Genomic DNA, 72,089 nt, shown 5'->3' on the forward strand with positions numbered 1-72,089 from the left:
CTGTTCACAAACACAAACAGACCCCACAGATCCCCAGGACAGCAACACAATTAGACCCAACCAAGTCATTAGAAAACAAAAAGATAATTACTTGACACATTGGAAAGAATTTACAAAAAACAGAGCAAACTAGAATGCTATTTGGCTCTAAACAGAGAGTACACAGCCATGTGACTGACCCTAAATTAAGGAAAGCTTTGACTATGTACACACTCAGTGAGCATAGCCTTGCTATTGAGAAAGGTCGCCATAGGCAGACCTGGCTCTCAAGAGAAGACAGGCTATGTGCACACTGCCCACAAAATGAGGTGCAAACTGAGCTGCACTTCCTAACCTTGTGCCAAATGTATGACCATATTAGAGACACATATTTCCCTCAGATTACACAGATCCACAAAGAATCCGAAAACAAACCCAATTTTGATAAACTCCCATATCTACTGGGTGAAATACCACATGGTGCCATCACAGCTGCAAGATGTGTGACCTGTTGCCACAAGAAAAGGGCAACTAGTGAAGAACAAACACCATTGTAAATACAACCCATATTTATGTTTATTTATTTTCCTTTTTGTACTTTAACTATTTGCACATTGTTACAACAATGTATATAGACATAATATGACATTTGAAATGTCTTAATTCTTTTGGAACTTGTGTATGTGTAATATTTACTGTTCACTTTTTATTGTTTATTTCACTTTTGTTTATCCATTTCACTTGCTTTGGAAATGTAAACATATGTTTCCCATGCCAATAAAGCCCCTTGAATTGAAAAATTGAGAGAGAGAACAACATACTGTATAAAACTCAGGGGTCACACACACATCATAGTATGTTCCCACACTCTGAACAAGCTCGGCATGATCCTCTCTACATGTTCTGTTCTTCCTACAGCACGTACTTTACATATCTGTTAGAAGATGAATTGTCACCAGGGTATAAACTACACTAGAGCCATAATGTAATCACATAAAGAAAAGCAGTTACATCAAAATGTTCCACTCTCTCATGGAACTTCCTGTCTTGATGGAATGCTATGCAGTCCCCTGTGTGTCTGCGTGGAAACACATTACTGAGCCAGAAAATATACTTTGATTAGTTCTGTATTCTGACTAGCTGTCATTCATGTTGAATGATGGTCTTCTAAACTGGAGCTGTGTTCCCCAAGCCGTTCCTTAGGGCAGGGTTTCCCAAAATCCATCCAGGCAAGCTGATCCTAGATCTATGGTAGAGCAGGCAAGCTGATCCTAGATCTATGGTAGAGCAGGCAAGCTGATCCTAGATCTGTGGTAGAGCAGGCAAGCTGATCCTAGATCTATGGTAGAGCAGGCAAGCTGATCCTAGATCTGTGGTAGAGCAGGCAAGCTGATCCTAGATCTGTGGTAGAGCAGGCAAGCTGATCCTAGATCTATGGTAGAGCAGGCAAGCTGATCCTAGATCTGTGGTAGAGCAGGCAAGCTGATCCTAGATCTATGGTAGAGCAGGCAAGCTGATCCTAGATCTATGGTAGAGCAGGCAAGCTGATCCTAGATCTATGGTAGAGCAGGCAAGCTGATCCTAGATCTGTGGTAGATTAATGATTCATTACTGTGGACATGTCTGCAGGCTCTGGCATGATACAGTCATGGAAAACTAACCACTATTGAACATAAATTAGAGATCAGAACAGATAGGTGGCCAATCACTTCAATCTGTTCCTTTCCTCATGTTCCATGCTCACACCAAACCAGAGCAGTAGGCCTATATACCAATCATATGGCTTATTCACAACTGTAGTCCCTGCAACTGTGCTACCTTGGCAGAACGAGCGGCATTTCCGAGGACAAACTGTGTAGGTGTGTTCCATGGCAGCATTCAGACCAGTCATTAAAGCCTCCTCCTACGTGAGATAGGCTAGATGACGGAAATTATCCTCCGTTTATTTTGTCCCAGTCTGTCACTGTGTGGATACCATGCAGAACAGAACAGACTGAATCCCTTCGAAATTATTCGACCCTAGCCTATCACTGCCTGGTACGGAAACTGCACCGTCCGCAACTGCCAGGCTCTCCAGAGGGTGGTGCGGTCTGCCCAACGTGTTACCGGGGGCAAACTACCCATCCTCCAGGACACCTACAGCACCTGATGTCACAGGAAGGCCAAAAAGATAATCAAGGACATCAACCACCCGAGCCACTGCCTGTTCACCCCACCATCATCCAGAAGGCGAGGTCAGTACAGGTGCATCAAAGCTGGGACCGAGAGACTGAAAAACAGCTTCAAGGCCATCAGACTGTTAAACAGCCATCACTAACACAGAGAGGCTGCTGCCTATAGGCATAGACTAGAAATCACTGGCCACTTTAAGGAATGGAACACTAGTCACTTTAATAATGTTTACATATCTGGGATTACTCATCTCATATGTATATACTGTATTCTATACTATTCTACGTTATCTCATTCACTTAATAATGTTTACATATCTGGGATTACTCATCTCATATGTATATACTGTTTTCTATACTATTCTACGTTATCTCATTCACTTAATAATGTTTACATATCTGGGATTACTCATCTCATATGTATATACTGTTTTCTATACTATTCTACTGTATATTAGTCCGTTCTGCTCTGACATCGCTCGTCCATATGTATATAGTCTTAATTGATTCCTACTTAGATTTGTGTGTATTGGGTATATGTTGTGTAATTTGTTAGATATTACTTCTTAGATATTACTGCACTATCGGAGATAGAAGAACAAGCATTTCGCTACACCCGCAAAAAAATCTGCTAATCACGTGTACGTGACCAATAACATTTGATTATTGGTTGATTTAATTTGATATCAAAAGCCTGGGCCCTTTCCTAGGTTCTAGTCTGGGCCCTAGCCTGGGTTCTAGCCTGGGTTCTAGCCTGTGTTCTAGCCTGGGTTCTAGCCTGGGTTCTAGCCTGGGTTCTAGCCTGGGTTCTAGTCTGGGTTCTAGCCTGTGTTCTAGCGGGCTGCCTGTGTTCTAGCCTGAGTTCTAGCGTGAGTTCTAGCGTGGGTTCTAATCTGGGTTCTAGTCTGTGTTCTAGCCTGGGTTCTAGCGTGAGTTCTAGTCTGGGTTCTAGCCTGGGTTCTAGCCTGGATTCTAGCCTGGATTCTAGCCTGGGTTCTAGCCTGGGTTCTAGCCTGGATTCTAGTCTGGGTTCTAGCCTTTGTGCCAGACTGATCCTCCATCTAAAAAACATTATGTTGCCGTCTTGGCTTGTTTGGTGAAACAGGGAAAAAGGGAATGTCTCTGTAGCAGAAACAGACCAGCACCACGGGTAATCAATAGCCTGAGGGTTAGAGAGAGAGAGACAGGAAGCACACATTGTATCTGTAGCCTCTACTTAGGAGCTGAGTGAGGCTAACAGCTTTGTTCTCTACACATTAACATATTCTACTCTGCCTGGTGTGGATAACTGGCCATGGTCTGTGTCCCAAATGTCTCCCTGTGCCATAAATAGTGCCCTTTGGGCCTGGGTAGTGCAGTACAAAGACAATAGGTTGCCATTTGGGACCATGAAACTGCATTGGATTTATGTAACAGAGCAGAGCTGGCTGTGCTGGAGGCTTGTGGGTAATTGCGACGTCCCTGGCTGCCGTGCCAGAGAGAACACTGTGTGGGTGATTGTTGTCACGACGACTTGCCTGCTGTTGCAGGATATAAAATAGATATTGCAGATATTGCAGATATTGTTAGCCTGTTTCTCTCTGCCTCTCCTTTTGAATGATGCTTTGCTGTACTTTCATCAGTTATGTCAGCAATGTTGCCAAAGCAGGTAGTAGGAAGACAGACGATTAGATTCAACAGCAATCAATTAATAGTTGATTGATCTAATTGATCAGAAAACCCATCAAATACAAGAAAATAAGAAAATAACAACGTTGGTTTTGAGTTAGAGATTAGATTTCTATGATGTCATATACAGTATAGAACCTGGACAAACCAACAGTGGCCTTAGATTACTATGATGTCATATATAGAACCTGGACAAACCAACAGAGGCCTTAGATTACTATGATGTCATATATAGAACCTGGACAAACCAACAGAGGCCTTGGAGGCATTAGATTACTATGATGTCATATATAGTACCTGGACAAATCAACAGAGGCCTTAGATTACTATGATGTCATATATAGAACCTGGACAAATCAACAGAGGTCTTAGATTACTATGATGTCATATATAGAACCTAGACTTAGTGTTCCGGAACTCCAATTTGAGCAGCAGCAGCTGAAAAATGAGCTCCTACAAATATTGAAATTTACATGGTTTTTAGAGTGAAGTACATCGGAAAAAAGCTCAAGAAAACTGCAAGACTGAATAGGAGAAAAAACAAGCAACAAACAAAGAAGATAGGCTTTTGAAAAATAACTATTTTTCATAAAATTGTAGTTATCTTAGCTAGCTGAATTGTTTACCAGTTGCTAAGCAGTTGCTAGGGACTCTTTTGGAAGAAGCTAGCTAGCTAACGAAGAACAACAAAGAATATCTAGTTAACAGAAGAAAAGAAAGAGAAAATCATTACAGAAGAAAAAGGATATCAAAGTGAAACAGTTCTCTAAAGACACAGGAGACAATAATACAAGAAACAACACTTCTGTAGCTTGTCAACTATGTGTCTGTCGATCCCTGTTCTCTCCTCTCTGCACAGGCCATACAAACGCTTCACACCGCGTGGCCGCTGCCACTCCAACCTGGTGGTCCCAGCGTGCACGACCCACGTGGAGTTCCAGGTCTCTGGCAGCCTCTGGAACTGCCGGTCTGCAGCCAACAAGGCTGAGTTCATCTCAGCCTATGCTACCCTCCAGTCCCTAGACTTCCTGGCGCTGACGGAAACATGGATTACCACAGATAACACTGCTACTCCTACTGCTCTCTCTTCGTCTGCCCACGTGTTCTCGCATACCCCTAGAGCATCGAGCCAGCGGGGTGGTGGCACTGGAATCCTCATCTCTCCCAAGTGGACATTCTCTCTTTCTCCCCTGACCCATCTGTCTATCTCCTCATTTGAATTCCATGCTGTCACAGTTACCAGCCCTTTCAAGCTTAACATCCTTATCATTTATCGCCCTCCAGGTTCCCTTGGAGAGTTCATCAATGAGCTTGACGCCGAAGTTCCTTTCCTGAGGATGGCTCACCTCTCACAGTTCTGGGTGACTTTAACCTCCCCACGTCTACCTTTGACTCATTCCTCTCTGCCTCCTTCTTTCCACTCCTCTCCTCTTTTGACCTCACCCTCTCACCTTCCCCCCCTACTCACAAGGCAGGCAATACGCTTGACCTCATCTTTACTAGATGCTGTTCTTCCACTAATCTCATTGCAACTCCCCTCCAAATCTCCGACCACTACCTTGTATCCTTTTCCCTCTTGCTCTCATCCAACACTTCTCACTCTGCCCCTACTCGGATGGTATTGCGCCGTCCCAACCTTCGCTCTCTCTCTCCCGCTACTCTCTCCTCTTCCATCCTATCATCTCTTCCTTCTGCTCAAACCTTCTCCAACCTATCTCCTGATTCTGCCTCCTCAACCCTCCTCTCCTCCCTTTCTGCATCCTTTGATTTTCTCTGTCCCCTATCCTCCAGGCCGGCTCGGTCCTCCCCTCCTGCTCCGTGGCTCGACGACTCACTACGAGCTCACAGAACAGGGCTCCGGGCAGCCGAGCGGAAATGGAGGAAAACTCGCCTCCCTGCGGACCTGGCATCCTTTCACTCACTCCTCTCTACATTCTCCTCTTCTGTCTCTGCTGCTAAAGCCACTTTCTACCACTCTAAATTCCAAGCATCTGCCTCTAACCCTAGGAAGCTCTTTGCTACCTTCTCCTCCCTCCTGAATCCTCCTCCCCCCCCCCCCCCCCTCCTCCCTCTCTGCGGATGACTTCGTCAACCATTTTGAAAAGAAGGTTGACGATATCCGATCCTCGTTTGCTAAGTCAAACGACACCGCTGGTCCTGCTCACACTGCCCTACCCTGTGCTTTGACCTCTTTCTCCCCTCTCTCTCCAGATGAAATCTCGCGTCTTGTGACGGCCGGGCGCCCAACAACCTGCCCACTTGACCCTATCCCCTCCTCTCTTCTCCAGACCATTTCCGGAGACCTTCTCCCCTTCCTCACCTCGCTCATCAACTCATCCTTGACCGCTGGCTACGTCCCTTCCGTCTTCAAGAGAGCGAGAGTTGCACCCCTTCTGAAAAAACCTACACTTGATCCCTCCGATGTCAACAACTACAGACCAGTATCCCTTCTTTCTTTTCTCTCCAAAACTCTTGAACGTGCCGTCCTTGGCCAGCTCTCCTGCTATCTCTCTCAGAATGACCTTCTTGATCCCAATCAGTCAGGTTTCAAGACTGGGCATTCAACTGAGACTGCTCTTCTCTGTGTCACGGAGGCTCTCCGCACTGCTAAAGCTAACTCTCTCTCCTCTGCTCTCATACTTCTAGACCTATCTGCTGCCTTTGATACTGTGAACCATCAGATCCTCCTCTCCACCCTCTCCGAGTTGGGCATCTCCGGCGCGGCCCACGCTTGGATTGCGTCCTACCTGACAGGTCGCTCCTACCAGGTGGCGTGGCGAGAATCTGTCTCCGCACCATGCGCTCTCACCACTGGTGTCCCCCAGGGTTCTGTTCTAGGCCCTCTCCTATTCTCGCTATACACCAAGTCACTTGGCTCTGTCATATCCTCACATGGTCTCTCCTATCATTGCTATGCAGACGACACACAATTAATCTTCTCCTTTCCCCCTTCTGATAACCAGGCGGCAAATCGCATCTCTGCATGTCTGTCAGACATATCAGTGTGGATGACGGATCACCAGCTCAAGCTGAACCTCGGCAAGACGGAGCTGCTCTTCCTCCCGGGGAAGGACTGCCCGTTCCATGATCTCGCCATCACGGTTGACAACTCCCTTGTGTCCTCCTCCCAGAGTGCTAAGAACCTTGGCGTGATCCTGGACAACACCCTGTCGTTCTCCACTAACATCAAGGCGGTGACCCGATCCTGTAGGTTCATGCTCTACAACATTCGCAGAGTACGACCCTGCCTCACACAGGAAGCGGCGCAGGTCCTAATCCAGGCACTTGTCATCTCCCGTCTGGATTACTGCAACTCGCTGTTGGCTGGGCTCCCTGCCTGTGCCATTAAACCCCTACAACTCATCCAGAACGCCGCAGCCCGTCTGGTGTTCAACCTTCCCAAGTTCTCTCACGTCACCCCGCTCCTCCGCTCTCTCCACTGGCTTCCAGTTGAAGCTCGCATCCGCTACAAGACCATGGTGATTGCCTACGGAGCTGTGAAGGGAACGGCACCTCCATACCTTCAGGCTCTGATCAGGCCCTACACCCAAACAAGGGCACTGCGTTCATCTACCACTGGCCTGCTGGCCCCCCTACCTCTGAGGAAGCACAGTTCCCGCTCAGCCCAGTCAAAACTGTTCGCTGCTCTGGCACCCCAATGGTGGAACAAGCTCCCTCACGACGCCAGGACAGCGGAGTCAATCACCACCTTCCGGAGACACCTGAAACCCCACCTCTTTAAGGAATACCTAGGATAGGATAAAGTAATCCTTCTAACCCCCCCCCCCCTTAAAATATTTAGATGCACTATTGTAAAGTGGTTGTTCCACTGGATATCATAAGGTGAATGCACCATTTTGTAAGTCGCTCTGGATAAGAGCGTCTGCTAAATGACTTAAATGTAAATGTAAATGTAGACAAATCAACAGAGGCCTTAGATTACTATGATGTCATATATAGAACCTGGACAAATCAACAGAGGCCTTAGATTACTATGATGTCATATATAGAACCTGGACAAATCAACAGAGGCCTTAGATTACTATGATGTCATATATAGAACCTGGACAAATCAACAGAGGCCTTGGAGGCATTAGATTACTATGATGTCATAAAGGTCAGTCGTGTATCAGAGGGAAGTCTTCTCTACAAGCCATGAAGCTACATGGATGATTCCAATGGGAGGTGAGTTCACTTCAGGTCAGAACTGACTGCTTTAATAAACTGTTTTAAACTAAATAGCTTTGACTATCCAGACAGACAAGGTGTTAGCCTATTCAACTTCTCATCAAAATGCCTGGAAGTGTGTTTTTGTTAGTATTTCCAGTACACAGCAGTTTGAAGATGTACAGCATGATCATGATAAAACATGACAAACACAAGAGACCGTGCTTGATGTCAGTGTTGATGGGTTGCTAAGACATTGTCTTCTAGCTGAGTTCTCTCTCAAACACACACACACACACACACACACACACACACACACACACACACACACACACACACACACACACACACACACACACACACACACACACACACACACACACACGAGTATCTGTCTGAATTGAGAGTAGTTCAGAACACTGTCTCAGACTCCCAGCAGTGGGAGAAAGAGGCACAGAGCAGAGAGGCACAGTTAAGACAGAGTTGAGATGAGTCCCAGGTCCTTGTCTGTCTGTCTGTCTGAGGGTTAGTCTGTCTGAGGGTCAGTCTGTCTGAGGGTCAGTCTGTCTGAGGGTCAGTCTGTCTGAGGGTCAGTCTGTCTGTCTGTCTGTCTGTCTGTCTGTCTGAGGGTGAGTCTGAGATTGAGACTCAAATGGAACCCTATTCCTTATTTAGTGCACTAATTATGATCAGAGGCCCTGGTCAAAAGCTGTGCACTAAATAGGGAATAGGGTGCTATTTGGGACTCAGAATATAAGAGAATGAAGAAACCATTGTCCAAGACCATCCATGTTTGCCTCAGCCTGTCTGGTTCTGCTGTCTCTGGCATGACGACACCTTAAGGAACACAACCAGACAGGCATGTATCTACTTCATCTCCCAAAAGTGAAAGTGAAAAGAGACAAAAGACTGGGCATTTAAAGGAGCACCACAAGCCCTGAACTTCACCACCCAGGTTTTTCAGCACACAGCCTTGACACCTGCCTGCTACAGCACTGACCTTTCACCTCTTTCTCTCTGTCTCTTCTCATTGGTCACCAGTGCAGCCAATCCCAGCGGTGTTCAGGGTCAGGTGATGCCCATGGAGGAGTGGGGGTGTAGCTCAGGATGGGGGGTGAGGGTGAAGGGGGAGCAGGGGAAGAGAGAGGACAGGCGGCTGGTGGGGGTGTGTGGTCTGGCTAACAGTGGTAACTCCTGCTACATGAACGCTGTGCTGCAGTGTCTCTTCTCCACTGTGCCGTTGGTGGAACACCTCCTCAGCTCACACAAATGCTCCCAGTTGGCCAAGTAAGACCCTGTCTGTCTCTCTGTCTGTCTGTCTGTCTGTCTGTCTGTATTAGATTTTGTATAGTACTTTTTAACCAGGTACTCCAAGCACTTTACATTAGATGGGGGGAAACTTACATTATCCAATGCCTCTCCTCCTTCCTCTCCTCCTCCCTCCCTCCCATGCCACTCTTCTCCCTTCTCCTCCCTCCTCCTCCTCCTCCTCCTCCCCCAGGCGTAACAGTCCTGTAGCGGGGGTGTTTGTGCAACTCCTACAGGAGGTGTGGCAGGGTCAGGGGGGTTCCACCTCCCCAGGGGAGGTGAGGGCCTTGGTCTCCTCCCTGCACCCCCAGTTCAACAACCAATCACAGCAGGACGCCCAGGAGCTACTCCTCCTCCTGCTCAACGCCCTGCATGACGACCTGAAGAATGTACACACAGACACACACACACAGACACACACACACACACACACAGACACACACACACACACACAGACACACACAATCCTGCCACCACACAGCTCCATCCACACTGCTCCGTCCACACTGCTCCGTCCACACTGCTCCGTCCACACTGCTCCGTCCACACAGCTCCATCCAAACGGTCAAAGGCTCTGCCTCATTGTCTTTCTTGATTCCCTGCTCCTCAAAACCCATTGGATAGGGGATAAGTGTCCAGGGGATAGGGGATAAGTGTCCAGGGGATAGGGGATAAGTGTCCAGGGGATACGTGTCCAGGGGATAGGTGTCAGGGGATAGGTGTCAGGGGATAAGTGTCCAGGGGATAGGTGTCAGGGGATAAGTGTCCAGGGGATAAGTGTCCAGGGGATAAGTGTCCAGGGGATAGGTGTCAGGGGATACGTGTCCAGGGGATAAGTGTCAGGGGATACGTGTCCAGGGGATAAGTGTCCAGGGGATAGGTGTCAGGGGATAAGTGTCTAGGGGATAGGGGATAAGTGTCAGGGGATAAGTGTCCAGGGGATAGGTGTCTAGGGGATAGGTGTCCAGGGGATAAGTGTCCAGGGGATAGGTGTCAGGGGATACGTGTCCAGGGGATAAGTGTCCAGGGGATAGGTGTCAGGGGATAAGTGTCTAGGGGATAGGGGATAAGTGTCAGGGGATAAGTGTCCAGGGGATAGGTGTCTAGGGGATAGGTGTCCAGGGGATAAGTGTCCAGGGGATAAGTGTCAGGGGATAAGTGTCTAGGGGATAGGGGATAAGTGTCAGGGGATAAGTGTCCAGGGGATAGGTGTCTAGGGGATACGTGTCCAGGGGATAGGGGATAAGTGTCAGGGGATAAGTGTTTAGGGGATAAGTGTCTAGGGGATAGGTGTCAGGGGATAGGTGTCAGGGGATAAGTGTCCAGGGGATAAGTGTCTAGGGGATAAGTGTCTAGGGGATAGGTGTCAGGGGATAAGTGTCTAGGGGATAGGTGTCAGGGGATAGGTGTCAGGGGATAAGTGTCAGGGGATAAGTGTCTAGGTGTCTAGGGGATAAGTGTCTAGGGGATGGTGGATAAGTGTCTAGGGCATAGGGGAGAAGAGTCTAGGAGATAGGGGATAAGTGCCTAGGGGATGAGGGCTAGGGGCTGATTTGGTATTCAGACAGTGTGTTTCTCCTTTGTGTGTGTGTCTCTGTTTGTGTGTACACGTGTCTTTGTGTATATATATACACAGTACCAGTCAAAAGTTTGGACACACCTACTCATTCAAGGGTTTTTCTTTATTTTTACTATTTTCTACATTGTAGAATAATAGTGAAGACATCAAAACTATGAAATAACACATGGAATCATGTAGTAACCAAAAAAGTGTTTTATATTTTATATTTGAGATTCTTCAAAGTAGCCACCCTTTGCGTTGATGACTGCATTCTTTTAACCAGCTTCACATGGAATGCTTTTCCAACAGTCTTGAAGGAGTTCTCACATATGTTGAGCACTTGTTGACTGCTTTTCCTTCACTCTGTGGTCCAACTCATCCCAAACCATCTCAATTGGGTTGAGTTCGGGGGATTGTGGAGGCCAGGAGATCTGATGCAGCATTCCATCACTCTCCTTCTTGGTCAAATAGCCCTTACACAGCCTGGAGGTCCTGTTGAAAAACAAATGATCCCACTAAGTCCCACTAAGCGCAAACCAGATGGGATAGCGTATCCCTGCAGAATGCTGTGGTAGCCATGCTGGTTAAGTGTGCCTTGAATAAATCACAGACAGCATCACCAGCAAAGCACCCCCACACCATCAAGGCAAAGGGTGGCTACTTTGAAGAATCTCAAATATAAAATATATTTTGATTTGTTTAATACTTTTTTTGGTTACTACATGATTCCATATGTTCCATAGTTTTGATGTCTTCACTATTATTCTACAATGTGTGTGTGCATGTATGATTCTCTTGCTACAGAAGGGGGAGAGGCGTCAGACACGTTCTTCCCAGCGGTTGTGTCTGGGCAGGAAGTCGCTCAGTTCGGCGCCAGCAGCGGGGGATTCTACGGTGGTGACACGTCTCTTCGAGGGACAACTCAGCTACCAGATGCTGTGTCTGCGCTGCGATGGACACTCTCACAGCAACCAGGTCTTCACCATCCTGTCTCTGCCTATACCACTTGACTCATACAAGTGCTCCCTACAGGTACAACTAACCACAATCAGACTGACCACATACAGACATACCGACTAAACACATACAGACTAAACACGTTCAGACTAAACACATACAGACTAAACACATTCAGACTAAACACATACAGACTAAACACGTTCAGACTAAACACATACAGACTAAACACATTCAGACTAAACACATTCAGACTAAACACGTACACACGTACAGACTAAACACATTCAGACTAAACACATTCAGACTAAACACATTCAGACTAAACACATACAGACTAAACACATACAACCATACAGACTAAACACATACAGACTAAACACATACAGACTAAACACATACAACCATACAGACTAAACACATACAGACTAAACACATACAGACTAAACACATACAGACTAAACACATACAACCATACAGACTAAACACATACAGACTAAACACATACAGACTAAACACATACAGCCATACAGACTAAACACATACAGACTAAACACATACAGACTAAACACATACAGACTAAACACATACAGACTAAACACATACAACCATACAGACTAAACACATACAGACTAAACACATACAGACTAAACACATACAAACATACATACTAAACACATACAGACTAAACATACAAACATACAGACTAAACGCATACAAACTAACAGACTAAACACATAGACTAAACGCATACAAACATACAGACTAAACACATACAGACTAAAGACATACAGACTAAACACATTCAGACTAAACACGTACACACGTACAGACTAAACACATACAGACTTAACAAATACAAACATACCAACTAAACACGTTCAGACTAAACACATACAGACTAAACACATACAGACTTAACACATACAGACTAAACACATACACACGTACAGACTAAACACATACAGACTAAACACATTCAGACTAAACACATACAACCATACAGACTAAACACATACAGACTAAACACATACAGACTAAACACATACAGACTAAACAAATACAAACATACAGGCTAATCACATACAAACTAATCACATACAGACTAATCACATACAGACTAAACGCATACACACATACAGACTAAACACATACAGACTAAACACATACACACAGACTAATTATATACAAACTAAACAAACACATACAGACTAATTATACACAGACTAGTCACATACAGACTAATCACATAGACTAAACACATACAAACTAAACACATACAAACAGACTAATTATATACAAACTAAACAAACACATACAGACTAAACACACAAACTAAACACATACAGACTAAACACATACAAACATACAGACTAATCACATACAGACTAATCACATACAGACTAAACACATTCAGACTAAACACGTACACACGTACAGACTAAACACATACAGACTAAACACATACAAACATACAGACTAATCACATACAGACTAATCACATACAGACTAAACACTTTCAGACTAAACACGTACAGACTAATTATACACAGACTAGTCACATACAGACTAATCACATACAAACATACAGACTAATAACATAAACTAAACACATACAAACATACAGACTAAACACATACAAACATACAGACTAATCACATACAGACTAATCACATACAGACTAAATACAGACTAAATACAGACTAAACACATAAACATACAGACTAGCCAGCAACCACACGTCTCTCTTCTCCCAACCCTCCCTCTCTCTCTCCCTCCTATAGGACTGCCTGTCGCTGTTCTTCCAGCAGAGTACGTTGACGTGTGGAGATCAGAAGTTGTGTCCAGAGTGTGGAGTGAAGAGAGACACAGCTGTCCTCACCAGCATGGCCAAACCACCTGAGATCCTGGTGCTGCACCTCAAACGGTGGGTAGCTGCCAAGCCATCTCTCCCCACGCTGGTCACTAGATGGCTATGCTATTGGTGCTAATGTAAAGGACGGCACGGTGCCTGCTTAGTGGGAAAGAGGGATACCTCGTCAGTTGTACAAGTGAATGCATTCAACTGAAATGTGTCTTCCACATTTAACCCAACCCCTCTGAATCAGAGAGGTGCGGGGGGGCTGCCATAATCGACATCCAAGTCTTCGGCGCCCAGGGAACTGCCTTGCTCAGGAGCAGAATTACAGATTTTTACCTTGTCAGCTCGGGGATTTGATCCAGCAACCTTTCAGTTACTGGCCCAACGCTCTAACCACTAGGCTACCTGCCGCCCCTATAGTGCCGCTTCCTCCTTATTCTGCTCATACCGAGGCTCCAACCAAAGCCTTTTGCCTTGCTATCAGCACACGTGACCGCCCTTCTGGAGCGTCTTACCATTCTGCGCCATGTGAAAAGCTAGCTTATCGCTGGCGCAAGTGGGGACACTTCAGTCTGAGGAGTAGGTTTCACACATCCCCATGTTTTAACCATATTAACATGTAACCCCTAACTAGAGGTCCCTGTAACCCCTAACTAGAGGTCCCTGTAACCCCTAACTAGAGGTCCCTGTAACCCCTAACTAGAGGTCCATGTAACCCCTAACTAGAGGTCCCTGTAACCCCTAACTAGAGGTCCCTGTAACCCTAACTAGAGGTCCCTGTAACCCCTAACTAGAGGTCCCTGTAACCCCTAACTAGAGGTCCCTGTAACCCCTAACTAGAGGTCCCTGTAACCCCTAACTAGAGGTCCCTGTAACCCCTAACTAGAGGTCCCTGTAACCCCTAACTAGAGGTCCATGTAACCCCTAACTAGAGGTCCCTGTAACCCCTAACTAGAGGTCCATGTAACCCCTAACTAGAGGTCCCTGTAACCCCTAACTAGAGGTCCATGTAACCCCTAACTAGAGGTCCCTGTAACCCCTAACTAGAGGTCCATGTAACCCTAACTAGAGGTCCCTGTAACCCCTAACTAGAGGTCAATGGCAGTAATCATGTAACACCTCATTAGGTGTTCATCAGCTTTATCTCTGCTGCTGTCATGCATCTCAATGAGACAAACCTGTAGAAATAACATAACCTGTGTGACATTACAGTTTTGGTTGCCATGGGAGTGAGAAGAGGAAGTTGAGGACCAATGTGTTGTTCTCATTGGACAGTTTAGACCTAACCCCCTTCCTGTCCAGCCCCTCAGCCAATCACACCAGCTACTCTCTCTACGCAGTGGTGGTGAGTTCCTGTTCTCACACACACACACACACACACACACACACACACACACACACACACACACACACACACACACCACTGAGGGGAGGACAGCTCATTATAATGGCTGGAACGGAGCAAATGGAACGGCATCAAACTCATGGAAATGTGAATTTGATACCATTCCACCAATTCCGCTCCAGCCATTACCACAAGCCTGTCCTCCCCAATTAAGGAGCCACCAGCCTCCTGTGATACGCCCACCCACACAGAAAGACACGCATGCACCTACACCCAAACGTGAACGCTCCTACACAGACACATACATACACCTGATGCTCCTGTCTGGAAAAACACAGCCAACCATGAACACATGAATCCACCGGTGTGTCTTCACTCCCCTCCAGAACCACACAGGAGACCTAGACATGGGTCACTACACGGCCCTGTGCCACAGTACCCTGTCCAGCAGCTGGCACCACTTTGACGACACGGCCGTGAGCGAGGTGGTGGACTTCTTGGTGCAGTCTCCTAACGCCTACATCCTGCTGTACAGCCGTCAGCCCTTCCACAGGCCCAACATACCCCAGATCTGACCCACCACAGGCCCACCATACCCCAGATCTGACCCACCACAGGCCCACCATACCCCAGATCTGACCCACCACAGGCCCAACATACCCCAGATCAGCCCTTCCACAGGCCCACCATACCCCAGATCTGACCCACCACAGGCCCAACATACCCCAGATCAGCCCTTCCACAGGCCCAACATACCCCAGATCAGCCCTTCCACAGGCCCAACATAGCCCGGATCTGACCCAACGCAGACCCACCATACCCCAGATCTGACCCAACACAGACCCAACATACCCCAGATCTGACCCACCACAGACCCACCATACCCCAGATCTGACCCACCACAGGCCCAACATACCCCAGATCTGACCCACCACAGGCCCAACATACCCCAGATCTGACCCACCACAGGCCCACCATACCCCAGATCTGACCCACCACAGACCTGGATCTGACCCACCACACTCCGGATCTGACCCACCACAGGCCCAACATACCCCAGATCTGACCCACCACAGACCTGGATCTGACCCACCACACTCCGGATCTGACCCACCACAGACCTGGATCTGACCCACCACACTCTGGATCTGACCCACCACAGACCCACCATACCCCAGATCTGACCCACCACAGACCTGGATCTGACCCACCACAGACCTGGATCTGACCCACCACACTCCGGATCTGACCCACCACAGACCCACCATACCCCAGATCTGACCCACCACAGACCTGGATCTGACCCACCACACTCCGGATCTGACCCACCACACTCCGGATCTGACCCACCACAGACCCACCATACCCCAGATCTGACCCACCACAGACCTGGATCTGACCCACCACACTCCGGATCTGACCCACCACAGGCCCACCACACTCCGGATCTGACCCACCATACCCCGGATCTGACCCACCATACCCCGGATCTGACCCACCACAGACCCACCACACTCCGGATCTGACCCACCATACCCCGGATCTGACCCACCACAGACACACCATACCCCGGATCTGACCCACCACAGGCCAAAAACATACCCAGTCCCAGGATCCAACTAGGACCCGTGCTGTCCTAGCCACTACTCATTCCACAACTTACCACGGCTCTAGGCCCAGCATATCCTCTAACTGGGACCGACCACAGGCCCAACTTACCACGGCTCTAGGCCCAGCATATCCTCTAACTGGGACCGACCACAGGCCCAATTTACCACGGCTCTAGGCCTAGCATATCCTCTAACTGGGACCGACCACAGGCCCAATTTACCACGGCTCTAGGCCTAGCATATCCTCTAACTGGGACCGACCACAGGCCCAATTTACCACGGCTCTAGGCCTAGCATATCCTCTAACTGGGACCGACCACAGGCCCAATTTACCACGGCTCTAGGCCTAGCATATCCTCTAACTGGGACCGACCACAGGCCCAACTTACCACGGCTCTAGGCCTAGCATATCCTCTAACTGGGACACACCACAGGCCCAACTTACCCATCATGCCCTATATCTGACACACCACAGGCCAAAACCATACCGTGGCTCTGATCAAGACCCAGACTGGTAGAGCCCAGGGCTAGCCCACAAAGTGCCAAACCAGCCCCTAGTCTAGCCCATACCCTGTTCATGTTTGCAGATCTGAGGGAATTGGATAGGTGATGGCTCCATTTTGCTGTCCAACGGCTTAGTGAAGCTTCCTCCCACCCAATTAGGTGGGATTGGGGTGAAGGGCTTGGGGCTGGGTCCAGAACTTGACTACAGACCAACCTACAGAAGGAGCTGGGTGAACTATTAGAAACCCTCTGGAGTGTGCGGGCCATAGAGAGAAAATGGGTTCTGGGTGTTTTTTGTAATTCTTCAATAAAACATGAATGAACGCAAGGCAACATGAATGAAATGTGAATGAAAGCAGGTTCCCATGGATACCCAGACACAAAATGGAACTGTTCAGACCATGTAACGTTACGGAACATCCTGATAGAAAATGTATCAAGTAGAACAGAAGTGATTGTCTTTCAGACAGGATAGGGAATCGTGCCAGATCTATTCATTCTATTTCTACATGCAACAGTCAAAGAGAGTTTCCCGTCCCTGAATACACCCCAGGTAAACTACTACTAGGAAGATAGTACTGTGATCCACTGTAGCTCAGTTGATAAGAGCATGATGCTTGCAACAGCCAGGACAGTTGGTTCAAATCCCGGGATGACCCATACTTAAAAATGTGTATGCACGCGTGACTGTTAGTCACTTAGGATAAAAGTGTCTGCTTAATGGCAAACGTATATTACTGGGACCCAGACGGCACCAATTTAATAGATATAGTGCCATCTAGTGGCAGAGAGGTATAATGACATGCAACAACAGGTTGTCTGCTTTATTTGGAACATTTTAATAAATAGCTACATTTTTATGATTGAGGTTAATACAAGTGTTATTAGAAACTTCATAGCAATGAAGGAAAATGAGAAAATCAATCAACATACAACACAAGAAAATAAGAAATACATTAGAATGATTTCATGGCAGGAAATGCTTTTCAGAGAGACATTTTAAGTGATCTCTATTTTTGTCACTTTTAAGACGTCTATTAATTTCCCCCTAGAGGGCTACTGGGCCAGTACTCATTAAGCATCTCAGAGTGCTGATCAGTTTTGCCTTTTGGATAATAATACATAAGATTATATGCAGAGGGGTGACCTGATCCAGGATCAGCACTCCTACTACAATACATGCCCTGAAGTGTGATTTGTGCTTCCTCCAGACAATCTGTGAGGACGTTGATGTTGCTGCTAACCGCTGCCCTAGGTTCAGATCTATCTACGTTTCCTTTATGGTAACAGTTAGGATTTGGGATAAAGTTGCCTGATCCTAGATCTGTGGTAAGAAGAAACTTCTACCTACCTTGAGTGATCTATCTTTAGAATACATCCCAAATGGCACCCTAGGGTTCCAATAGACAACCAAAGGGCTCCGTTCAAAAGTAGTGCACTATGTAGGGAATAGGGTGCCAAGGTCCTGGTCAAAAGTTGTGCACTACATAGGGAATAGGGTGCCATTTGGGATTCAGCGTTAGAAATCATTTGGCTCAAATTTTCACGGTGATGTTGTAACAATCTTGGGACTGTTATGTAACCCCTTCCCTTCTCTACCTCCCCCAGCCAGCCCCCCAACTACATATTGATTGTTGTGCTTAAAACTAGACCCCCAGACAGCCCAAGAGACAGACAACCCAATACAGAGAGAACAGTCTCTAACCCCCCAGACAACCCAACACAGAAAGAACAGTCTCTAACCCCCAGACAGCCCAGCAGAGAGAGAACAGTCTCTAACCCCCAGACAACCCAACACAGAGAGAACAGTCTCTAACCCCCAGACAACCCAACACAGAGAGAACAGTCTCTAAACCCCAGACAGCCCAATAGAGAGAACAGTCTCCAACCCCCAGACAGCCCAACAGAGAGAACAGTCTCTAACCCCCAGACAGCCCAACACAGAGAGAACAGGCTCTCATCCCCCAGACAGCCCAATACAGAGAGAACAGTCTCTAACCCCCCAGACAGCCCAACACAGAGAGAACAGTCTCTAACCCCCAGACAGCCCAACACAGAGAGAACAGTCTCTAACCCCAGATAGCCTAACACAGAGAACAGTCTCTAACCCCCAGACAGCCCAACAGAGAGAACAGTCTCTAACCCCCAGACAGCCCAACACAGAGAGAACAGTCTCTAACCCTCCAGACAGCCCAATACAGAGAGAACAGTCTCTAACCCCCCAGACAGCCCAGCACAGAGAGAACAGTCTCTAACCCCCAGACAGCCCAACACAGAGAGAACAGTCTCTAACCCCCAGACGGCCCAACACAGAGAGAACAGTCTCTAACCCCCAGACGGCCCAACACAGAGAGAACAGTCTCTAACCCCCAGACAGCCCAACAGAGAGAACAGTCTCTAACCCCCAGACAGCCCAAAACAAAGAGAACAGTCTCTAACCCCCAGACAGCCCAATAGAGAGAACAGTCTCTAACCCCCAGACAGCCCAATAGAGAGAACAGTCTCTAACACCCAGACAGCCCAACAGAGAGAACAGTCTCTAACCCCCAGACAGCCCAGCACAGAGAGAACAGTCTCTAACCCCCAGACAGCCCAATAGAGAGAACAGTCTCTAACCCCCCAGACAGCCCAACACAGAGAGAACAGTCTAACCCCCAGACAGCCCAACACAGAGAGAACAGTCTAACCCCCAGACAGCCCAATAGAGAGAACAGTCTCTAACCCCCCAGACAGCCCAACACAGAGAGAACAGTCTCTAACCCCCAGCCAGCCCAATAGAGAGAACAGTCTCTAACCCCTCAGACAGCCCAACACAGAGAGAACAGTCTCTAACCCCCAGCCAGCCCAATACAGAGAACAGTCTCTAACCCCCCAGACAGCCCAACACAGAGAGAACAGTCTCTAACCCCCAGACAGCCCAATAGAGAGAACAGTCTCTAACCCCCAGACAGCCTAATAGAGAGAACAGTCTCTAACCCCCCAGACAGCCCAATAGAGAGAACAGTCTCTAACCCCCCAGACAGCCCAACACAGAGAGAACAGTCTCTAACCCCCAGACAGCCCAACACAGAGAGAACAGTCTCTAACCCCACAGACAGCCCAACACAGAGAGAACAGTCTCTAACCCCCAGACAGGCCAACACAGAGAACAGTCTCTAACCCCCAGACAGCCCAACACAGTGAGAAAAACAGTAACTCAGCTCGAGACATGTTTTAAAAATGTCAAAATCATAGGCGTACATAAACTCAGCAAAAAAAGAAACGGCACTTTTTCAGGACCCTGTCTTTTAAAGTAATTCGTAAAAAATCCAAATAACTTCACAGATCTTCATTGTAAAGGGTTTAAACACTGTTTCCCATGCTTGTTCAATGAACCATAAACAATTAATGAACATGCACCTGTGGAACGGTCGTTAAGACACTAACAGCTAAAAGACGGTAGGCAATTAAGGTCATAGTTATGAAAACTTAGGACACTAAAGAGGCCTTTCTACTGACTCTGAAAAACATCAAAAGAAAGATGCCCAGGGTCCCTGCTCATCTGCGTGAATGTGCCTTAGGCATGCTGCAAGGAGGCATGAGGACTGCAGATGTGGCCAGGGCAATAAATTGCAATGTCTGTACTGTGACATGCCTAAGACAGCGCAACAGGGAGACAGGACGGACAGCTGATCCTCCTCGCAGTGGCAGACCACGTGTAACAACACCTGCACAAGATCGGTACATCCGAACATCACACCTGCGGGACAGGTACAGGATGGCAACAACAACTGCCCGAGTTACACCAGGAACGCACAATACCCCCATCAGTGCTCAGACTGTCCGCAATAGGCTGAGAGAGGCTGGACTGAGGGATTGTAGGCCTGTTGTATGGCAGGTCCTCACCAGACATCACCGGCAACAACGTCGCCTATGGGCACAAACCCACCGTCGCTGGACCAGACAAGACAGGCAAAAAGTGCTCTTCACACGACGAGTAGCGGTTTTGTCTCACCAGGGGTGATCGTCGGATTCGCGTTTATCATCGAAGGAATGAGCGTTACACCGAGGCCTGTACTCTGGAGCGGGATCGATTTGGAGGTGGAGGGTCCGTCATGGTCTGGGGCGGTGTGTCACAGCATCATCGGACTGAACTTGCTGTCATCGCAGGCAATCCCAACACTGTGCGTTACAGGGAAGATATCCTCCTCCCTCATGTGGTACCCTTCCTGCAGGCTCATCCTGACATGACCCTCCGGCATGACAATGCCACCAGCCATACTGCTCGTTCTGTGTGTGATTTCGTGCAAGACAGGAATGTCAGTGTTCTGCCATGGCCAGCGAAGAGCCCGGATCTCAATCCCATTGAGCACGTCTGGGACCTGTTGGATCGGAGGATGAGGGCTAGGGCCATTCCCCCCAGAAATGTCCGGGAACTTGCAGGTGCCTTGGTGGAAGAGTGGGGTAACATCTCACAGCAAGAACTGGCAAATCTGGTGCAGTCCATGATGAGATGCACTGCAGTGCTTAATGCAGCTGGTGGCCATACCAGATACTGACTGTTACTTTTGATTTTGACCCCCCACTTTGTTCATGGACAAATTATTCCATTTCTGTTAGTCACATGTCTGTGGAACTTGTTCAGTTTATGCCTCAGTTGTTGAATCTTATGTTCATACAAATATTTACACATGTTAAGTTTGCTGAAAATAAACACAGTTGACAGTGAGAGGACGTTTCTTTTTTTTGCTGAGTTTACATCCCCACTTGAAAATTAGTGCTTATTCCAGGACAAAGTTGAAAAAAAGACAACAGAAGATCAACATATCACAAATAATCAGCTACCGTTGTCAAAACAACCAGATTGTATTTTTTTCATTTTTACCTTTATTTAACTGATACGGCTTAACCTATACATGTATAGATTATAGATCTCCTTAACATTGGTATTGAAGGTAAAGTCATGTATAGATTATAGATCTCCTTAACATTGGTATTGAAGGTAAAGTCATGTATAGATTATAGATCTCCTTAACATTGGTATTGAAGGTAAAGTCATGTATTGATTATAGATCTCCTTAACATTGGTATTGAAGGTAAAGTCCTGTATTTTAGATGAAAACACATTTTTTAATAGCAAGAGAGTACAGTAGACTAGTGTACACTGAAGAGGTTATTTTCCAGGGTAGTAAAATTACACTGATAGATTACATTATTGATTAGGCCTAATGACTTATGTCTCAGTATCAGGCTCAACCATTTTCAATCGGTCACAAAAGGCTACGTGTGCACCCCATTCCCTTAATAGTGCACTACCCTATGGGCCCTGGTCAAAAGTAGTGCACTATTTAGGGAATAGGGTCCTGGTCAAAAGTAGTGCACTATTTAGGGAATAGGGTCCTGGTCAAAAGTAGTGCACTATTTAGGTAATAGGGTGCCATTTGCTACAAATCAAAAGTCAGTTGGTAGATTTGAATGAATGTATGTGTTTTATACAAACACCACAAGTGCATTGTGCTGTTGGTTTTCATAGAATGTGGCCAGCATAAAACCAGCAAGAACTCCCTAAACAATGAGTTCATCTGAAGACCGGTGCCAAAAAGCAGTGCGCTGTGAAGGGAACTGTTTTTAAACCTCTACTCTTAGGGCACACCAAAAACATCTCAACACCTCACCAGGAGAAGGCCGAGTCTCAAATGATTCCCTATTCCCTATAAAAGTGCACTTCTTTTAACCCAGGGCCCTGTCAAAAGGTGTGCTCTTTATAGGGGATAAGGTGCTATTTGGGATACACCCTAAGTATGTAGTTTAGACTACTCCTTTATCAAATAGTTAGTCATCAATCATGCCAGCTGATTCTCTCTAAAGGAGAAAATTAAAGGATCATTTGTGAGTTTAAATAGAAGAGGAGAATCCCCCTCGGCACCATGTGTTTAGTGTTGCATGTGCAACATCAGCAGAAAGCTGTTAATGTTACTGTATGTACAGATAAGTCACTCTACCTAAGGAAACGTCCAAATACAGTGCATTGGGAAAGTACTCAGACCCCTTTCCTTTTTCCACATTGTCACAGTACAGCCATATTCTAAAATGTATTAAATTAAAACAGCAATCTACACACCATACACCATTAGAACAAAGCAAAAACAGGTTTTTAGAATTTTTGGCAAATTTATTACAAATAAAAAACAGAAATACTTTATTTAGGTGACCAAGAACCCGATAGTCACTCTGACAGAGCTCTAGAGTTCCTCTGTGGAGATGGGAGAACCATCCGGAAGGACAACCATCTCTGTAGCATACCACCAATCAGGCGTTTATGGTAGGGTGGCCAGACGGAAGCCACTCCTTAGTAAAAGACAACATGACAGCCCGCTTGTTTCTCATCAGACCATGAGAAACAAGATTCTCTGGCCTGAATGCCAAGCGTCACGTCTGGAGGAAACCTGGCACAATCTCTATGGTGAAGCATGGTGGTGGCAGCATCATGCTGTGGGGATGTTTTTCAGCGGCAGGGACTGGGAGACTAGTCAGGATCAATGCAAACATGAACGGAGCAAAGTACAGAGAGATCCTTAATGAAAACCTGTTCCAGAGCATTCAGGACCTCAGACTGGGGCAAAGGTTCACCTTCCAATAGGACAACGACCCTAAGTACACAGCGAAGACAACGCAGTAGTGGCTTCTGGACAAGTCTCTAAATGTCCGTGAGTGGCACAGCCAGAGCCTTGAATCTGATTGAACATATCTGGAGAGACCTGAAAATAGCTGTGCAGCAACGCTCCCCACCCAACCTGACAGAGCTTGAGAGGTTCTGCAGAGAAGAATGGGAGAAACTCCCCAAATACAGGTGTGCCAAGCTTGTAGCGTTATACCCAAGAAGACTTGATGCTGTAATCGCTGCCAAAGGTGCTTCAACAAAGCACTGAGTAAAGGGTCTGAATACTTATGTAAATGTGATATCAGTTTTTTTATTTAGAATAAATTAGCAAACATTTATAAAAACCTGTTTTTGCTTTGTCATTATGGGGTATTGTGTGTAGATTAATGAGAAAAAAACTATTGAACACATTTGCTGTAACATAATAAAATGTGGAAAAAAGTCAAGGGGTCTGAAAACTTTCCGAAGGCACTGTACGTCACACTAAACGTCCCTCTCCCTAACTAAACGTCCCTATACGTCCCTCTCCCTAACTAAACGTCCCTATACGTCCCTCTCCCTAACTAAACGTCCCTATACGTCCCTCTCCCTAACTAAACGTCCCTATACGTCACTCTCCCTAACTAAACGTCCCTATACGTCCCTCTCCCTAACTAAACGTCCCTATACGTCACTCTCCCTAACTAAACGTCCCTATACGTCACTCTCCCTAACTAAACGTCCCTATACGTCCCTCTCCCTAACTAAACGTCCCTATACGTCCACTCTCCCTAACTAAACGTCCCTATACGTCCCTCTCCCTAACTAAACGTCCCTATACGTCCCTCTCCCTAACTAAACGTCCCTATACGTCCCTCTCCCTAACTAAACGTCCCTATACGTCCCTCTCCCTAACTAAACGTCCCTATACGTCCCTCTCCCTAACTAAACGTCCCTATACGTCCCTCTCCCTAACTAAACGTCCCTATACGTCCCTCTCCCTAACTAAACGTCCCTATACGTCCCTCTCCCTAACTAAACGTCCCTATACGTCACTCTCCCTAACTAAACATCCCTATACGTCCCTCTCCCTAACTAAACGTCCCTATACGTCCCTCTCCCTAACTAAACGTCACTCTCCCTAACTAAACGTCCCTATACTCTTCACTAGAAGATTCACAGTACATGGAAGCTTAAATAAGGTCTGTGTATACTAACAAAAGTCCGTCCACTCCACACAGACTCAACTGAAACCCAGAACTAGCAGAATTACAACGTTGCTGTGTTAAGAACAGGGTTTTAAGTTGCAGTGATTAGAACAGGGAACCCTCTCCCTACACTCTGGTTTAATATGAATAGACTGTGTTTTAACAGCTGTTGAGTCCTCTATGAGTTGAAGCATTGGAGTGCCTGCGTCTCTCCCTTTCCTGCACACACCCAGTCACTAACCCACCCTTCCACCACACACTACAGTATGTCCATCTCTTTCCACATATCCACATTTCAACCTGTCAGTTCAGTCTACCAAAACCACCAAACCTAGCCAGTTCAGTTATCCAAAACCACCAAACCTTGCACGGCCATACTAGTGAACTTTTGCTTAGATCATAATTTTCCTCCTTAAAAACAAATCTTGCTCCCAATGGTATTCAGAACAGCCGCCATGGAGTAGATCACGCCACCACCCCAGACAAGCAGTGGTAAATTACTGCTATTTGACAACACCACGAGAGTCAGCGCCTTTGACAATGTATGAAGAACAAAAGTTACAATATAATCCTACTTTTTTTAATTGAAAAGTACATGGATGTGTGTTGAATGGATAAGCAAAAACATGGAACTTCATCATATATGCGAAAACCGTCATTTTTGATGATGTCACTTGCCTAGTCAAGGAAGCATCATGCAAAAAATATATTGGGGAAACTCCACTTAGACCATGGGTAACAAATTAAACCAATCAGTTGGAAGCAAATTTACCTAATGAACAAATGTGATTGGATGGTGGCTCTAAGTTATCTGATAGGTTGATTTGTTATCGGATATAATCATCTGCTTAGCTGGCCTAAGCATCGTGGCTAATTAGCATCGGGGCTAATTTGGCCAGGTTGGCCTGAGAGAAAAAGCTAGCAGCTAGCCATTTTAGACTAATGGTTTAAACCATGGTCTAAGCAAAAGTTCACAAGTATGGCCCCTGGCAGTTCAGTTCAGTTAACAAAAACATCACCAGTTCAGTTCCTTTCTCCCACCAGCAGAGGAAGCTGAGTCAAAGCAGCCTGCATGTTAGCTAGCCTTTATGTAGCCTCATAGCTCCTAGCAGTGTTGCAGCTCTGCCCTCACAGGGAGGAGAAGAAGAAGATGTACGCTGCGGAGGACTTGACAGTGGAGGTGGAGATTTCAGAGACCTCGTGGTCGTCAAACTTGTACCAGCGCTGTTTCATGGCGTTCTTACAGTAGGCTGTGTAGTGACCCCCATCCAGACCGCCATAATGGTTCTGTTACAGAAGGGAAGGACACAGAGGGTTAACGGCCTGTTTGTTTGTTGGACACACCTCCTGAGTCAAGGGTTCTTCTTTATTTTTACTATTTTCTACATTGTATAATAATAGTGAAGACATCAAAACCATGAAATAGCACATATGGAATCATGTAGTAACCAAAAAAGTGCTAAACAAATCAAAATATATTTTCTATTTGATATTCTTCAAAGTATCCACCCTTGATAACAGATTTGCACACTCTTGGCATTCTCTCAATCAGCTTCATGAGGTAGTCACCTGGAATGCATTTCAATTAACAGGTGTGTCTTGTTATTAAAAGTTAATTTGTGGAATTTCTGTCCTTCTTAATGCGTTTGAGCCAATCAGTTGTGTTGTGACAAGGTAGGGGCGGTATACAGAAGGTAGCTCTAATTGGTAAAAGACCAAGTCCATATTATGGCAAGAACAGCTCAAATAAGCAAAGAGAAACGACAGTCCATCATTACTTTAAGACATGAAGGTCAGTCAATACAGAAAATTTCAAGAACTTTGACAGTTTCTTCAAGTGCAGTCGCAAAACCCTCAAGCGCTATGATGAAACTGGCTCTCATGAGGACCGCCACAGGAAAGGAAGACCCAGAGTTCATTAGAGTTACCAGCCTCAGATTGCAGCCCAAATAAATGCTTCACAGATTTCAAGTAACAGACATCTCAACATCAACTGTTCAGAGGAGACTGCGTGAATCAGGCCTTATTGGCTTTGCCGCAAAGAAACCACTACTGAAGGACACCAATAAGAAGAAAAGACTTGCTTGGGCCAAGAAACATGAGCAATGGACATTAGACCCGTGGATATCTGTCCTTTGGTCTGATGGGTAGAAATGTGAGATTTTTGGTTCCAACAGCCTAGTCTTTGTGAGACGCAGAATAGGTGAACGGATGATCTCCACCGTGAAGCATGGAGGAGGTGGTGTGGTGGTGCTTTGCTGGTGACATGTGAGTGATTTGAGGTTGAGGGTTGAGGTCAGGGCTCTGTGCAGGCCAGTCAAGTACTTCCACACAGATCTTGACAAACCATTTCTGTATGGACCTCGCTTTGTGCAAGGGGGCATTGTCATGCTGAAACAGGAAAGGGCCTTCCCCAAACTGTTGCCACAAAGTTGGAAGCACAGTCTCTAGTCTAGAAAGTCATTGTATGCTGTAGCGTTAAGATTTCCCTTCACTGGAACTAAGGGCCCCAACCATGAAAAACAGCCCCAGACCATTATTTCTCCTACACCAAACTTTACAGTTGGCACTGTGAATTTGGGCAGGTAGCGTTCTCCTGGCATACGCCAAACCCAGATTCATCCGTCAGACTGCCAGATGGTGAAGCGTGATTCCTCACTCCAGAGAACGCGTTTCCACTGCTCCAGAGTCCAATGGTGGTGAGCTTTACACCACTCCAGCCGACGCTTGGCATTGCCCGTGGTGATTTTAAGCTTATGTGCGGCTGCTCGGCCATGGAAACCCATTTCATGAAGATCCTGACAAACTTTTTAGTGTGCTGACGTTGCTTCCAGAGGCAGTTTGGAACTTGGTAGTGAGAGTTGCAATCCGAGGACAGACCATTTTTATGCGCTACGTGCTTCAGCACTCACCGGTCCCGTTCTGTGAGCTTGTGGCCTCCCACTTTGCGGTTGAGCCGTTGATGCTCCTAGACGTTTCCACTTCACAATAACAGAAATAACAGTTGACCGGGACAGTTCTATTAGGGCAGAAATTTGACGAACTGACTTGTTGGAAAGGTAGCATCCTATGACGGTGCCACGTTGAAAGTCACTGACCTCTTCAGTAAGGCCATTCTACTGCCAATGTTTGTCTATGGAGCTTGCGTGGCTGTGTACTCGATTTTATACACCTGTCAGCAACGGGTGCGGCTGAAATAGCAGAATCCACCAATTTGAAGGGGTGTCCACATACTTTAGTATATATAGCGCATGTAATTTACCAAAGGCTTTTATCCAAAGCGACAGTAGTTGATGGGGGCATACATTTTGGTATGAGTGGCCACTGGGAGAACCCACGACCCTGTCGTTACAAGACCCATGCTCTACCAACTGAGCCACACAGGACCAGAAGACGCACAGTATTTGACTGCAATGTTTCCAGGCTGGTGCTAATAGTACTTACAGACACTCCAAACAGGTTGTATCTCTTGAGGCTGGCTCTGGGTCCGATGACATACTGACTGAGGTCTAGATTCTCCAGAGGGAAGTCTACTGTCGTCTGCAGCTTCTGCTTCCAACGGCCCTCGTACGAGAACCTACAAGAGACGGCAGTACTGGGGTTAATACACATTGTTATCGGTGTGTGTGTGTGTGTGTGTGTGTGTGTCTTGGTCATCGTGTCATTTCAAATGCACACGGTGTTGTAAGTAGGTACCGTTTAAGGTGAACCAGTATGATGGGCGGGACCTTCCAGATCTCCAGTTTCTTGATGGAGTCTCTGAGAGCTTTACAGTGTCGACAGAACACCTTGTTCTGGTCGGTCAGCTTCTCCTCCTTAGAAAACAGCTTCAGACAGTCCTGGAACACAGTAAGACATGGTACGATTAGACAGCTTCAGACAGTCCTGGAACACAGTAAGACATGGTTAGATTAGACAGCTTCAGACAGTCCTGGAACACAGTAAGACATGGTTAGATTAGACAGCTTCAGACAGTCCTGGAACACAGTAAGACATGGTTAGATTAGACAGCTTCAGACAGTCCTGGAACACAGTAGGACATGGTTAGATTAGACAGCTTCAGACAGTCCTGGAACACACAGTAAGACATGGTACGATTAGACAGCTTCAGACAGTCCTGGAACACAGTAAGACATGGTACGATTAGACAGCTTCAGACAGTCCTGGAACACACAGTAAGACATGGTACGATTAGACAGCTTCAGACAGTCCTGGAACACAGTAAGACATGGTACGATTAGACAGCTTCAGACAGTCCTGGAACACACAGTAAGACATGGTACGATTAGACAGCTTCAGACAGTCCTGGAACACAGTAAGACATGGTACGATTAGACAGCTTCAGACAGTCCTGGAACACACAGTAAGACATGGTACGATTAGACAGCTTCAGACAGTCCTGGAACACAGTAAGACATGGTTAGATTAGACAGCTTCAGACAGTCCTGGAACACACAGTAAGACATGGTTAGATTAGACAGCTTCAGACAGTCCTGGAACACAGTAGGACATGGTTAGATTAGACAGCTTCAGACAGTCCTGGAACACAGTAAGACATGGTTAGATTAGACAGCTTCAGACAGTCCTGGAACACACAGTAAGACATGGTTAGATTAGACAGCTTCAGACAGTCCTGAAACACAGTAAGACATGGTTAGATTAGACAGCTTCAGACAGTCCTGGAACACAGTAAGACATGGTTAGATTAGACAGCTTCAGACAGTCCTGGAACACACAGTAAGACATGGTTAGATTAGACAGCTTCAGACAGTCCTGGAACACAGTAAGACATGGTTAGATTAGACAGCTTCAGACAGTCCTGGAACACACAGTAAGACATGGTTAGATTAGACAGCTTCAGACAGTCCTGGAACACACAGTAAGACATGGTTAGATTAGACAGCTTCAGACAGTCCTGGAACACAGTAGGACAGTAGACTTCAGACAGTCCTGGAACACAGTAGGACAGTAGGCTTCAGACAGTCCTGGAACACAGTAGGACAGTAGACTTCAGACAGTCCTGGAACACAGTAGGACAGTAGACTTCAGACAGTCCTGGAACACAGTAGGACAGTAGACTTCAGACAGTCCTGGAACATAGTAGGACAGTAGACTTCAGACAGTCCTGGAACACAGTAGGACAGTAGACTTCAGACAGTCCTGGAACATAGTAGGACAGTAGACTTCAGACAGTCCTGGAACACAGTAGGACAGTAGACAAGCCTAACAGAGGAGAGGGTTGGTTACACATTGTATTACGTATCAAACATAACATTTTGGTCGTTGAGGCAGTGTTGGTTGCAAGTGTGTGAATGTGTGTATGTCTGTGTGTATACACGTGCATCTACACACACACGCGCGTGTGTCTCCTAACCTATGGGAATCCCTTATTGGTTGAAGCCAGCAGCAGAGAGGTACATGATGGTCTCAAAGGGGTGTGTGTGTGTGTGTGTGTGTGTACACCTCGTGTAGTGTGACTTCATTTTGTTTCTTATTTCACCTCATTTTAACATCGTCATAAAGAGCACATGTTCACCTTCCTAAAAAAACACAGTTTTCCATCTCAAGAGGTTCAATTAAAACTAATGACTACAGTAAAAGTGCCAGAAACACCCCCAGAAACATCTTGTTTCCAGCCTGGTTTCCTTTCCCCCTGAAAAGCAGGTGTGGGGACTCTGCTCAGGTGGCTCCGCCTGCTACATTAGGTTACAACTAAAACATAACAGGCTTGACAATTTCATCCTAAAATCAGACAGAAATGTTCAAATGAGGGACAGACATTTCATGGTATTAGATGAATCACATGAAATGAATAATGTTCAGAAATGACTGTCAAAGCAACAGAATAACCAGGGCTTTACAATGATGGTGAAATTAACTGGGTTAAAATCTTCCTGGCAGTCAGAAGGATGCACAGAGGGACATGTCAAAATGCTGAATTGTGGCACTTTAGCTAGCCTTTATTCATATAAAAAAATATACATTATATATTTATAGAATTTCCCATATGGGCACTTAATTTAATATAACAGGCTTTTAAAATGCTACATTTCCGACCAATTTCTACTTAAAATATTAAAAAGGGACAGAAAAAAGGTTTTCATTTGGAAGAACGAGCCGTATGTGTAAACAGGCGTGTTGTCTTACCTGCAGGGAACACTTGTTGGTGGAGGCCAGCGGCAGGGTCAGGTACATAAAGGTCTCGAAGGTGCGGGACTTCCTGTGGCAGGTGAGACACTGAACTGTGCTCTTAAACTGTCCCTGGAACAGCGCTACGATGATAGATTCGTTGAGCAGCTTGTGTTTGCTCCAGGCCTGGTCAGCAGCCCGCTGGTCGTCCAGATCGTCATTCTCCTCCTCCGTGTAGCACTTACGGTTAGCAACCTTCAGAAAGAGGACAGGTGGAGAAACACAACCAGCCTCAACACAATTCACATCAACACAACCAGCCTCAACACAACCAGACTCAACACAATTCACATCAATACAACCAGCCTCAACACAATTCACATCAACACAACCAGCCTCAACACAATTCACATCAATACAACTAGACTCAACACAATTCACATCAATACAACCAGACTCAACACAATTCACATCAATACAACTAGACTCAACACAATTCACATCAATACAACTAGACTCAACACAATTCACATCAATACAACCAGCCTCAACACAATTCACATCAATACAACCAGCCTCAACACAATTCACATCAATACAACTAGACTCAACACAATTCACATCAATACAACCAGACTCAACACAATTCACGTCAATACAACTCGCCTCAATACAACTCGCCGCAATACAACTCGCCGCAATACAACTCGCCGCAATACAACTCGCCGCAATACAACTAGCCGCAATACAACTAGCCGCAATACAACTCGCCGCAACACAACTCGCCGCAACACAACTCGCCTCAATACAACTCGCCTCAACACAACTCGCCTCAATACAACTCGCCTCAACACAACTCGCCTCAGTACAACTCGCCTCAATACAACTCGCCTCAATACAACTCGCCTCAATACAACTCGCCTCAACACAACTCGCCTCAACACAACTCGCCTCAATACAACTCGCCTCAATACAACTCGCCTCAACACAACTCCCTTCACCATTTTAAAGCTGAACGTGTGATGTACTCAAAAAGGCTTTTATATCCAAAAGATAGAATGTGCTTTTATATTTCCAACGGATCAGCAACGGCACTGACATCTCCAGAAATTACAAGTTAGCTTTAATAATATTATATATGCCATTTAACATAGGCTTTTATCCAAAGCAACTTACAGTCATCCAGCATTCATTTGACATATGGGTGGTACCGGGAATCGCACCCACGATCCTGGCATTGTAAGCGCCATGCTCTACCCCGCCGGGCCACAGAGGACCGCGGCACCGGGCCACAGAGGACCACTTTGCAATATAATTACTATTGTAGTCAACTCCAGCTCAGCTTTAACTAGGCCCATTTGACAGGAGTTGTCATTGTTCCATTCCGGAATTCTACCCTACTATGTAACTTTGGAGGCACTAGGTATTCTTCAAACTATTTTCCTTGTTAATCACGTTTCTCCTGCTCGCTCTCCAGTCTCCCTACCTTGTTGAGGTCCTCGTGGAGTCCGTCCATAAGGAAGAGCAGCAGCTCCTGGGAGTCCTGCTGTTCGTGGCCAGAGAAGGATTCATTGATCTTCCCTATTGTGAACTTAAAGTCGCGGGGGCTGATACACTTATACAGGCCTGACCACAGAGCCTTCATGATCACACCAAACTCCTCTGCTACCTCGCCTCGGTGACCCAGGACATTAGCCCTGTCGGGGGGGAGAGATAGAGAGAGAGAGCGCGAGAGACAGGCAGAGAGAGACATTATAAATCACTACATTATCATTACTACATTATCATTACCACTACATGACTGACCAGTTGATATCCTCCTGATAGAGGTTCTTGTTGAAGTAGTCAACCATGGCCGGTGTGTTGCATTATAAATCACTACATTATCATTACTACATTATCATTACCACTACATGACTGACCTGTTGATATCCTCCTGATAGAGGTTCTTGTTGAAGTAGTCAACCATGGCCGGTGTGTTGCATTATAAATCACTACATTATCATTACTACATTATCATTACCACTACATGACTGACCTGTTGATATCCTCCTGATAGAGGTTCTTGTTGAAGTAGTCAACCATGGCCGGTGTGTTGCAGAGACACTGCAGGATGGAGTTCATGTAGCAGGTGTTACCTAGGTTACGCAGACCGGTGAGCGAGGCGCCCAGACCGCCGAACACAGGGTTCAGGTTTCGGATCTTAGCCGCAGACGGACGGGCGATCTCCACCTTGGTGTAGACGGTAGCAGTGGATGGTCTGGGGGAGGGATGGCAGTGACAAGTTACAAACAGTACAGTCAAATAAACTGGATTATAAAACAGATAGCTACTGTGACGTCATCAACTTTCATCCAGAAATGTGGATTAAATACTTATGGAGACTCAAACCTTTTAAATCAAGTTTTGTCATAATCCAATAGTATTTTTCATCATATCCATGAATCCAAATGATCTAGAAACATTTAAATGCAATTTAGTCCAAGGGTTGATTTTAACCCCAGGGGTGTATTCATTAGTCAGATCCCATTGCAAAACGTTGTCTGTTGCAAAACATTTTGTGACGGAAACTGTTTCGATTGGACAAATTCAGCTAGGTCCCTCCCCATTTCGTTCGGTTCTCTCTGTTGGCTTCCGTTTGATTCCTAGAGTAAAACGGTAAACGGTTTCCGTTGCAAAACGTTTTGTAACAGACAAAATGCTTTGCAACGGAATCCAACTAATGAATACACCCCAGGACTTAAAAACATATTTGTCATTGAAAAACAGCTTTTTAGTCCAGTAGTAGGCTTAATCTGAGTGAGTGAAACCTATATATTGACCAGGCCCATCCATGTGACGATGATGTCACCTACTTGGTCTCCCTGTTAAAGGTTGGGCGCGTGGCTGCAGTTATAGGGGCGGTAACCTTCTTTAGCCCCTCCTCCCTCAGGTCCTGGCTGATGTCTGGAGAAGAGTAGGAACGTTTCAGTTTGGACTGCTCCTGGTCGCGGTCCATGGTCTGGTCTGGCTCAGCGGGGCGGGGCTGCTTCTGTTTGGCCGGAGGAGGGGTGGAGGGGGGCGTCTGGGGCACGCTGACCTCAGGGGGGTAGCGGTGCACCCGGTTGGTTGGGGAATGGTAGTAACGGTAGGTACCGGTTACCGTGTCCAAGAACTGGTGGAGAGAGGATAGAGAGGAGAGGGGAGAGAGGATAGAGAGGATAGAGAGGAGAGAGGATAGAGAGGAGAGAGAGGAGAGGGGAGAGAGGATAGAGAGGAGAGGGGAGAGAGGATAGAGAGGAGAGGGGAGAGAGGATAGAGAGGAGAGGATAGAGAGGAGAGGATAGAGAAGATAGAGAGGAGAGGGGAGAGAGGATAGAGAGGATAGAGAGGAGAGGGGAGAGAGGATAGAGAGGATAGAGAGGAGAGGGGAGAGAGGATAGAGAGGAGAGAGGATAGAGAGGAGAGGGGAGAGAGGAGAGGGGAGAGAGGAGAGGGGAGAGAGGAGAGGGGAGAGAGGATAGAGAGGAGAGGAGAGAGAGGATAGAGAGGAGAGGAGAGAGAGGATAGAGAGGAGAGGGGAGAGAGGAGAGGGGAGAGAGGAGAGGATAGAGTGGAGAGGGGAGAGAGGATAGAGTGGAGAGGGGAGAGAGGATAGGGGAGAGAGGGGAGAGAGGAGAGGGGAGAGGGGGGAGAGAGGAGAGGGGAGAGAGGGGAGAGAGGAGAGGGGAGAGAGGGGACGGGAGAGAGGATAGAGTGGAGAGGATAGAGAGGAGAGGAGAGAGAGGAGAGGAGAGAGAGGATAGAGAGGAGAGAGAGGAGAGAGAGGATAGAGAGGAGAGGGGAGAGAGGATAGAGAGGAGAGGGGAGAGAGGAGAGGGGAGAGAGGAGAGGGGAGAGAGGAGAGAGGATAGAGAGGAGAGGGGAGAGAGGATAGAGAGGAGAGGGGAGAGAGGATAGAGGAGAGAGGATAGAGAGGAGAGGGGAGAGAGGGGAGAGAGGAGATGGGAGAGAGGGTAGAGTGGAGAGGGAGAGAGGATGGAGAGGAGAGAGAGGATAGAGAGGAGAGGAGAGAGAGGATAGAGAGGAGAGGGGAGAGAGGAGAGAGGAGAGGAGAGAGAGGATAGAGAGGAGAGAGAGGAGAGAGAGGATAGAGAGGATAGAGAGGAGAGAGAGGAGAGAGAGGAGAGAGAGGAGAGGGGAGAGAGGATAGAGAGGAGAGGGGAGAGAGGAGAGGGGAGAGAGGATAGAGTGGAGAGGGGAGAGAGGATAGAGAGGAGAGGGGAGAGAGGATAGAGGAGAGAGGATAGAGAGGAGAGGGGAGAGAGGAGAGGGGAGAGCGTCTTTCATTCTCCATTTTCTTTTTCTCACAACTGATGGTTGTGTGTGAAAACATTCTCCATGGTATTTGCATGCGATGTAGTTAACCATTACACTGATAGAATATGTACACTTCAATGCTTTCCCCTTGCTGGCTACTTAGCAATTCTCTTTAAACATCAAGAAACTAAAAGGTGAAATAGTTTGATATGTGAGTTTAGTGTTTGTTTTACCTTCATCCAGCCAACAGGCAGGCCTGGTACACTCCTCCCCATCTCCTCACTCCTGGCTCTGGTTAGTAGCTCCCGCTGTGGGACAACACACACATTACATACATTACACATGTTACACACACACAGTGTATAGAGTGCAGCCAATGTAAGGAGAATTCTGCCCAGACAAAGGGGGGTAGCTAGCGGTAGTATTTAAATGCAGGGTTCTCCTGTTGCTTCACTAGAATGTTCCCGGCAGGCGATGGTAGAACAAAACAATAAAGAAAAGAAAAAAAAAAAAATTCGCAAACTTGGGGATCAAATGTCCCAAGTGCCATTTGTGTCCCACCATTTCCAAGAGCGGTCGAGAACATGCACTCTGGATGCGGAAATAACTAATAAATAAATGTAAAAAATACTGAAGCTTTTTGCAAAACAACAACATGCCATAATGATGTGGTGGTTTAGAGTGTTGATTATATACCTTGGGTATGACATAGTCATCAACTGTTCTATGCTTTAACATCCCAGGCTGACGGCTCCTCTTTACATCACCACTAAGCTTCAGGGGGGAGGGAGCCTGGGGTTTGGGAGGGACACAACACAGTGCAGCTCACATCATTTGACTATGCAGATTAGCTTTATGGGTACCAGTGAGATTGATGGGCTGTATATTAGGACAGTGGTTCTCCAAATCTCTCCTCAGGAACTCCCCAGGTGTTTCACAAATGTGTTGTAACCCTGAACTATCTCACCTGATTCGCCAGGTCAAGGGCCTGATGATTGATTCGCCAGGTCAAGGGCCTGATGATTGATTCGCCAGGTCAAGGGCCTGATGATTGATTCGCCTAGTCAAGGGCCTGATGATTGATTCGCCTAGTCAAGGGCCTGATGACTGATTCGCCTAGTCAAGGGCCTGATGACTGATTCACCTAGTCAAGGGCCTGATGATTGATTCGCCTAGTCAAGGGCCTGATGACTGATTCGCCTAGTCAAGGGCCTGATGACTGATTCGCCTAGTCAAGGGCCTGATGACTGATTCGCCTAGTCAAGGGACTGATGACTGATTCCCCTAGTCAAGGGCCTGATGATTGATTCACCTAGTCAAGGGCCTGATGACTGATTCACCTAGGCGTCGGGCCTGATGATTGATTCGCCTAGTCAAGGGCTTGATGATTGGTTGACAAGTTGAATCATGTGTGCTAGTTCTGGAATAGATCAAATACATCAACCGGCTGGGGGTCCATGAGGAGAGGTTTGGACCGGCTGGGGGTCCCCGAGGAGAGGTTTGGACCGGCTGGGGGTCCCCGAGGAGAGGTTTGGACCGGCTGGGGGTCCATGAGGAGAGGTTTGGACCGGCTGGGGGTCCATGAGGAGAGGTTTGGACCGGCTGGGGGTCCATGAGGAGAGGTTTGGACCGGCTGGGGGTCCATGAGGAGAGGTTTGGACCAGCTGGGGGATTCGAGGAGAGTTTGAGAACCACTGTAGTAGGATATGGGTTACACATGGGATGGGCTTATCAGATTTCCGCTGGTCATTGGGGACAGTTTACTTACTAACTGGTGGCTAATGGATAGTATTAAATTGTGGATATTATCAGACGGGTGAGATGGATGGATGGGGTTTATATTAAGAGATGGGTTGGCTATGGGATGGGCTTACTGGTGTTGGGCTGGAAAGGTACAGTAGAGACTGGGAGAAATGGTTAGATGTTTAGTGTCTCTTTCAGCATCACAGAAACAGAGACTCACTGCCACAGACAGACGGAGAAAGTAGGCTGGCCCTCCAGGAAGTCTCGTAGTTTGATGTATTGTGCTCTTTTTGGCTATAACGCCCTCTTGCATAAACTCCCGCCATACCTTACCTCATTGGATACCTTCAGAACGTACAAGTTACCAGACCTGGACTCAGGGATGGCTAACCCTGGAGATCAATCTCCACCGAGTTACGCAAATCTGCTTTTAGTTTTTTGTCGCCTCTCATGTGGAATGATCTCCAAAAGTCGTTGAAGTTGGTGGAGTTGGTGCCTCCAGGGTGATTCAGGCGGATGTTAGAGGGCCTTCTACTGAACAATGTGGTGGTTTCATAGGATTGGGTTTTGCTTTTTGTGTTGAGTGTATATAGATGTGTATAGTGTAATTGATGTGTAAATAGATGTGTATATAGATGTGTCTAGTGTAATTGATGTGCATAGTGTAATTGATGTGCATAGAGATGTGTATAGTGTAATTGATGTGTATATAGATGTGTCTAGTGTAATTGATGTGTATAGTGTAAATGTTGTGTAGTGTAATTGACGTGTATATAAATGTGTATAGTGTAATTGATGTGTAAATAGATGTTTATAGTGTAATTGATGTGTACTTGATGTGTATATAGATGTGTATAGTGTAATTGATGTGTAAATAGATGTGTATAGTGTAATTGATGTGTATATAAATGTGTATAGTGTAATTGATGTGTAATTGATGTGTATAGTGTAATTGATGTGTAAATAGATGTTTATAGTGTAATTGATGTGTATATAAATGTTTATAGTGTAATTGATGTGTAATTGATGTGCATAGAGATGTGTATAGTGTAATTGATGTGCATAGAGATGTGTATAGTGTAATTGATGTGTATATAGATGTGTCTAGTGTAATTGACGTGTATAGTGTAAATGTTGTGTAGTGTAATTGACGTATATATAAATGTGTATAGTGTAATTGACGTGTATATAAATGTGTATAGTGTAATTGATTTGTATGGTGTAATTGATGTGTATACATTTGAAATCGGAAGTTTACATACACTAAGGGTGGAGTCATTAAAACTCGTTTTTCAACCACTCCACAAATTTCTTGTTAACAAACTACAGTTTTGGCAAGTCGGTTAGGACATCGACTTTGTGCATGACACGTAATTTTTCCAACAATTGTTTACAGACAGATTTTCACTGTATCACAATTCCAGTGGGTCAGAAGTTTACATTCACTAAGTTGACTGTGCCTTTAAACAGCTTGGAAAATTCCAGAAAATGATGTCATGGCTTTAGAAGCTTCTGATAGACTAATTGACATAGTTTGAGTCAATTGGAGGTGTACCTGTGGATGTATTTCAAGGCCTACCTTCAAACTCAGTGCCTCTTTGCTTGACATCATGGGAAAATCAAAAAGAAATCAGCCAAGACCTCAGAAAAAAAATTGTAGACCTCCATAAGTCTGGTTCATCCTTGAGAAACACCATACCAACCGTGAAGCATGGGGGTGGCAGCATCATGTTGTGGGGGTGCTTTTCTGCAGGAGGGACTGGTGCACTTCACAAAATAGATGGCATCACGAGGCAGGAAAATTATGTGGATATATTGAACTAACATCTCAAGACATCAGTCAGGAAGTTAAAGCTTGGTCGCAAATGGGTCTTCCAAATGGACAATGACCCCAAGCATACTTCCAAAGTTGTGGCAAAATGGCTTAAAGACAACGAAGTCAAGGTATTGGAGTGGCCATCACAAAGCCCTGACCACAATCCTACAGAAAATTTGTGGGCAGAACTGAAAAAGCGTGTGCGAGCAAGGAGGCCTAGAAACCTGACTCAGTTACACCAGCTCTGTCAGGAGGAATGGGCCAAAATTCACCCAACTTATTGTGGGAAATTGTTGGAAAAATGACTTGTGTCATGCACAAAGTACATGTCCTAACCAAATTGCCAAAACTATAGTTTGTTAACAAGAAATTTGTGGAGTGGTTGAATGACTTCAACCTAAGTGTATGTAAACTTCCGATTTCAACTGTAGATAAACTACTGTTCAAAAGTTTGGGGTCACTTCGAAATGTCCTTTTTGAAAGAATAAAATAACATCAAATTGATCAGAAATACAGTGAAGACATTGTTAATGTTGTAAATGACTATTGTACCTGGAAATGGAATATCTACATAGGTGTACAGAGGCCCATTATCAGCAACCATCACTCCTATGTTCCAATGGCACGTTGTGTTTGCTAATCCAAGTTTATCATTTTAAAAGGCTAATTGATCATTAGAAAACCCTTTTGCAATTATGTTAGCACAGCTGAAAACTGTTGACCTGATTAAAGAAGCAATAAAACTGTCCTTCTTTAGAATAGCTGAGTATCTGGAGCATCAGCATTTGTGGGTTTGGATCAAAATGGCCAGAAACAAAGCACTTTCTTCTGAAACTCATCAGTCTATTCTTGTTCTGAGAAAAAAAGGCTATTCCATGCGAGAAATTGCCAAGAAACTGAAGATCTTGTACAACGCTGTGTACTACTCCCTTCACAGAACAGCGCAAACTGGCTCTAACCAGAATAGAAAGAGGAGTGGGAGGCCCCGTTGCAAATCAGAGCAAGAGAACAAGTGCATTAGAGTGTCTAGTTTGAGAAACAGATGCCTCACAAGTCCTCAACTGACAGCTTCATTAAACAGTACCCGCAAAACAACAGTCTCAATGTCAACAGTGACAAGGCGACTCTGGGATGTTGGCCAATGTCTACAATGTATTTCTTGTTCAATGAACCATAAACAATTAATGAACATGCACCTGTGGAATGGTTGTTAAGACACTAACAGCTTACAGACGGTAGGCAATTAAGGTCACAGTTATGAAAACGTAGGACACTAAAGAGGCCTTTCTACTGACTGAAAAACACCAAAAGAAAGATGCCCAGGGTCCCTGCTCATCTGCGTGAACGTGCCTTAGGCATGCTGCAAGGAGGCATGAGGACTGCAGATGTGGCCAGGGCAATAAATTGCAATGTCTGTACTGTGAGACGCCTAAGACAGCGCTACAGGGAGACAGGACGGACAGCTGACCGTCCTCGCAGTGGCAGACCACGTGTAACAACACCTGCACAGGATCAGTACATCCGAACATCACACCAGCGAGACAGGTACAGGATGGCAACAACAACTGCCCGAGTTACACCAGGAACGCACAATCCCTCCATCAGTGCTCAGACTGTCCGCAATAGGCTGAGAGAGGCTGGACTGAGGGCTTGTAGGCCTGTTGTAAGGCAGGTCCCCACCAGATATCACCGGCAACAACGTCGCCTATGGGCACAAACCCACCGTCGCTGGACCAGACAGGAAGGCAAAAAGTGCTCTTCACACGACGAGTCGCGGTTTTGTCTCAGAGGTGAGCGGATTCGCGTTTATCGTCGAAGGAATGAGCGTTACACCGAGGCCTGTACTCTGGAGCGGGATCGATGTACTCTGGAGCGGGATCGATTTGGAGGTGGAGGGTCCGTCATGGTCTGGGGTGGTGTGTCACAGCATCATCGAACTGAGCTTGTTGTCATCGCATGCAATCCTAAAGCTGTACTTTACAGGGAAGACATCCTCCTCCCTCATGTGGTACCCTTCCTGCAGGCTCATCCTGACATGACCCTCCAGCATGACAAATGCCACCAGACATACTGCTCGTTCTGTGCGTGATTTCCTGCAAGACAGGAATGTCAATGTTCTGCCATGGCCAGCGAAGAGCCCGGATCTCAATACCATTGAGCACGTCTGGGACCTGTTGGATCGGAGGGTGAGGGCATGGGCCATTAACCCCAGAAATGTCCGGGAACTTGCACGTGCCTTGGTGGAAGAGTGGGGAAACATCTCACAGCCAGAACGGGCAAATCTGGTGCAGTCCATGAGGAGGAGATGCACTGCAGTACTTAATGCAGCTGGTGGCCACACCAGATACTGACTGTTACTTTTGATTTTGAAAATAAAAAATAAAACACAGTTGACAGTGAGAGGAAGTTTCTTTTTTTGCTGAGTTTAGATGTGTATAGTGTAATTGATGTGTATAGAGTAATTGTTGTGTATTGATGTGTTTGACAGGTCATTGTAAATAAGAATCTGTTCTTAATTGACGTACCTGTATAAATAAAGGTGACACACTAACACGAAACCCAATTTAGCTACGCGTGCGCGCCATCGTGCATAAATGTATTTTGTCCCCCTACACCAAACGCGACCACGACACTCAGGTTAAAATATCAAAACAAACTCTGAACCAATTACATTAATTTGGGGACAGATCGAAAAGCATTAAACATTTATGGCAATTTAGCTAGTTAGCTTGCACTTGCTAGCTGTTTGTCCTATTTAGCTAGCTTGATGTTGCTAGTTAATTTGTCCTGGGACATAAACATTGAGTTGTATATTTTCCTGAAAAAGGTCCTCTACTCCGACAATTAATCCACACATAAAACGGTCAACTGAATCATTCCTAGTCATCTCTCCTCCTTCCAGGATTTTTCATCTTTGAACTTAAATGGTGATGGCATCTAAACTTTCATAGTATTACCACAACCGGCAACACAGTTCGTCTTTCAATCACCCACGTGGGTATAACCAACGAGGAGATGGCACGTGGGTACCTGCTTCTATAAACCAATGAGGAGATGGGAGAGGCAGGACTTGCAGCGCGATCTGCGTCACAAATAGAACTGACTTCTATTTTAGCCCTTGGCAATGCAGACGCTCGTTGACACGCGCGAGCAGTGTGGGTGCAATAATTGAATAACATAGATTTCTAAATGTATTTTGCGATGCAAGCGGTGTAGTCAGGGTATAACATTGACAGACACTGGCCTCCGGAGTGGCGCAGTGGTCCAAGGCACTGCATTGCAGTGTTAGCTGTGCCACTTGAGATTCTGGGTTCAAATCCAGGCTCTGTCGCAGCCGGCCACGACCGGGAGAATAACTGGCCTAGCGTCGTCCGGGTTAGGGGAGGGTTTGGCCGGCAGGGATGTCCTTGTCTCATCGCGCACTAGTGACTCTGGTGGCGGGCTGGGCGCAGTGCACACTGACACGGTCACCAGGTGTACGGTGTTTCCTCCGACACATTGGTGCGGCTGGCTTCCAGGTTAAACGGACATTGTGTCAAGAGTCAGTGCGGCTTGGTTGGGTTGTGTTTCGGAGGACGCACAGGAGTTGCAGTGATGAGACAAGACTAACTCCTAATTGGATACCGTGAAATTGGGGAGAAAAAAAATATATAATAAAAAATGTATAAAATAATTCTCTCAAAGTGTTCACTCCTCATGGTTTTAAAAGGACTGGTGTGAGGAATATGGTGGAAACTCCCTCCTCCCATGCGTGCACCGAACCAATGCTTTTAAATGACATGAGTGAACGCCTTCTATGAGAAGGGTAGAGAATCGGAACGCAGCCACAGACAGACAGAGACACTGACCTTAATGTCAGTGACGATACGGCTGGGAGCTGGCGAGTCCAGAGAAGCACCGTTCGTCGGCATATCCTCCCTTTGCTCCTTCCCCCTCTTCTCTCGCTCCTCCCGAACCCCGTTCTCCTTCTCCTCCTCTGCCTTCTGTCTCTCCAACCTCTTCCTCTCCTGAGTCCTGTTCTCTTCCTCCTTCCTCCTCTTCTTCTCCAGCTCCTCATTTTCCTTCTCCTGGTTCTCCCGGCGTTCCCGCTCTCTCCACTCCTCCTCGGTGCGGCGTTCCTGTTTGCGTTGTTCCTGCTCTCTCCGGGCCTTCTCCATCAGAGCAGCCGTCTCCGTGTGGATCTGACCGCGTTCCTCGTCCGTCAGCGGGACTGACGGGTCAAAGGCCGGTTTGACCGAGCGGTTGGGTTGGGGTACAGACGGGCCATTCTGGGAGGAGGGGGGCAGGTCCCTGGGGAGGGCATCCAGGGGGGGTTTAGACCCGTCTGAGACTCTGACTGATGGCTTCTTGGTACGGTCAATCTGGGGAAGCGAGGAACGGGAGGAGGGGGTAACAAACAGGGATGATTGAGCTTTTAATTAGACATTTGAAGAACAATAAAAAGCAGAAATGAAAGTGGTGACATTAACACCGTCTTTCTTAACTATTGAGAACTAGGAAAATGCTACCAATATCTCATTGTGACGTTCTCTTGAAATATATTTGAAGGGATAGTTTACCCAAATGACAACTGGTTTCCTTACCCTGTAAGCAGTCTATAAAGGTATGAGAGTGATCCATGATTTAGTTTAGTTTCCCTGGCACTGTTTTCAAACGCTATTGTTTTATAATGTGTCACAAATCCAATGCAAGCCATGGTACCTAATACATGACCATTTTTCACACATGTCCAAATCAACCTAAAGTATCTAAAATGGATTGTGTAGCTCATCAGTTACTTATAGATGCTTTGGATGTGTGAAAAATTCAAATAAAGGATACTATGACTTGAAACCAAACCAAAATTGTGGATTGCTGTCATACCTTGTCCATAGACTGCTTACAGGGTAATGAAACCAATGTCATCTTGTGATTTTGGTAAACTATCCTTTTAATATATTTAAAAGCTAAATATTAATTGAATGAATGATAAAAACAAACAAATGCATGAGCTTGTGCAGTTACCTGTGGGGTGTGCTTGCCTGTCCCTCCAGGCTGGCTGGGTGTCCCTGGACCGGCTCCAGGGTCCTTCTTGCTCTGGTCTACTCCAGGCTGAGTGGGCCCTGTGTGGGGTGAGTCTGTGGCGTCTGCCTCCGTCCATGTGGAGGGGGTCTCAGGGTGGGAGGGGGTCAGATCCTCCAGGGGGGCACCGTTCACCTGTACGCTACCCAGGGAGGCAGGGGGAGCCTGGGGTTCAGGGTCCGGCTCGGGGGGAGGGGGGGTTGGAGGTTTGGGCTCCTCCAGTGACGGGTAGCTGAAGTTCACTGCTCAACAGAAAACATGAACAAGTAATGCTACAATAACTACTACATGAAGTACTACTGAAGTCATGGTTTGGCTCTCTAACTGAATCCAACAGAGGTCTAAACCAAATCACATGTTATTGGTCACATACACATGGTTAGCAGATGTTATTGGTCACATACACATGGTTAGCAGATGTTATTGGTCACATACACATGGTTAGCAGAGGTTATTGGTCACATACACATGGTTAGTAGAGGTTATTGGTCACATACACATGGTTAGCAGATGTTATTGGTCACATACACATGGTTAGCAGATGTTATTGGTCACATACACATGGTTAACAGATGTTATTGGTCACATACACATGGTTAGCAGATGTTATTGGTCACATACACATGGTTAGTAGAGGTTATTGGTCACATACACATGGTTAGCAGATGTTATTGGTCACATACACATGGTCAGCAGATGTTATTGGTCACATGGTTAGCAGATGTTATTGGTCACATACACATGGTTAGCAGATGTTATTGGTCACATACACATGGTTAGCAGATGTTATTGGTCACATACACATGGTTAACAGATGTTAATGCGAGTGTAGCGAAATGCTTGTGCTTCTAGTTCTGACAGTGCAGTAATATCTAACAAGTAATCTAACAATTCCCCAACAACTACTTTATACACACAATCTAAAGGGGTGAATGAGAATATGTACACTACCATTCAAAAGTTTGGGGTCACTTAGAAATGTCCTTGTTTTTGAAAGAAAAGCTACTTTTCTGTCCATTAAAATAACATCAAATTGATCAGAAATACAGTGTAGACATTGTCAATGTTGTAAATGACTATTGTAGCTGGAAATGGCATGAAAATGACATGAGTTTGTGTGTTATTAGTTTAAGCACACTGTTTGTCTATTGTTGTGACTCAGATGAAGATCAGATCAAATTTTATGACCAAAGGGTTCACATACTTTTTCGTCCCCCTGTACACACAGTCTACTACCCTACCCTGGGTTCAATTACACCAGGAGAAAAATAGCTGTGTGTTCGGGGGGTTAGGGTGAGGGTTAGGGTAATGGTTAAGGGGTACTCATACTGTGGAAGGGTGCTGTAGCTGTGTGTTCAGGGGGTTAGGGTGAGGGTTAAGGTTAGGGTAATGGTTAAGGGGTACTCACGCTGTGGGAGGGTGCTGTAGCTGTGTGTTCAGGGGGTTAGGGTGAGGGTTAAGGTTAGGGTAATGGTTACTCACGCTGTGGGAGGGTGCTGTAGTTGTGTGTTCGGGGCGGTCTGACTTTGGCGTTGGATGTGTACATGGGGTAGAAGAGGAGCCAGCTCTCATAGCCTCCCTCCAGGACCATGGGCTCACTACGCAGGATAGTGGTACTGTCCCACTGTGAAGAACACATTACCTCAATGGAAACACACATTACCTCAATGGAAACACACTGACTGAGGAAACATTGCAGGGAACACACATTCCTATGTTATGTTACCTTGTAGAGAGCATCTTTGAGGCTTTGTAAGGTGGTTCCCAGTTTGAGGTCAGTAACAGAGCTGAACCAGTCCAGTAGGATGATGTAATCTACGAACCCCCGTCTCTTCCACGTCTCTCTGGATGCAGCAGGTAGATTGGCCTCTATCTGGTTCACTGTGATGCTGTGGGAACAGAATAATGACCTGTTACCCTTGAGCAGGGGTGCACAACACACGGCCCACGGGCTGAATGTGGCCCCAGAGAAGACAGCTTGAAGCCCGTGGTGTTTATTAGTATTTTTTAATACATTTATTTGGGCATGGTCAGAGTGGAGACCTGGATCAACCATACATGTAACAACCCTCCATCCATTGCTCCCTCCGTACCCAGGGTTAATAGCCTCCTCTGGGACACTGATGACAGTCTGGGTGGGGACCTGGATCTGTGAGTCCTGGAAGTCTCGGAGGCAGCGGGCGTCCATCACAATGACCGTAATGGCCTGGTCCCTCATCATCTTGAACAACCCCTCTGCTGTGATCCCTCCTGCTGGCACCGCAGCTAGGGAGGTAGGTACAGAGGGGGGGAGGTAGGTATGGAGGGAGGTAGGTACAGAGGGAGGTAGGAAGGTAGGGAGGGAGGTAGGTACAGAGGGGGGGAGGTAGGTATGGAGGGAGGTAGGTACAGAGGGAGGTAGGTAGGTACGGAGGTACGGAGGGAGGTATGGAGGGAGGTAGGAAGGGAGGTACGGAGGGAGGTAGGAAGGTAGGGAGGGAGGTAGGTACAGAGGGGGGGAGGTAGGTATGGAGTGAGGTAGGTACAGAGGGAGGTAGGTAGGTACGGAGGTACGGAGGGAGGTATGGAGGGAGGTAGGAAGGGAGGTACGGAGGGAGGTAGGAAGGTAGGGAGGGAGGTAGGTACAGAGGGAGGGAGGAGGTACAGAGGGAGGGAGGTAGGTACAGAGGGAGGGAGGTAGGTACAGAGGGAGGGAGGTAGGTACGGAGGGAGGGAGGGAGGTAGGTAGGTACGGAGGTACGTACGGAGGGAGGTAGGTAGGTATGGAGGGAGGGAGGTAGGAAGGTAGGTACGGAGGGAGGTAGGTACGGAGGGAGGTAGGAAGGTAGGTACGGAGGGAGGTAGGTACGGAGGGAGGTAGGAAGGTAGGTACGGAGGGAGGTAGGTACGGAGGGAGGTAGGAAGGTAGGTACGGAGGGAGGGAGGTAGGTACAGAGGGAGGGAGGTAGGTACAGAGGGAGGGAGGTAGGTACAGAGGGAGGGAGGTAGGTACAGAGGGAGGTAGGAAGGTAGGTACGGAGGGAGGTAGGAAGGTAGGTACGGAGGGAGGGAGGTAGGTACAGAGGGAGGTAGGAAGGTAGGTACGGAGGGAGGGAGGTAGGTACAGAGGGAGGGAGGTAGGTAGGTACGGAGGGAGGTAGGTACGGAGGGAGGGAGGTAGGTACAGAGGGAGGGAGGTACGGAGGGAGGTAGGTACGGAGGGAGGTAGGTACGGAGGAAGGTACGGAGGGAGGGAGGTACGGGGGAGGGAGGGAGGGAGGTACGGAGGGAGGGAGGGAGGTACGGAGGGAGGGAGGGAGGGAGGTACGGAGGGAGGGAGGTAGGTACGGAGGGAGGTAGGTACGTACGGAGGGAGGTAGGTACGGAGGGAGGGAGGTAGGTAGGTACGGAGGGAGGTAGGGAGATAGGTAGGTACGGAGGGAGGGAGGTAGGGAGGTAGGTAGGTACGGAGGTACGTACGGAGGGAGGTAGGTAGGTAGGTACAGAGGGGGGGGGAGGTAGGTAGGTACGGAGGGAGGGAGAGAGGGAGGAACGGAGGGAGAGAGGGAGGGAGAGAGGGAGGGAGTAACGGAGGGAGGGAGGGAGGGAGAGAGGGAGGAACGGAGGGAGGGGGAGAGAGGGAGGTACGGAGGGAGAGAGGGAGGTACGGAGGGAGGGAGGGAGGTACGGAGGGAGGGAGGGAGGTACGGAGGGAGGGAGAGAGGGAGGGAGGGAGAGAGGGAGGGAGGGAGAGAGGGAGGGAGGGAGAGAGGGAGGAACGGAGGGAGGGAGAGAGGGAGGAACGGAGGGAGGGAGAGAGGGAGGAACGGAGGGAGGGAGAGAGGGAGGAACGGAGGGAGAGAGGGAGGTACGGAGGGAGGGAGAGAGGGAGGTACGGAGGGAGGGAGAGAGGGAGGTACGGAGGGAGGGAGAGAGGGAGGTACGGAGGGAGGGAGAGAGGGAGGTACGGAGGGAGGGAGAGAGGGAGGTACGGAGGGAGGGAGAGAGGGAGGTACGGAGGGAGGGAGAGAGGGAGGTACGGAGGGAGGGAAGGGATAAAAAAAATATTGATTTCTCCATAAACATCCACCTGTTGTGTAACAGCTTATATTCATGTCATAACTTCGTATTACCTCAACTTCTTAAACTTTAAAAAAAGCATTTCAGTCAGTTTGCTGGTTACCATCCTCACCTATTGAAGGTCCATTTTTCAACTCCTTCTGCTCTTTGACCTAGAACACAGAACATTACAACTGAGACCACAGCATCTTAAAGGACCAACTCTCAACCACAACAACTGGTGCTGACAGGGGAGGGTGTCGACCACAACTGGTGCTGACAGGGGAGGGTGTCGACCACAACTGGTGCTGACAGGGAGGGTGTCGACCACAACTGGTGCTGACAGGGGAGGGTGTCGACCACAACTGGTGCTGACAGGGGAGGGTGTCGACCACAACTGGTGCTGACAGGGAGGGTGTCGACCACAACTGGTGCTGACAGGGAGGGTGTCGACCACAACTGGTGCTGACAGGGGAGGGTGTCGACCACAACTGGTGCTGACAGGGAGGGTGTCGACCACAACTGGTGCTGACAGGGGAGGGTGTCGACCACAACTGGTGCTGACAGGGAGGGTGTCGACCACAACTGGTGCTGACAGGGAGGGTGTCGACCACAACTGGTGCTGACAGGGAGGGTGTCGACCACAACTGGTGCTGACAGGGGAGGGTGTCGACCACAACTGGTGCTGACAGGGGAGGGTGTCAACATTCACCTCAATAACACACAGAACAGAAACATGCTTCACCAGGGTTTCACTAAACTCTGATTTGTTAAGGCGTCCTTCAGGTGTTTATATCATATGTATTTATATTTAACAATCGAACACATTACTGGAGATAATTCAAGCGGATCACAATCTATTTATTACAGTGTAATAAACATTAACCTTTTGATCCAAACATTGTTTTTAAATGAATAAATGGATCCACTTTCATCTGTGTCATCTGCATAGGAAAAACACTGATGTGTGAACCATTATATCATGACCTAACAGAAAAGACCAACCCGGACACTTCCTTTTCCAGTACCACTTGCTTATCTAAGCTTATGTATCGACCTCACAGCCTTCGTCAGAGGTTTTGTGTCCTCGTCATCATTCATCATTTAGGGACCTACCTTCTTGATCTCTTTCCCTCCTTTCGGAGATGCCCTCCCTCCATCTTTCTCCACCTTATCCTCCCTCCTCTTCTTCTCCTCTTGTCGCTCTTTCTCCTCAAGTTTTTTGCGAACCTCGACTTCCTCGTACCTAAACACACACACACAGGAAAACAGAGACAATAACCTGTAGAAACATTAGGCTGTATCTCCATCTTTGGCAAAGCCAATAGTCTCCTTCAGCCATTCAGGGCTATTGAAGTTCAGCTAAAACCTATGCCAACAGAATACCAGTTGATTTAGTAACACTCAGTACAAAGTGCACAAAGTCAGCGTAATGTCTGTGAATAAATGATGAGGACAACACAGAAGCCAGGGCACCAACCTGAGTTTAAGGCTTTCAGAGAGCTTCTCGGCTTCCTCTATGGCTTTTTTAAAGCTGGTGGGCCCCAGCAGGGACAGGAAAAACTCCTGGGACAACAGAGAGGAAAGGTGCCTCAGATGACAGCGGTCTCAACAACAGAAGAAACAGCTAGCCAAAATCAATACACTGTGTCATTGACAAACAGAATGACAGTCAGCGAAAATCAAGTACCTTTAGTATTGATCGTTAACGTGACACCTGCAGCATCCACTTCGACTAAGACAGTACCATTCTATAACCAATCAGAAAATCAATAGACCGTGCCATCACAGTAGGAAGCCTTTTCCTTGTATGGTTTGAGCCCTCACTATGGCCAGTATCATAACAGTCCTGTGTGGGAGTGTGGCTCATCACTAGTTCTGCAGTCTACAAGCACATAGCCCATGTCGGCATGGTGTTGAATCCCTCTTCACCCACTACTTCCCACCTGTTGTACCCTCTACATGCTGCGCCCCCCATTCCTTTCCTACAGTGTGAAAAACCACTGAATACATGGGGAGATGGGAGCTCCCAGTCTCCTTTAAGACATATCCTATGGCTTGAACCCTCTCTGTGGTCTGAGTAGCAAAACATGGGTCGTATTTACTAGGGACCAAATGGAAGAACAGGGAGGGTTTATAACCTGAACGTGTCCATATAAACACTTGTTTTTGACAAGGCTACATCTTGGTACGGGGGGGGGAACTAATGGACCACGGTTGGTACCTGTTGCTGCTTGAAGTCGGGCCTCTTCTTGATGAGATCATAAACCGTTAGGTATTTCATGTAGAGAACATAGGCCTTCTCCTCGTCTCCATCCAGACGACACTCCTCCGCAGCCTTGAAGATCTTACAGGCACTCTGGACATAGCTGCAACACACAATAGAACATTTACCGTACACTCTTGGACATAGCTGGAGAATTGAACACAGACCTGTTACCAGGACCATACAGACACTGGCTGCTCACAACAGACCTGGTACCAGGACCATACAGACACTGGCTGCTCACAACAGACCTGGTACCAGGACCATACAGACACTGGCTGCTCACAACAGACCTGGTACCAGGACCATACAGACACTGGCTGCCCACAACAGGCCTGGTACCAGGACCATACAGACACTGGCTGCTCACAACAGGCCTGGTACCAGGACCATACAGACACTGGCTGCTCACAACAGACCTGTTACCAGGACCATACAGACACTGGCTGCCCACAACAGACCTGGTACCAGGACCATACAGACACTGGCTGCTCACAACAGACCTGGTACCAGGACCATACAGACACTGGCTGCTCACAACAGACCTGTTACCAGGACCATACAGACACTGGCTGCCCACAACAGACCTGGTACCAGGACCATACAGACACTGGCTGCCCACAACAGACCTGGTACCAGAACCATACAGACACTGGCTGCCCACAACAGGCCTGGTACCAGGACCATACAGACACTGGCTGCTCACAACAGACCTGTTACCAGAACCAGGACCCGGGATCAAGTTTGGGAAACCCTTACTTAAACCACCAATTTTCAGGTCATTATTTTAAAAGTGCCATTTGAATGACATCCATGCCAGAACAATAGCTTACCTCTTGGTGTTGATTTTGTCAGGCTTGACTTCAGCTTTCTTGTTGAGGTCCCCCAGGTTAGTAGAGAGGTACAAGTCCTTCACCCCACTGGACACTGCAGGCATCTTCAACGGTGGGTTATATATCAAAAGATCACCAGCTCTGTACAATGTTCACATATTCCAGTCCTCACCTCTCTGGAAAGACAAAACAACTGAATCAAATAGCTTTTATTATTATTAGTAACCCCTTGCCTGCCCCATTCAGAGGCCAACGACCTTTAGCACCGATTGATGAGGCATCTTCTTCCAGGGGGACTTTTTTTTAAGAGCCTAGACGGTCGGTCTGAACTTTAACATGCGTCGCTTGTGGTACGTTTTTGGAAACTTAAGGAAGAAGACCACCAGAAATGGGTTGGAACTGAAATATACTGTCAGTTGCTACTGTGATAAAGCCGGTGTGGGATAATCAAATGGACGTATGTTTTGAAGTGGCTGTCCTATATCTGAGAGAAATAAGAAAGATGAGGACTTTTTAGGATTTGTTTAACAAATATTTAACCACTAATTTATTTATTTAATTTTTTGCACTAAAGTACTTCCATTCATGTTTTAACTGGTACCGGGCTGCCCACAGACACGTCTAGTGAGGCTGGTACCGGGCTGCCCACAGACACGTCTAGTGAGGCTGGTACCGGGCTGCCCACAGACACGTCTAGTCAGGCTGGTACCGGGCTGCCCACAGACACGTCTAGTCAGGCTGGTACCGGGCTGCCCACAGACACGTCTAGTCAGGCTGGTACCGGGCTGCCCACAGACACGTCTAGTGAGGCTGGTACCGGGCTGCCCACAGACACGTCTAGTGAGGCTGGTACCGGGCTGCCCACAGACACGTCTAGTGAGGCTGGTACCGGGCTGCCCACAGACACGTCTAGTGAGGCTGGTACCGGGCTGCCCACAGACACGTCTAGTGAGGCTGGTACCGGGCTGCCCACGGACACGTCTAGTGAGGCTGGTACCGGGCTGCCCACAGACACGTCTAGTCAGGCTGGTACCGGGCTGCCCACAGACACGTCTAGTGAGGCTGGTACCGGGCTGCTTACAGACTTGTGAGGCTTGTGGGCGTCCTAGAGCTAAACAACCGACATGTACGCGTTTCGATGGAGGGATCATATGTGTGTGTAGCCTAAACTGTTCAGACGCTACAGACAGAAGTAGGCAGATCGGCCGTACCGACTTCAGACGAGTCCCATGAGGCTTGTGGGGGTCGTAGAGCAAAACAGATTAGTTAGTCATATTATACTATACTGTAAAGTGTTGGTCCCATGTTTCATGAACTGAAATAAAAGATCCCAGAAATTTTCCAGATGCACAAAAAGCTTATTTCTCTCAAATTTTATGCACAAATTTGTTTACATCCAAGTTAGTTTGCATTTCTTCTTTGCCAAGATAATCCATCCATCTGACAGGTGTGGAATATCAAGAAGCTGATTAAACAGCATGACTATTACACAGGTGCACCTTGTGCAGGGGACAATAAAAGGCCGCTAAAATGTGCAGTTTTGTCCCACAACCCAATGACAGATGTCTCAAGTTGAGGGAGCATACAATTGGCAAGCAGACGGCAGGAATGTCCACCAGAGCTGTTGCGAGAGAATTAAATGTTAATTTCTCTACCATAAGCTGCCTCCAATGTCATTTTAGAGAATTTGTCAGTACATCCAACCAGCCTCACAACCGCAGACCACGTGTAACCACGCCAGCCCAGGACCAATACATCTGGTTTCTTCACCTGCGGGATCGTCTGAGACCAGCCATTCAGACAGCTGATGAAACTGTGGGTTTGCGCAACCTAATAATTTCTGTACAAACTGTTAAAACCCGTCTCAGGGAAGCTCAACTGCTCGTTGTCCTCACCAGGGTCTTGCCTGACTACAGTTCAGCGTTGTGACCAACTTCAGTGGGAAAATGCTCACTTTTAAATGGCCACTGGGACGCTGGAAAAGGGAATACCGGTTTCAATTGTCCAGGACAGATGGCAGACAGTGTGTATGGCGTCGCATTTCAACGTTGTGAACCGAGTGCTCCATGGTGGTAGTGGGGTTATGCTATGGACAAGGCTGGCATAAGCTACAGTCGAGCACAATTGCATTTTAGCAATGGAAATTTGAATGCACAGAGATAGCGTGACGAGACTCTGAGGCCCATTGTCCATTCATCAACCGCCAACACCTCATGTTTCCACATGATAATTAAGGCTGACCCCATTTAGTCGACTGGTCAATTGTTTGGTTGTTGGTCGACCAAAATGTATTTAGTCGAGCAGTAGCAAAAAAAATAATATTTATGGTGTACAAGACACCGGTCTGATTGGTGCCTGTCTGATTGGACTGATCCATTGTGGAGGCTGTGGGGATGGAACAGTCCATCACCAAGACATGTGCTACTGAAATTCTATATGGTTACATAAGAACAGTGGTGCAACACTAATAAAAGTATTATTTTATCCAATACGCTTTCTCCCGTATTGGTTAGCGGTCACTGTCCAGAGTTCTGAAACATCAACAACATCAGGTTGAATGGAGCCTTTTCCTGGACCATGTTGCTATGTGGATAATAGCAGAGTTAACCAGCATAGTGGTGTTGAGAACAATGCGGCAGAGGCAGCAGTGGAGTGAGGAGACGAGGAAACAGCACTTGCCTTAATTGTCTAAGGAAAGTGAGGAGCGAGGAAACCAACTTAATTAGTTCTATAATCAATAGCCTAAATGTGCCAGGCTTTATAAATCATCCATATCTACAGAAGACTGATCCTGCTTCATTTTTTCTCCCCAATTTCGATCGTCTCATCGCTGGAACTCCCCAACGGCTCGGGAGGCGAAGGTCGAGTCATTCGTCCTCCAAAACATGATCCACCATCGAGTTCATTTGTCACGTCCTCTGCATCCATTTTGCTGTCACGTGTTCGGCGTTTGTTATAACCAATTTATTGATGTGATTATGATATGCTATAGATCATGCCCTATTGTTCACGTGCATGCTATGCATACATGTGTCACGTAAAAAGAGCAAGGGTTGAGGGAATCGGGAATGTTTTTCCTAAACAAATTAGGGATTTTGGTAAAATAACTTTTCAGTCAGAAATGGCTGTAATTATGTTACAGCTTCAGTAACATGGACAGCACGACAAAGACTGTTGATGTTCTGTGGTGGTCGCTGCAGCAGGGAGGAGAGAGAGACAACGGTGCTAGTGACACAGTCACTCGCTGTCATTTTTTTTTAAACACAGCGCAGCAAGTCTGAGCACAATCAAATCAATTGCGGTTGGACTCCATCTAGTCATTCGTGTGTCTTAATTATTTCATCAAACAGTGCGCTTAAAGCATCAGACAAGCTCAGTGCATATAGTTGATTTAAAACACATAGGATGGGTCTATGTATGGAAAAATACATGTCTTAAAATTTAGACCAATCGATTAGTCGAAAGAACAGACGACTCTCGGTCGACCAAGATTTTTGATAATGGACGGCCCCATGTCGCAAGAATCTCTACACAATTCCTGGAAGCTGAAAATGGCCCAGTTCTTCCATGGCCTGCATACTCACCAGACATGTCACTCATTGAGCATGTTTGGGATTCTCTGGATCGACGTGTACGACAGCATGTTTCGGTTCCCACCAATATCCAGAAACTTCGCACAGCCATTAAAAGGAGTGGGACAACATTCCACAGGCCACAATCAACAGCCCGATCAAATCTATGCAAAGGAGATGTGTGGTGCTGCTTGAGGCAAATGGTGGTCACACCAGATACTGACTGGTTCTTATTCACACCTCTAAAAACACAAAAAGGTTGGGGCATCTGTGACCAACAGATGCATATCTGTATTCCCAGTCATGTGAAATCCATAGATTAGGTCCTAATTTATTTATTGAAATTGACTGATTTCCTTATATGAACTGTAACTCGTAAAAATAAAAAGAAAGTTGCATGTTGCGTTTATATTTTTGTTCAGTGTAGAACCATGTCCAATAGGTTTTTGACGTTTTTGTTAGTAAGCGGTTGTTCTCTGAATGGCCAAGCAAAGTACTTTATTGCGATTTGTATTCCTGCTGGTCAATTTCCAGTGTAACGTTACGTATGATTATCTTTAGCAGTTCAGCATGGAGTAATGCATCCAAGCCAGATGTAAACATGAACTGTGCATTTAGCAAGGCTTCCCAGAACGAAACCACAGACAATTTCTTTGACGAAAGTGTAAATATAATATATGTGACATTGGACTTGCTACTAGCTAGTACGTTAGTAAAACGTTAAGTTAGCAAGCCAGGTAGCTTCCTAAGTAATGTTTAACCAGGAAGTGCAGTAGCTAGCCTACCCCCCATCTGTCAAGTTAGTTTGTTAGCAGGATAGCTAGCTTATTAGCTAAACTAGGCTAGCTAGCGTTCACTGTAGTTGTTTACTCGAACAGGCTCTGTCAGCTTATGGATATTTAGCTAGGTAACGACAAAGACGTTATAACCGTAACTATAACGGCGAATAACCTCCAACAGTTATTGCAATGATGAGATAGCAAGTGAATACGTTTAAAAAGAGGAAATAATACAACTTACCATAACGTTGCACTGTTGTCTTGTTCAGTTTTTTCTAGAGTTTTCCGCTAGTTACCACAGCCACAAAGTCAAAATTGGCTATGTCGTAAAAATTTATAAAAACAAAAATGTGTTTTTGGGGCTTAATTCATGGTTAGGTTTAGGTATGTGGTTAGCAGTGTGGTTAGGTTAATAATCACATTTTAAGAATATATATTTTAGAAACAGGCAACGTTGTGGCTGTGGTAACTAGTGACGACCCCTAGTCAGCTGACTCCTGATTCCCGGAAGAACACAAGGGGGCGTATTTGTTCGAAATGTCAAAGCTTTATCAACAATGTAGAATACACCACTGCTAGAATCAACCCGATTTTTGCTACGTGAGGCGTATTTGATTGATTTGACGTTTCGTAATGGTTAGGTTGTTATGAATTTACTGTACTGAAACAGCAAGGTCTCGAACCGTCGTCCTTATAGCCCGAAGTCCAGCGCGCTATTGACTGTGCCGCAAAAGCATGCTCGAGCGGCAGAATCGATATCCGCGCTTATAAACCCAGGGTCGGTACAGTACTAACATAAGTGGACGTGGCATTTCAGCCACTTTGTAAAAATATTTTTGTGCTTGTTTTCTTAATAAGATACAGAAAGAGGACTAACCCGTTTTAGCATGGACATTGCTGGCGCCATTGAAATATTGAACTGGGAGGGGATACCTATGAGTTGGAGCAATCAGCCATTGAAGAAGACAATTTACTACTTTCAAATGGAGATAGCATGGGCAGTACCATTAAGGCTATAACAGATGCTATGGCTAACTCTAACTTCCTTCATACTGAACACAGACACAAATGGTATCCACGAGTTCATCTGACTCTGGGGAAGTAGATTAAGAGCCTCATTGCCAACATCCCAAACGTATCGCTTTAACTGCACCGTCGGTAATACACTCATGTCCCCGCTCATACATAAAACATCCTCCATTATGGCTGCAAAGGCATTGGTTCCCTCCTTAAATAGCTTTAATGCCATAAGACTGAAAAATGGAAAATATGCAAGAAGTAGAGCGGCAGGTAGCCTAGTGGTTAGAGCGTTGGGCCAGTAACCGAAAGGTTGCTAGATTTGAATCCCAGAGCTGACAAGGTAAACATCTGTTCTGGCCCTGAACAAGGCAGTTAACCCACTGTTCCTAGGCCGTCATTGTAAATAAGAGTTTGTTCTTAACTGAGTTGACTAGTTAAATAAAAAAATTGAGAGAACTAGGGTACTTTATTTTGCACCACTGGATGTGGAAGTTGGATCACTTTCCGCTTCCCCCGGGAAGGTCAATCAATCTTATGATTTCCTGTTTGCAGTTTTTCAAAACTACTGACGAGTGCTAAGGCGCTAGCTATGTCTTTGTATAATGATTTTGCAGTTGAAATTATTATTTTTTTAACCCCTTTTTCTCCCCAATTGGTAGTTACAGTCTTGTCCCATTGCTGCAACTCCCGTACGGACTCGGGAGAGGCGAAGGAAGAGCGCCATGCGTCCTCCGAAACACAACCCAGCCAAGCCAAGTCACACTGCTAGCTTAACCCAGAAGCCAGCTGCAGCAATGTGTCAGAGGAAACACCATACACCTGGGCACTATGTCAGTGTGCACTGCACCGAGCCCACCACATGACGGGACAAGGACATCCCTACTGGCCAAACCCTCCCCTAACCCGGACAACGCTAGGCCAATTGTGCACTGCCCCATGGGTTTCCCGGTCATGGCCAGCTGCAACAGAGTCTGGACCCGAACCAGGATCTCTAGTTGCACAACTAGCACTGTGATGTATTTACATTTATGGAATATATACATTTTAAGACTAAAGTGCCTGATTGCGGGCACTAGATTCACTGGTCATTACGGATAATATGTTTACAATACTTATTTTATTGATTTCCCACCGTTTTATAAGTCAAAACACCATAAAATAGAGGAATATATATATTTTTATTTTATTTCTTATTACACCTTTATTTAACCAGGTAGGCAAGTTGAGAACAAGTTCTCATTTACAATTGCGACCTGGCCAAGATAAAGCAAAGCAGTTCAACAACATACAACAACACAGAGTTACACATGGAGTAAAACAAACATACAGTCAGTAATACAGTAGAAAAATAAGTCTATATACCATGTGAGCAAATGAGGTGAGATAAGGGAGGTAAAGGCAAAAAGGCCATGGTGGCAAAGTAAATACAATATAGCAAGTAAAACACTGGAATGGTAGATTTGTAGTAGAAGAAAGTACAAAGTAGACATTTTGGGAAAAAAGGCAAACTCAGCTCCCTCGTTCATTGAATCAGATGGCTCATTCGTCACAAAACGAACTGATATTGCCACACTACTTTTTCATTGGCAAGATTAGCAAATGTAGGCATGACATGCCAGCAACAAACGCTGACACTACACATCCAAGTATATCTGACCAAATTATGAAAGAGAAGAATTGTAATTTTGAATTTGGTAAAGTGAGTGTGGAAGAGGGGAACAAATTATTGTTGTCTATCAACAATGACAAGCTACAGCTTGGATGGAAAATTACTGAGCATAATAGCAGATGATATTGCAACTTCTATTTTCCATATTTTCAATTTAAGCCAACTAGAAGGTGTGTGCCCCCAGGCTTGGAGGGAAGCAAAAGTCATTCCACAACCTACGAATAGTAAAGCCCCCTTTACTGGGTCAAATAGACAACCAATCAGCCTGTTACCAACTCTTAGTAAACTTTTGGAAATAATTGTGTTTGACCAGGTACAATGCTATTTTGCAGTTAACAAATTGACAACAAACTTTCAGCATGCTTATAGGGAAGGACATTCAACAAGCACAGCACTTACACAAATGACAGAGAAATTGATGATAAAAACATGGTGAGGGCTGTTTTGTTAGACTTCAGTGCGGCTTTTGACATTATCGATCATAGTCTGTTGCTGGAAAAACGTGTGTTATGGCTTTGCACCCCCTGCTATATTGTGGATAAAGAGTTACCGGTCTAACAGAACACAGAGGTTGTTCTTTAATGGAAGCCTCTCCAATATAATCCAAGTAGAATCAGGAATTCCCCAGGGCAGCTGTCTAGGCCCCTTACTTTTTCAATCTTTACTAATGACGTGCCACTGGCTTTGAGTAAAGTGTGTATGCAGATGACTCAACACTAAACATGTCAGCTACTACAGCGATTGAAATGACTGCAACACTTAACAAAGAGCTGCAGTTAGTTTCAAAGTGGGTGGCAAGGAATGTTAGTCCTAAATATTTCCAAAACTAAAAGTATTGTATTTGCGACAAATCATTCATTAAACCCTAAACCTCAACTAAATCTTGTAATAAATAATGTGGAAATTGAGCAAGTTGAGGTGACTAAACTGTTTGGAGTAACCCTGGATTGTAAACTGTCATGGTCAAATCATATTGATACAACAGTAGCTAGAAGTCTGCCTATAATAAAGCTCTGCTCTACCTTCTCAACAGCACTATCAACAAGGCAGGTCCTACAGGCCCTAGTTTTGTCGCACCTGGACTACTGTTCAGTCATGTGGTCAGGTGCCACAAAAAGGGACTTAGGAAAATTGCAATTGGCTCAGAACAGGGCAGCACAGCTGTTCCTTGGATGTACACAGAGAGCTAATATTAATAATATGCAAGTCAATCTCTCCTGGCTCAAAGGGGAGGAGAGATTGACTTCATCACTACTTGTATTTATGAGAGGTATTGACATGTTGAAACTCACAAAGCTGTCTGTTTGAACTTCTGGCGCACAGTACACCCATGCATACCCCACAAGACATTCCACAAGAGGTCTCTTCACAGTCCTCAAGTCCAGAACAGACTATGGGAGGCACACAGTACTACACTGAGCCATGACTACATGGAACTCGATTCCACATCATAGTAACTGATGCAAGCAGTAGTACACGTTATGGAACAGCTGGGACTATGAAGCAACCAAACATAGGCACAAACACATGCATACACACACACGTAAACATTGATTTTGTACTGTAGATATGTGGTAGTGGTGGAGTAGGGGCCTGAGGGCACACAGTGTGTTGTGAAATCTGTGAATGTATTGTAATGTTTTAAAATTGTATAAACTGCCTTAATTTTGCTGGACCCCAGGAAGAGTAGCGGCTGCCTTGGCAGTAACTAATGGGGATCCATAATAAATACAAATACAAATACACAGAGCAGTGATGAGGAGCCCAGTGAAGCTGCTCTTCCTCTGCATGATGCCTCAGTCACAGAGTTTCTAAACCCAGAGGCGCAGCATCGCGAGACTTCCGGGAGCAGTTGCGAAGCAGACCACACAGATCAGATGTGGTCTGCTTTCTGGTTTGGGGTTTGAGAAATGAATGAGAGAAGTGAAAAATGATTCTCGAAATTCTTCTCAAAATCTAAATGGACAACATACTCTGAACAAAAATATAAATGCAACATGTAAAGTGCTGGTCCCATGTTTCATGAGCTAAAATAAAAGATCCCAGAAATGTTCCATACGCACAAAAAGCTTATTTCTCTCAAAAAAAATCTACATCCCTGTTAGTGAGCGTTTCTCCTTTGCCAAGATAAGCCGTCTACCTGACAGATGTGACATATCAAGAAGCTGATTAAACAGCATGATTATTACACAGGTGCACCTTGTGCTGGGGGACAATAAAAGGCCACTCTAAAATGTGCAGTTTTGCCACACAACACAATGCCACAGATATCTCAAGTTTTCAGGGAGTGTGCAATAGGCATGCTGACTGCTGGAATGTCCACCAAAGCTGTTGCCAGAGAATTTAAAGTAAATGTATTTTCCATAAGCCACCTCCATCGCCTCTTTAGAGAATTTGGCAGTACGTCCAACCAGCCTCACAACCGCAGACCACGTGTAACCACGCCAGCCCAGGACCTCAACATCCGGCTTCTTCGTCTGAGACCAGCCACCCGGACAGCTGATGAAACTGAGGAGCATTTCTGTCTATAATAAAGCCCTTTTGTGGGGAAAAACTCATTCTGATTGGCTGGACCTTGCTCCCCAGTGGGTGGGCCAGTCTCCCAAGTGAGTGAGCCTATGCCCTCCCAGGCCTACCCATGGCTGTGCCCCTGCCCCATTCAGGTGAAATCCATGGAATAGGGCCCAATTAATTTATTGAAATTGACTGATTTCCTTATATGAACTGTAACTCAGTAAAATCATTGAAATTGTTGCATGTTGCGTTTATATTTTTGTTCAGTATAGATGATTCGAGACAATGTCTTAAGTAGTTGAACATGTTATTACTCCAACCTTGTGAAAGTGACAAACTGACACGTTTTCATTTTCATCAAGGGTCACTCCCCTTCCCTCTACATTTCTTTGTTAGGTAAATCTCCTCTGCATCTCAGTCAAATGTTTTTCAGCCATGTAAAAAACCTTCAGACCTTTTCAGCCAACCCTGGGTTGGACAGCAGTACAACAGGGAGGATGTCACCAAGTTAATTCCCCAAGGTCATGGATCATCGTCTTTATTCACTCTTCAGGCCTGTTGTCCTATTGTGTTTACTTGATCTGTCAGTAATATAATCTCAGCATAAACAGAAACGTCCCTTTTTCAGGACCCTGTCTTTCAAAGATAATTCGTAAAAATCCAAATAACCTCACAGATCTTCATTGTTTCCCATGCTTGTTCAATGAATCATAAACAATTAATGAACATGCACCTGTGGAACGATCGTTAAGACACTAACAGTTTACAGACGGTAGGCAATTAAGGTCATAGTTATGAAAACCTAGGACACTAAAGAGGCCTTTCTACTGACTCTGAAAAACACCAAAAGAAAGATGCCCAGGGTCCCTGCTCATCTGCGTGAACGTGCCTTAGGCATGCTGCAAGGAGGCATGAGGACTGCAGATGTGGCCAGGGCAATAATTTGCAATGTCTGTACTGAGACATCGCTACAGAGAGACAGGACGGACAGCTGATCATCCTCGCAGTGGCAGACCATGTGTCACAATGCCTGCACAGGATCGGTATATCCGAACATCACACCTGCGGGACAGGTACAGGATGGCAACAACAACTGCCGAAGTTACACCAGGAACGCACAATCCCTCCATCAGTGCTCAGACTGTCCACAATAGGCTGAGAGAGGCTGGACTGAGGGCTTGTACGTCTGTCGTAAGGCAGGTCCTCACCAGACATCACCGGCAACAACGTCGCCTATGGGCACAAACCCACCGTCGCTGGACCAGACAAGACTGGCAAAAAGTGCTCTTCACTGACGAGTCGTGATTTTGTCTCACCAGGGGTGATGGTCGGATTCGCTTTTATCGTCAAAGGAATGAGTGTTACACCGAGGCATGCACTCTGGAGCGGGATCAATTTGGAGGTGCAGGGACCATCATGGTCTGGGGCGGTATGTCACAGAATCATCGGACTGAGCTTGTTGCCTTTGCAGGCAATATCAATGCTGCGCGTTACTGGGAAGACATCATCCTCCCTCATGTGGTACCCTTCCTGCAGGCTCATCCTGACATGACCCTCCAGCATGACAATGCCACCAGCCATACTGCTCGTTCTGTGCGTGATTTCCTGCAAGACAGGAATGTCAGTGTTCTGCCATGGCCAGCGAAGAGCCCGGATCTCAATCCCATTGAGCACGTCTGGGACCTGTTGGATCGGAGGGTGAGGGCTAGGGCCATTCCCCCCAGCAATGTCTGGGAACTTGCAGGTGCCTTGGTGGAAGAGTGGGGTAACATCTCACAGCAGGAACTGGCAAATCTGATGTAGTCCATGAGGAGGAGATGCACTGCAGTGCTTAATGCAGCTGGTGGCCACACCAGATACTGACTGTTACTTCTGATTTTGACCCCCCCTTTATTCAGGGACACATTATTCCATTTCTGTTAGTCACACGTCTGTGGAACTTGTTCAATTTATGTCTCAGTTGTTGAATCTTATTATGTTCATACAAATATTTACACATGTTAAGTTTGCTGAAAATAAATGCAGTTGACAGTGAGAGGACGTTTATTTTCTTGCTGAGTTTAGTTGGGTTACAATATTTGGGTGTCTACAGGGTGTTTTGTGGGGAGAATCTGATATAATATGGTTGTAGTTACTGTTAATATTAGTCTGGCTGATACCAAATTTAACGTCTTCCTGACTTCCGAGTCTGGAAAGACTGTTTTGATGTTGTCGGCACGATGCGTTGATAATGAAGGGGGCGGTGCTTTTACTGGTTTCTCTGTGTCTCTCTCACTCCAACACCCACAGCCACGCCCCCGAACGCGCGGTTGGATTGGATTTTTATTTCCAAACAATGAGACGTCTCCCACCAGGAAAAATATATATTTGAGAAAACCAATCAATGTGTCCGCAAAATTTTGTAGTGAAGATTGAGTTAGCAAACAGCCTACTTTCTAGAACCAGTGAGTCACAGCTCTTCCTCGCTGTGTGGTCATGTCAGCCAGGCTAGTTCCATACATCCAGTGTTGAGATCAATCTGGAAAGATGTGGAGTCAGAATACCAAGTGGGTTTACTTTTTTTTACCTTTATTTGACTAGGCAAGTCAGTTAAGAACAAATTCTTATTTTCAATGATGCCTAGGAACAGTGGGTTAACTGCCTTGTTCAGGGGCAGAACGACAGATTTGTACCTTGTTAGAACACGCGGGGATTTGAACTTGCAACTTTTCGGTTACTAGCCCAACACTCTAACCACTAGGCTACCCTACTTTACCAGAACCTCATTTACAATGTAAACTGAGCTTGCTACATGTGAGCTAAGAAGCATCTCTGATTGGTGGGCTGGGTGTACAGGTGAACTTAGGAAGCAGTAGCGGTGCGTGAGTAGAATCACTGGGGAAGTGAAGCTAGGGGAAAAAAGGCCTATAACAACTTATGTGTTGTGATAATTGTGTTGTTTGCTCTATAACCTGTTAGTTCATATGCCTTGCCACTGTCATATACTGTATAGGCCTAAGGCCAAGACAAGAATAATATATTCAAACACACCTTTGCTTCGTCACAAAACCAAAGGGCAACATCTGTCCAGTGGACTGCTCAAAGCATATTGTATGTAAAAACAGTTAAATGATCGACTGCATGGTCAATCAAGTTAATGTTTCTGACATTTTCAGACAACTAAACAACTATTGATTTAGAACAACGTAGAGTTACCGCAAATTGCAACAAAAACAGGGGCTGCCTCCACTATTCCAGTACCATTTCAACTTCATCGTCATCATCAAATCACCTCTGCTTAGTCTAATACAGTGACAACTAAAAGATTCTACAAACAATTTAGTCCAAACAACATAAGCTAAATATCATGTGGCTTTACATGGCACTGATTTCTGTTTGTGTGTGCGTAACATGTTGACTCACCCTACTTGTAAAGAAATGCCTCTTTCATGTTGCCGAAATGGTCTATCACTCTGTCATACAGTACACTTCTTTAGTTTTCGTTGTCCTAGGCTACCTGGCTAAAATGCATCTAACTACATATTGAACTTTCATCTTCTCAGGCCAGTATTGATAATTAAGTAAAACCACATGTCCAAATCCTTATCTCCGTCCATGGAAGGGACAATTTTATTTGCTAGCTAGCCACCGGTGGACAACAACACGACGAGATGCAACAATTCCATTTTTTTCTGTCAATGACGTTTGGCTTGATGTGATGTGATTGGTCTGACACTTTGTTTTGGTGTGCCAGGACCATTCACAGTTGAGCTCACTCAGTTTAGCTCAACATTGATTGGCTATTATTGTATTCTTTTTTTTTTTTTTATCAAGGGAGGCCAAATGCTCACTGGCTTCCCTTGCATTCAATATTCCAACAATATCATACTATTTTTGGACCACAGAGCATCAGATAGATGGGCTACACGTACAGAGACCGAGGGGAGCTGTTTTACTCGCTCGGATGCTTTCTCCGATGAGATACATTCAGCCTCTTGCAAATTGAAGAAAAATTATGAAACACACAGACCAAAGATACATTATTTGTTGTTTTTGTATTTTTTCGTGGAAATGTTTTCCCTTTGGATCCATGAAGATGCGCCACTGTTAAAGAAAACCTCTCGGATTGGTTGGCTGGGTGTACAAGTGAGCTAAGGAAGTCTCTCTGATTGGTGGGCTGGGTGTATGGGTGAGCTCAAACCAAACAATACAGTCACTCTGATCCATGACCTGGGGGATTTAACTAGGGACCATCCTCTCTGTTCTTCTGCTGCCCAACCCAGACCAACCCAGACCAACCTAGACAATCCCAACCCAGACCAACCCAGACCAGCCCAACCCAGCCCAACGCAGACCAAACCAGACCGGCCCAATCCAGACCAACCAAACCCAACCCTAACCAGACCAACCCAGACCAACCCAGCCCAACCCAGACCCCAAACCAACCCAGACCAACCCAGACATCCCCAACCCAGACTAACCCAGACCAGCCCAACCCAACCCAGACCAGCCCAACCCAGACCAAACCAACGTAGACCAACCCAGACCAGCCCAACCCAAACCAACCCAACCCAGACCACCCCAACCCAGATCAACCCAACCCAGACCAGCCCAACCCAGCTCAACCCAGACCTACCTAGACCAACCCAGGTTCTTTGCATGGCTGGAAACATTTGACTGAGGCAGTGAGGAGATTTACCTAACGAATGACTGTAGAGGGAAGGGAAGTGACCCAGAGAGAGAGAGAGAAAGAGAAGAGGGGGGGGGGGGGGGGGGGGGTGAGTGGGCACGCTCGTTTTGCATCATCCTCAGTGGACCATTCTTTTGGGGGGGGACCCAATGATGGAAATCAAATGAGCCCTCCATCCAGTAAGAGAGGGAGGGAGAGAAAGAGACAGAGTGAGAGTGAGAGAAGGGGGAGAAAGTGAATGATTGAGTGAATAAGTGAGAGCGAGACATAGAGAAAAGGGGTAGAGGATGAATGATTGAGAGAGAGAGAGAGAGAGAGAGAGAGAGATAGAGATGTGGGTAGTGGCAGCAGAAGGGCCAGTGTATACAGGTGAGTTAGGGAAGTGTTCTGATTGGTGGTTTGCGTGTACAGGTGAGTTAATGAAGCCTCTCTGATTGGTTTGCTTTGTGTGTAGAGGTGAGCCAAGGAAGCACCAGGTAATTGGTGGTCATAAGAGCAGCAGCTGGTTCAGCTCCACTCGACTCCACACTGACTGAGTACTGGGACATCATGCAGAGGAAGAGCAGCTCCACTCCACACTGACTGAGTACTGGGACATCATGCTGAGGAAGAGCAGCTCCACTCCACACTGACTGAGTACTGGGACATCATGCAGAGGAAGAGCAGCTTCACTGGGCTCCTCATCACTGCTCTGTTTGCAGTAGTCTCTGGTCTTACCAAACAGTTCCACTATGTGAATGTAACACTGACCTGGCAAGAAGCGCAGCAGTACTGCAGAGAGAAATACATTGACCTGGCCTTCATCACCGACCAGGAGGAAGCAGAGCTGTTCTCCAACATCTTAACTTCTAAATTCAACTGGATTGGTTTGACTTGGATCGGTCTGTACAGAGATACCAATGACTCAACAGAGTGGAAGTGGTCTGGAGGGTGGAAGTCATCATTCAGGTTCTCGAGTACAGGCCTGCCAAACGATCTTGTTGTCAACCAGGACTGTGTCGGTGTGATCAAGGGTGTGATGGCTGATAGCCTGTGCCAACAAAGAAACCCTTTCTGGTGCTTTGATCTGAACGTGGTCCTGGTACAGAAAAACAAGACGTGGGAGGAGGCCCTGGAGCACTGCAGGAAGCACTACACTGACCTCACCAGCCTGCTGTCTGAGAATGAGCAGCTCCTCGTCCAGAGAATGATGAATTCAAAGGGGGCCCAGACGGACCATGTGTGGACCGGTCTACGCTTTTTCAGTGGTTTCTGGTTGTGGGTGAATGGAGACCCCCTGGAGTACCAGGCCTGGACCGGGGGGAGGCTGCCCCACTGCCCCGCCCAACACCTCCGCTGTGGGACCCTGGCCAGAGAGGGAGAGCTTTGGGGAACCAGGGACTGTGAGGAGAGGAGGAACTTCCTCTGTTACAAGTGATTTGGTAATTCACTATCATTGATAAGTAAAATTCTTATGATGGAATAGGATAGCAAGCTTGACTGCTAACTAAATAACATATTGTTTTAAATAAATGGTCACATTTTTTATAACATTTAAAATGTCATCTTTATTTCCAATTTAAATAATAAAGTTGCAAGTGTTTGTTTATTAGGATCTATTTTAACACATCATAACAATCTTCCAAAAGCTAAACATACCAAGCAGGGTTGGGGTCAATTCAAATTGGAGTCAAATCAGGTGTCAATTGACTTGAATTTAAAAAATATATATTATAAAAACGTTTGAAATTAATATATTTTATTTTTCAGTTCATTGAAAAATCATTGAAAATAGATATTGAATTCGAATGTCAGTTTATTTAACAAATTAACAGACATCAATTCCAATTGACCCGACCCTAAACCCAAGCATACCAACAATGTCAGTGGAGGATATAAAATGCTTGAGAGAAAGGGAATTTTGATTGCTACTATAGCAATGATTTATTGGTGAGAAACAAGGAGTGGTGTGAAATTCATATTTTAACAACCTCTACATATTTAGAGGTCTCATTTTACCTGTGTTGTGATGTTATAGTCTATATAATCAAATATATAACTAATGTATTGGTAGTTCATAATCTGTGTGTTTTAGTATATTATCTTGCTTTGGAAGCTACAGTATGTATGTATGTATGTATGTATGTATGTATGTATATATCGGCATGATAATAAAACAGAAAGGAAAACCAAAGTACTTATTCTCATGGGTTTTTCTGACTAAAAATGTGTTGTGTTTACTGTTGCTGACTGAACTAATAATTCTACACAGTTTTAGAGGCACAAGGAGGGAAAATGGTACCGCAGGTCTGTCATCAGGCTATGGGATGTGTGAGATAATCAGCAGCATTAGTTCCTGTGCTTGGGTCTTCCTCACTGGTTATTTGGACGAATCAGGACCGGGCAAAGGCGGTGCTTAAACTGGGGGTGGGGATTTCTAGCCCATGTGTGATAAATACAGGTGAAATTATCGGAAGGGGAGAGCTTTGCCTTACAGTTTCCTTTTGCGAGGGTGGAGACTTCTCAATCCGGATATCTCAGTTTCTAACACGTTTGTTCCCAGAATTGAATCAAGCATCTGACCAAATGATGTACGATTTTAGTTCTGGTTGAACTGAGATTAATGTTAAGGTAAAGTAATGGTGGGTTGTAATGCTCTCCTTCCACCCCTAGATGTCTCTGGTGGTAATGGCGTCGTACTGTATGTCTGCTGTCTTTCGTGCTCCAACCCAACTACGATATGTATTTATATATTCCTGCCATCAGTCACTTTACTACAGCCCTTTTCCGCGTATCATGCCTACACTGACACACAGGCACACCCTAACACCCAGACATATAGACACACACACCACTCATGCTGCTGCCATACTGTTTACTATTATTATTATTATTTATCCTGCTACCAGTCACTTTCTCCTAATCCCTGGCTACATGTACATATCTACCTCAATACTCCAGTATCCCTGCACATTGTAAATGTGCTACAGGCCCTGACCCTGTGTATAGCTTCGTCTCTTAGTTCTTATTTCTCATGTTTTTATTTTACTATTTTGATATTGAATACTGCTGTTGGGTAGGGCTGGCAAGTTAAGCACTGTAGGCCTACTGGTGCATGTGACAAATAAAACTTGAAACTTAGAAATTTGGACCTGGTATAAATTGTAAGGTTTAGGGCCAGAGCCAGGGTAACGGTAAGGTTTAGGGCCAGAGCCAGGGTAACGGTAAGGTTTAGGGCCAGAGCCAGGGTAACGGTAAGGTTTAGGGCCAGAGCCAGGGTAACGGTAAGGTTTAGGGCCAGAGCCAGGGTTACGGTAAGGTTTAGGGCCAGAGCCAGGGTTACGGTAAGGTTTAGGGCCAGAGCCAGGGTAACGGTAAGGTTTAGGGCCAGAGCCAGGGTAACGGTAAGGTTTAGGGCCAGAGCCAGGGTAACGGTAAGGTTTAGGGCCAGAGCCAGGGTAACGGTAAGGTTTAGGGCCAGAGCCAGGGTTACGGTAAGGTTTAGGGCCAGAGCCAGGGTAACGGTAAGGTTTAGGGCCAGAGCCAGGGTAACGGTAAGGTTTAGGGCCAGAGCCAGGGTAACGGTAAGGTTTAGGGCCAGGGTTACGGTAAGGTTTAGGGCCAGAGCCAGGGTAGCGGTAAGGTTTAGGGCCAGAGCCAGGGTAACGGTAAGGTTTAGGGCCAGAGCCAGGGTAACGGTAAGGTTTAGGGCCAGAGCCAGGGTAACGGTAAGGTTTAGGGCCAGAGCCAGGGTAACGGTAAGGTTTAGGGCCAGAGCCAGGGTAACGGTAAGGTTTAGGGCCAGGGTAACGGTAAGGTTTAGGGCCAGAGCCAGGGTAACGGTAAGGTTTAGGGCCAGAGCCAGGGTAACGGTAAGGTTTAGGGCCAGAGCCAGGGTAAAGGTAAGGTTTAGGGCCAGAGCCAGGGTAACGGTAAGGTTTAGGGCCAGAGCCAGGGTAACGGTAAGGTTTAGGGCCAGGGTAACGGTAAGGTTTAGGGCCAGAGCCAGGGTAACGGTAAGGTTTAGGGCCAGAGCCAGGGTAACGGTAAGGTTTAGGGCCAGAGCCAGGGTAACGGTAAGGTTTAGGGCCAGAGCCAGGGTAACGGTAAGGTTTAGGGCCAGAGCCAGGGTAAAGGTAAGGTTTAGGGCCAGGGCCAGGGTTAGGTTCATCTTGTTTCCAGACACTTCTGCCCAAATGCACCAACAGGTCAGACAATACAGAAATACCTGGAAAAGTGCATAATCATTGGCCAACATTGGCTTAATTGGCTAAATCTACCAACCAATCATCTCCCACAACACCTTCCCCTTATGCTAACATAGCAGGCATGAAAGAAAGGCCTGAGTAGAGTTCCCACATCCGGTTTCAGTTTGATGCTGTGTTGTGTTTTAATGCTCTCCTTCAACCACTAGATGTCTCTGGTGGACCTGAGACAAAGGGTCATGTATAAGGCCTGAGACAGAGTTTGGGTTAGGTGGTGATGATGACATGTGCTGTGTTGTGTGTTGTAATGCTCTCCTCTCACCACTATATGTCTCTAGTAGACCTGTGAAGGAAGCTAGTGGAAGCAGCCAAGTCTCACCAGGGCCCCTATTCATAATACCAGCATCCCAAATGGCACCCTATTCCCTATTTAGTGCACTACATTGGACCAGGACCATTCAGGTAAGCAGCAAAGCATCTCAGATTAGAAGTGCTGATCTTGGATCAGTTTGACCATTTAAATAATTATTATTGAGATAACATGGACAGGCGGGTCGAGTTACTGGACAAACTTTTACATTTGGTTGATTAACTGATTGATCGATTGTCTGACTGACTGAGATCTCTCTACTCTACCTGTGAGTGTAGCTGGGGACGTCCCCCTCCACCTGTCTGCCCAGCACGATCAGTACTCCCCCACGGAGGTTCTACTGAGGCCAGGGGTCAGCCATGATGCCCGGACCAAGGTGGACCACACCACCCCCCACATGGCTGCTCCAGCAGGGACAGGCATCGTAGAGGTCCAGCTCCAGGTACAGCCTCCCTCCACATGGCTGCTCCAGCAGGGACAGGCATCGTAGAGGTCCAGCTCCAGGTACAGCCTCCCTCCACATGGCTGCTCCAGCAGGGACAGGCATCGTAGAGGTCCAGCTCCAGGTACAGCCTCTCTCCACATGGCTGCTCCAGCAGGGACAGGCATCGTAGAGGTCCAGCTCCAGGTACAGCCTCTCTCCACATGGCTGCTCCAGCAGGGACAGGCATCGTAGAGGTCCAGCTCCAGGTACAGCCTCCCTCCACATGGCTGCTCCAGCAGGGACAGGCATCGTAGAGGTCCTGCTCCAGGTACAGCCTCCCTCCACATGGCTGCTCCAGCAGGGACAGGCATCGTAGAGGTCCTGCTCCAGGTACAGCCTCCCTCCACATGGCTGCTCCAGCAGGGACAGGCATCGTAGAGGTCCTGCTCCAGGTACAGCCTCCCTTCACATGGCTGCTCCAGCAGGGACAGGCATCGTAGAGGTCCAGCTCCAGGTACAGCCTCCCTCCACATAGCTGACTGTCTATTTAACCAGGTGAGTCCTATTTAGATTTCAATGGGTTTTTTCAAGGGAGCCCTGACCGAGAGAATCAGCAAACAGTTACACAAGTTTCACCCCCCCAAAAATAGTCTTACTCTAAACCAGTGGTTCCCAAACTTTTTATAGTCCTGTACCCCTTCAAACATTCAACCCCTAGCTGCGTACCCCCTCTAGCACCAGGGTCAGAGCACTCTCAAATGTTGTTTTTTGCCATCATTGTAAGCCTGCCACACACACACACACACACTATACGATACATTAATTAAACATAAGAATGAGTGTGAGTTTGTCACAACCCGGCTCGTGGGAAGTGACAAAGAGCTCTTAGAGGACCAGGGCACAAATAATAATAATCAATAATTTTGCTCTTTATTTAACCATCTAACATAAAAAACCTTATTTGTTCATCGAAATTGTGAATAACTCACAACAGGTTAATGAGAAGGGTGTGCTTGAAAGGATGCACATAACTCGAGTTGTATTGGAAAGTCTCAGTCTGTAACGGCTATCGTGCGAGAGAGTGGACCAAAACGCAGCGGAGTTAGTGTTCATCATATTTAATTATTAAACGGAACACTATACAACTACAAAATAAGAAACTGACAGCCAAACAGTCCTGTCATGTGAAACACAATGACAGAAACAATTACCCACAAAACCCCAACGGAAAAACATGCACTTATGTGTGACTCCCAATCAACAACAACGAACTTCAGCTCTGCCTGATTGGGAGCCACACACACACACACACACACACACACGGCCCAAAACAAAGAAATACAAAAACATAGAAAAAGAACATAGAACGCCCACCCAATGTAACACCCTGGCCTAACCAAAATAAAGGACAAAAACCCCTCTCTATGGCCAGGGCGTTACACAGTCTTAAATCATTTCCCACACACAGTCTGTGCCTGTATTTAGTTTTCATGCTAGTGAGAGCCGAGAATCCACTCTCACATAGGTACGTGGTTGCAAAGGGCATCAGTGTCTTAACAGCGCGATTTGCCAAAGCAGGATACATCATACAATGATGGAAAGACCTGTGCGTTGTCTCGCACATTGAATATAGTTGCGGAGAGTCCCTGTAATCCTAGATTCAGGTCATTCATGCTGGAAAAAACATCACCCAGATTGGCCAGTCGTGTGAGAAACTCGTCATCATGCAAGCTGTCAGACAAGTG

At 46.4% G+C, this 72,089-nt stretch overlaps 2 protein-coding genes across 5 annotated transcripts; one reads left to right on the forward strand and one right to left on the reverse strand.

Annotated features, from left to right (window-relative positions):
- Window positions 1-8,713: 8,713 nt before the first annotated feature.
- On the forward strand, window positions 8,714-16,842 carry LOC106587896 (ubiquitin carboxyl-terminal hydrolase 50). The gene is made up of 6 exons (XM_082969903.1): window positions 8,714-9,272; window positions 9,487-9,857; window positions 11,639-11,886; window positions 13,596-13,738; window positions 14,885-15,017; window positions 15,404-16,842. The coding sequence occupies exons 1-6, from the start codon at window positions 9,061-9,063 to the stop codon at window positions 15,590-15,592; spliced, it is 1,296 nt and encodes a 431-aa protein (XP_082826029.1). The 5' UTR covers window positions 8,714-9,060; the 3' UTR covers window positions 15,593-16,842.
- A 1,082-nt stretch (window positions 16,843-17,924) lies between these two features.
- On the reverse strand, window positions 17,925-55,961 carry usp8 (ubiquitin specific peptidase 8). Of its 4 annotated transcripts, XM_045708005.2 has the most exons (20): window positions 55,736-55,960; window positions 51,144-51,319; window positions 50,269-50,413; window positions 49,525-49,610; window positions 49,161-49,290; window positions 48,178-48,217; window positions 46,100-46,271; window positions 45,733-45,895; window positions 45,489-45,630; window positions 43,950-44,248; window positions 42,794-43,306; window positions 36,083-36,178; window positions 35,620-35,694; window positions 33,943-34,241; window positions 33,126-33,347; window positions 32,574-32,784; window positions 31,106-31,342; window positions 28,655-28,797; window positions 28,403-28,535; window positions 17,925-26,245 (listed from the first exon to the last, which is right to left on the reverse strand). In XM_045708005.2, exons 2-20 carry the CDS (start codon window positions 51,245-51,247, stop codon window positions 26,087-26,089), a joined length of 3,369 nt encoding a protein of 1,122 aa, XP_045563961.1. In that variant the 5' UTR covers window positions 51,248-51,319; window positions 55,736-55,960; the 3' UTR covers window positions 17,925-26,086. The 4 variants fall into 4 exon arrangements, with proteins under 4 accessions (XP_045563961.1, XP_045563963.1, XP_045563964.1 ...); XM_045708007.2 differs by lacking the exon at window positions 36,083-36,178 and having other exon boundaries at window positions 55,736-55,958; XM_045708008.2 differs by lacking the exons at window positions 17,925-26,245; window positions 28,403-28,535; window positions 28,655-28,797 and adding an exon at window positions 29,697-29,873 and having other exon boundaries at window positions 55,736-55,961.
- Between the last annotated feature and the right edge of the window lie 16,128 nt (window positions 55,962-72,089).

The sequence above is a fragment of the Salmo salar genome, chromosome 26, assembly GCF_965601325.2.
Source record: "Salmo salar chromosome 26, fSalSal1, whole genome shotgun sequence".
Classification (NCBI taxonomy): Eukaryota; Metazoa; Chordata; class Actinopteri; order Salmoniformes; family Salmonidae; genus Salmo; species Salmo salar.

Bases quoted from the DNA above. Each gene is read 5' to 3' on its own strand.
- LOC106587896 (XM_082969903.1), top strand. From the start codon at position 9,061: ATGCCCATGGAGGAGTGGGGGTGTAGCTCAGGATGGGGGGTGAGGGTG. The intron at 9,273-9,486 runs GTAAGACCCTGT...CTCCTCCCCCAG, and splicing joins AAATGCTCCCAGTTGGCCAA to GCGTAACAGTCCTGTAGCGG. The intron at 15,018-15,403 runs GTGAGTTCCTGT...ACTCCCCTCCAG, and splicing joins ACTCTCTCTACGCAGTGGTG to AACCACACAGGAGACCTAGA.
- usp8 (XM_045708005.2), bottom strand. From the start codon at position 51,247: ATGCCTGCAGTGTCCAGTGGGGTGAAGGACTTGTACCTCTCTACTAAC. The intron at 46,272-48,177 runs GTGAGGATGGTA...CTACCTCCCTAG, and splicing joins GAAAAATGGACCTTCAATAG to CTGCGGTGCCAGCAGGAGGG. The intron at 34,242-35,619 runs GTAAAACAAACA...TCTCTCCACCAG, and splicing joins TGCCTGTTGGCTGGATGAAG to TTCTTGGACACGGTAACCGG.